Below are 69830 nucleotides of genomic sequence, written 5' to 3' on the forward strand. Positions count from 1 at the left end.
GATTGACATGAATTTTTTTCCTTCAGAAAGTAGACTTAAATACCTTTCATCCAAGTATAACATAACTTCATAAAATATAATTTTCAGTTATTAAATTATCTGATATATTTCAGTCTCTGTCATCTGGCCGAACTAAATACTGCTTCTCTTGTTTTTCCAGAATGACCATTGACTCTTCAAAGATCAATATCTCATTATAAAAATATCATACCGAGGATTGGTTGAATATTTAAGAAAATAGAATTACATATATTTCTTTTGGTATATAATTCTCCATATAAAGTCTCTTTATTGATAGCATAAAATACCACGGAATTTGAGGCTTTCAGCTGCCGCTTGAACCTCTTTTTAAATATGACCTTTGTTGCTTCAAATATTTATTTCTCTTTGTAGATAACTCAGATAAAAAAAATGAATAGGTAAAAGAATAGACTTACATATATTTATTTTTATATATATTTCTCTATATAAAGTCTAGTACTTGATAGCAAAAAAAATCTCAGAATCAAAAGATTGCTGCTACTGTTCAAACCTTTTTGCAATCTGACCTTCGCTCATTTAAATATTGACATCTCTCTGTAGATAACTCCGATTGGAACAAATCATTTTTATTTTGAAATTAGACTCAAATATGTTTCCGTCAATATATATTTCTCAATATAAAAAACTATGTATAGAGGTTAAAACTCAAAGAAAACTATGGGTGTAGGGACCGAAAAAAATAACTGTGAACCTAGACTTAGGGTTTAGGGTTTAGAGAAAAGGATCACATTACCTCCACGAATTGACCAAGTCAACTCACAAAATCTGCTCTAATACCATGTTGAATTTATGGAAAATTGAAATACTTCATTGACATCAATAACTTGTTGTAATCATAGTACATAAACCTCTATTTATAATAGAGGAAGGTAGTAGAGTCCAATTACAATAAAACTACCCTTGTCCCAATTACACCCAAACTCTATCACTTAAAGAAAAGTCATAGCATAATTAAATAACTCAATATAGATAAAAGACAAACATAACTCAAACTAAAATTCTTCTTGGTCGTGACCCTAAGAGAAAGATACTTTTGTGTGTTCTTCTTGATCTTCCAACTGATGTGATAAGGCTGCCAACCCATGGTAATCATTGTGGGTCCTACTTCTTATGGGTTTGGGCCCATTTTATGGGTCTTCCTTGTTCGTGTGGCCCATTTTATAATAATCTTAGATATGTGGGCCTTCCTTAGTCATGTGGGCTTGAGCTTATCTTCCAACAATTTTGTTTCTAAATTTCCCTTCCATCTTTTATCCATCAATTAACAAACAAAGAAATTTAACTGTTTTATTATTTTCCCCCCTCTTCTTGTGTTCTTCAAGATCTGAAGACAAAACAGGTTATTGGTGGAGGCCATGAACGAGGGGGGCTCCATTTTCTTGATTCCCAAGAACTCACAGCCACATCTAGTGCTCAACATACGGCTCTTCAGTGGCATAATAGGTTAGGCCACCCCTCCCGATAGTCTCTCAAATAGATTATTCCTTCATTGCATTCCATTTCTAGTCTGAATTGTGAAGATTGTCAAGTAAGTAAATACCAATGCAATACTTATTCTCGTTGAGGTGCAAACAAAGGTGTTGCTCCATTTTCTTTATTTCATATGGATGAGTGGGGACCCATGAAAATCTTTAATGTTTCCCATTCAAAGTACTTTATTATATTTAATGATGATTTCTCTTGGGTTACATGGTTGTTCTTATTAAAAAAAAGATAGGAGGACGTACTTCTCTTTAAGTTTTTTTGCGTCATGTTGTCTACTCAGTTTAACACTACTTTGAAGATCCTTCAATTGGATAATGCCAAGGAATATCTTTCAGAGGACTTCCAATCCTTTTGCAGAGATAAAGGCATCATTCATCAAACTTCTTGCGTCTATAAACTACAACAAAATGGTGTGGCTAAAGGAAAAAATAGACACTTCTTGAGGCTGTCCGTGCTCTACTACATCGCACGTGTTGAGGAAAGTAGTAGAGTCCAAGTACAATTAAACTACCATTCTCCTAATTACACCAAACTATAACTCTTCAAGATAAGTCTATCATAATTAAATAACTCAATATAATTAGAAGACTAACATAACTCAAACTCAAACTCTTCTATGATGCATGTGATCCTATGATAAGGATGCCAACTCGTGGTTATCATGGTGGGTCCCACTTGATCTTCCAACTCATGTGATAAGGATACCAACTCATGGTTATCATTGTGGGTTCCACTTGATCTTCAAATCTTCTAACTCATGCCAGCTAGTGGGTCCCAGTTGATCTTCCAACTCATGTGATAAGGATATCAGCTCGTGGTTATCAATGTGGGTCCCACTTGATCTTTAAATCTTTCAACTCATGCCAACTCGTGTGATGACCCATCATGCCATCTCACGTTCTCATGGTGGGTCCCACTAGCTCGTGCAACCATGGTGATTCCCACATTGTAACACTCCTCCTCAAGCTGGGGGTGATAAAGCATCGTAAATGCCCAGTTTGTTGCAGATGGTGGACAAGATCTTATGAGTGACTAGTTTGGTGAGAATGTCTGCAACTTGGCTTTGTGAAGATATATGATAATATGTCGGTTTGGAATTTTTCTTGTATGAAATGGCAGTCTACTTCAATGTGCTTTGTTGTCTCATGGAAGACCAGATTTGATGTGATATGTATTGCTGCTTGATTAACGCAATATAGATCCATAGGAGCTTCTTTATAGAATCCCAATTTAGTGAGAAGGGATCTGATCCATAGAAGCTCACTAACTATGTGTGCCATGGCCTTGTATTTGCTTCTGCACTAGACCTTGCAACTACATTCTGCTTCTTCCTTATCCATGTAACCAAGTTTCTTCCAACCATTGTACAATATCCTGAAGTAAATTTTCTATCATCTAGGGATCCCACCCAGTCTGCATATGAGAATCCTTCTATATTGAAGTGACCATGGTTCTTATAGAGAAGCCATTTTCCTGGAGCTCCTTTCAAATATCTTAATATTCTTTCTAGTGCTTGCAAGTGACTGAGTTGTGGCTTGTGCATGTATTGACTCACCACACTTAATTACATATGATATATCCGGCCTTGTTATACAAAGATAAATGAGTTTTCCCACAAGTATTTGATATTTTCCAATATCCACATCTTCTCCAGTACATGTAGATAATTTTGTATTTGTGTCCTTATGGGTTTCTACTGGTCTACACCCCATCATTCTTGTCTCTTCTAGTAGATCAAAGACATACTTCCTTTGAGATAGTACAATCCCATGTCTGGATTGTAGTACTTCAATACCCATAAAATATTTAAGTAGTCCAAGATCTTTTGTCTTGAATTTTGTACATATTTTTTCCTTAGTTTCTTGAATGCCCTTAGGGCTACCGGTTAAGACAATATCATCAACATGTACTGCCAAAATTACTTTGCCTTTAGGTGTGTCTTTAATAAATATGGAATGATCTACAAAACATTTGTGAAATCTGGTCCGTACAAGTACTTGGCTAAATTTATCAAACCATGTACGATGAGATTGTTTCAGACCATAAAGGGATTTCTTCAATTGACATACCGACTCCCCTTCAACCAAAAATCTAGGTGGTTGTTGCATATAAATTTCTTCCGTGATATCCCCATTAAGAAAAGTATTTTTCACATCAAGCTGATAGACCTGTCAGGAAGAATTAGCAGCCAGAGATAATATATAACATATGAGTTCATTTTGGCCACCGAAGAGAATGTTTCCTCATAATCAATTCTATAACACTGTGTATAACCTTTAGCAATGAGGCGAGCCCTAAAGTAAGCAACGGACCCATCTGGATTGTGTTTCATAGTAAAAACACACTTACAACTGACAAGTTTCTTATTAGTGGAAGAGGAACTAGAGCCCATGTTTGATTTTCATAGAGTGCCTGCATTCTTTGTCCATTGCCACCTTCCACCGTGGATGTTTAAGAGCCTCCTAATAGGATTGTTGGACTGATATGGAGGACATAGATGAAATAAATTGACAACATAAAGGGGATAAACGATGGTGAGACACAAAATTGGATATGGTGTGAGAAGTAGAGGGCCTAGTGCAAGTTTTGGGTTCTTTTCTCAAGGCAATCAGACAAGTATCATATATTGGGCCAAAAACAATAGGAGAAGATGGACTTACCTCGGTGGGATCCATAAACTCAGCAGGTGTGGTGTCAGCCAGTGTGTCTGGGGTTTGAACAGTTTCTTTGGCATGAGGCACAACCGGTCGAGGAGAAACCAGTACTGAAGATAGACCAGAAGGAGCATTGTCAGAGTAGTATGAAGAATCTCCAAAAAAAGTTACATCTCTAGACACAAATAACCTTTGGAAAGTGGGATTATAGAAAATATAACCCTTATGTGTATAAGAGTATCTTAAGAAGATACACTTGATAGATATGGGATTAATTTTACTGTGTTGTGGGGAGGTGATATGACCAAAACATTGACACCCGAAGATTTTCAAGGGAAGTAAAAAAGGATCATCAAATGACAATAAGGAGTATGGGGATTTATGAACGAGAATGAAAGAGGGTAGCCCATTTATAAGAAAGTATGCAGTAAAAATGGCATGTGGCCAATAAGTATGGGACTTTCATGGTATACAGTAAACTGCGAGCTACCTCAAGAAGATGATGGTTCTTCAATTCTACTACACCATTTTTTTGAAGGGTGTAGGCACACGATAATTTATGGATAATGCCATTCTCTGGACAAAAGGAGTCAAGGTCTCTTGAAGTATATTCTTTAGCATTATCGAACCGAAGTACTTTGATTTTCTGACAAAATTAAGCACCATAGCATGAAAGGATTTAAATATGGATGGTATTTCATAATTTTCTTTAAAGAGAAATAACCATGTGGTACAAGTAAAATCATCAATAAATGTAATAAAGTACATGACTCAAGAAATATTTGAGACGCTCAAGGGTCCCCATACATCTGTGTGAATCAATGAAAAAGGAGCAAAAATTTTAAGTTCTGGATGAGGTGAGTATGTAGTCCTTTGGTGTTTGTTCAGTTGACAAACTTCACAATTTAACTCTGACCTTTCTTTAAGAGTAGGAAAAAGACAATAAAGAGATTGTGCGGATGGATGTCCCAACCAATTGTACCATAGACTTGTGTCAGTTTTACTAGTTGAAATGGTATTTATTTTAGGCACGTCTAGGTAGTTGAGCCCCTCTTTTTCACGGCCTCCACCAATCACCTGCTTCCTTATAAGATCCTAAAATACACAAGAAGTGGGTGAGAAGGTGATGGAGCAATTAAAATATTTTTATAGCTGACTAATAGATAAAAGATTCACGGGAAAAGTAGGAACAAAATGAATATCTGTGAGTGGAAGTGATGGGGTAACAGAGGTGGATCTTTTCCCGAGAACTTTAATTTGAGAGTCGTAAGCTATGGTAACAAATTTACGTGAGAAACAAGAAGGAACTGAGTGTAGTAGATTTTTTTTTATCTGTGAGATGCACAAAGGCCCCTGAGTCAATTATCTAGGATGAAGAGGAGGTAGATAGCATACCTGAAGCGGTGGTGGCAGCCGCAGTTGAGAAGGAACTTGGAGAAGAAACCATAAGTGTTTTCATTTTCTAGAATAAGTCATACTCATAATTGGTAAGGGTTTTCTTTTCTATTGATGTGGTAGACTGGTCCTCCTTTGTATCACTTACTAAGGCTTGATTAGCTTTCATCCAATCCGGTTTGCCATGGATTCTATAACATGTCATTATAGTGTGGCCATATTTTCCACAATGAGTGCATTCCCTATAATAGCACGTGTATATGGTGTGGCCATATCTCCCATGCTGAGTGCATTCCTTGCCATCTGTTCTAAAAAAACCGTTCCTTCCACCTCTTCCTTGACCTCCTCTATAATTTCTTCCAAGGCCTCGGCCGCGGTCGGCAGATGTTCCCCTATGCTCGGAGTACAAAGCGGATGATACTTCAGTAATAGAAGAAGAAGCGTCTGGAATATGGAGTAATGTGGCACATACATCATCAAAAGTGGGAATAGTAGAGGCACTAAGAAGTTGACTTTTAGCAACTTCGCTATATGGCTTAATGTTTGCAAGGCAAATGGCAGTGACTAAGGCTTGTTTTTGCTTATCTTGGACAAAGACATCCGTGGAGGTAGGCTGAGCTATTTTCCATTCTTGAAGAAGGCCTAAAAAACGAGCCAAATATTCATGAATATTTTTTAATTGTTTAGTGTTGAATATTCTTTGGAGAATATCATATGGCCTGTGTAAGTTGTTGGAGCTAGAGTACAACTTAGCACATGTCTCCCAAATTTGTTTAGCGATATCAAGATGAATAACATTGTTGGAAACATGTTCTTCCATGTTGTTGATGAGCCTACTAATAACCAAAGTATCATTTTTTAACCATTTAGTATTAAAAATATCTTCTTCATCAAAAGGTGGCCCAAGTTTGGTCAAGTGACCTAGTAGGCCCTTTGTTATAAGAAATTGGCAAACCGATGTGGACCAGCTCATGAAATTTGATACCATTTTCAAGAGTATAGTAGTAATCTTGAGTATATCAGTCTTGTTATCCATGTTTTCTTCAGCCATAATAGGCAATTCAATGTAAAAAAAATTCTCCAAAAAATAATAATAATAAACCAAGTAGAGTTCTTCAACCAACTCGATTAATGGAGAGGCTTAGCATAGAAGCTAAATAATCATATTTCTGAAATCCAACGAATAAATAACCACTCATAATAGGCTCAATATCAATCTTCTTTATCAGGGAATCTTGATCCCACAAAACTATAACCTTTGATGCATAAAATCTCACCATAAATTGGTTTTTTAGTAAAACATTTCCAAACTAACAAAACTACCTTGGTAACTTCTTTTAATCCGAGATGCACCAATCTCAATAATCTCATAAGATGAAGACAACCATAAAATCAACTCTAAACCATCTTCTAAATCCGAAAACCAAGAGCATGAATTAATAATATCAAGAATAAAAAAAACTTATCTCATGAGCTTCAATCTTGCTTCACAAAGAGCCTTTTATGAGTAGCTTCGATCATAACTTATTAGAGCATTCCTTTTGACGTGGGGATCCTAAATTTGATGTTCTGATACCATGTTGAATTTAGGACCACTTTACTGAAATCTTGAGCAAGGTGAGAGAAGGTGAACGAAAAAGAAGATGGAGAGAGCTCTATGGTAGAGAGAAGAGAAGAGAAAAAAAAGGGAGAAGAGTTTAGGCTAGAGAGGAAGGCTTCACGAGATGAGGAGTGGAGAACTACTTCTTTCTTATTATAATTCAAGTACGAGCACCTCTATTTATAGTAGAGGAAAGTAGTAGAGTCCAAGTACAATTAAACTACCATTCTCCTAATTACACCCAAACTATAACTCTTAAAGATAAGTCTAACAATTAAATAACTCAACATAATTAAAAGAATAACATAACTCAAACTCAAACTCTTCTATGATGCACGTGATCCTATGATAAGGATGCCAGCTTGTGGTTATTATGGTGGGTCCCACTTGATCTTCCAACACATGTCAGAAGAATACCAACTCGTAGTTATCATTATGGGTCCAACTTGATATTCAAATCTTCCAACTCATGCCGGCTCGTGTGATGACCCATCAAGCCATCATGGTGGGTCCCACCAGCTCGTGCAACCATGGTGGGTCCCACATTGTAACAACATGAATATGCCTCATTTCTATTGGCTACATGCCATCCTTATGGCATGTTATCTTATTAACAGGTCACTTTCTTTGGTGCTTAGTAATAAGTCACCATACTCTCATCTGTTCCTGGTGTTGACCCATTCCCTCTTCCTTTGAGAAGTTTTGGGTCTACCTATTTTGTTCATGTTACATCCCCCATACTACTAAATTGGATCTCAAGGTAAATAAACATATTTTTTTGGGCTACTCTTGTGCTCATAAAGGATATTTGTGTTACAATCCTTTTCTCGAGTTGATGTTTGTTTCTAGTGTTACAATGTGGGACCCACCATGAGGACGTGGGATGCAAAGAAGAGTCCTCACCCAAGCTAGCACGAGTTAAGAGATAAGAAGCACAAGATGGAATAAGTTAGAAAACTTGAAGATCAAGTAGGACCCACAAAGATACCACGAGCTGGGAATCTTATCAATATGAGCTAGAAGATCATGTGGCACCCATAAAGATAAGACCACGAGCCAGCCACCTCTCTTTTGTCCACGTGATCGAAGAAGAGTTAGAGTTCAAGTTATATTAGACCTCTAGTAGATTGTGTTATCTTTTCATGAAAGACTCATCTTAGAGAGTTAGAGTTGGAATGTAATTAGGAGACTTAAAGGTTAATTGTATAAAGACTCTATCACTTCCTCCACTATAAATAGAGGTGTTGTAATTCAGAATTAATTAAGTTCTACAATTCTTTCTTAAGTAAATCTCTTTCTCTTTGCTTGGCGCATGCATTTCTTCTCTTCTTCTCTTCTCTCTACACGAGAGCTTTCTTCCCCCTTTCTTCTTCTTCTTTCTCTCTTCTCTTGCTCGAAATATTGGAAAAGGGATCCTAAATTCAACATGGTATTAGAGCATTAAATTTAGGATCCCCACGTCAAAAGGAATGGAGACAGTATGTCGACTAAAAAAATCTTTGTATGGTCTAAAACAACCCCCTCGTGCATGGTTTGAGAAATTTAGTCAAGCCCTCATACAGGTAGGATTTTACAAATGCTTTGGAGATCACTCAATATTTATTAAAAATAGACCTAGAGGCAAGGTAATTCTGGCAGTATATGTTAATGATATTATTTTAAATGGTAATGATTCTGAGGGTATATAGGAAACAAAAGAAAAAATATGTGCTGAATTCAAGACAAAGGATCTTGAACTACTCAAATATTTTCTGGGTATTGAAGTATTACAATCTAGACATGGGATTGTGTCATCCCAAAGGAAGTATGCCATTGATCTACTAGAGGAGACATGAATGCTAGGATGCAAACCAGCAGACACTCCTATGGACTCAAATAGAAAATTATGTGCAGGTACTAGAGAAGATGTAGATAGATGGAAATATCAGAGACTTGAGGGAAGACTTATTTACCTGTGTGTAACAAGGCTTGATATATCATATGCAATAAGTGTTGTGAGTCAATACATGCTCGAACCACAACTTAGTCATTGGCAAGCACTTGAAAGAATATTAAGATATCTTAAAGGAGCTCCATGAAGAGGGCTTCTCTATAAAAATCATGGTCACTTCAACATCGAAGGATTCTCAGATGCAAACTGGGCCGGATCCCCAGATGATAGGAAATCTACTTTGAGATTTTGTACGATGGTTGGAGGGAATTTGGTCACATGGAGAAGGAAGAAGCAAAATGTAGAAGGATGGTCTAGTGCAGAAGCATATTACATAGCCATGGCAACCACTGTTAGTGAGCTCCTATGGATAAAATCTCTTCTCGTTGAATTGGGATTCTACTAAGAAGCTTTGATGGATCTATATTATGATAATCAAGCAGTAATATACATTACATCGAATCCAGTGTTTCATGAAAGAACAAAGCATATTGAAGTGGACTGCCATTTTATACGAGAAAATTTCCAAGCGAGCCTTTTATCTCTAAAGCATATATCATCACAAAGTCAAGTTGAAGATATTCTCACCAAGCCAGTACTCACAAGATTATGTCTACCATTTGTAGCAAGCTAGGCATCTACGATGTTTTCTCACCCCCAGCTTGAGGGGCAGTGTTACAATGTGGGAACCACCATGGTGCATGAGCTGGTGGAACCCACCATGAGGACGTGGGATACCAAGAAGAGTCCTCACCCAAGCTAGCATGAGTTAAGAGATAAGAAGCACAAGCTGGAATAAGTTAGAAGACTTGAAGATCAAGTGGGACCCACAAAAATACCACGAGCTAGTAATCTTATCAATATAAGCTGGAAGATCATGTGGGACCCAAAGATAAGACCACGAGCCAACCTCCTCTCTTCTATCCACCTGATCGAAGAAGAGTTAGAGTTCAAGTTATATTAGACCTCTAGTAGATTGTTTTATCTTTTCATGATAGACTTATCTTAGAGAGTTAGAGTTGGAATGTAATTACGAGACTTAAAGGTTAATTGTATAAGGACTCTATCACTTCCTCTACTATAAATAAAGGTGTCGTAATTTGGAATTAATTAAGTTCTACAATTCTTACTTGAGTAAATCTCTCTCTCTTTGCTTGGTGCACACCTTTCTTCTCTTCTCTTCTCTCTACCCGAGAGCTTTCTTCCCCCTTTCTTCTTCTTCTTTCTCTATTCTCTTGCTCAGAATATTGGAAAAGGGATCATAAATTCAACATCTAGTAATGTTACATTCTTTTAAGGGCAACCCTTTTATTCATCCATTGGCTCCCCACCTAGTTTTTGGCTACTCTCGTACTCATAAATGAGTTTCCTAGGCCTATTGTGTCGATTGATGACTCAGCAGTTCTTGGTCATGATGACATACCTGCTCCACCCCCTAGGTATTGGCCAATAGTACACCTATGGAGATTTCAGACCCCTTAGACATAAGTTCTCTTTCTTGCCCATTGCTAATTTTTTATCCACCCATCAGTTATCCCCATCTTGCTGTCAGTTTCTTTCCTCTATATCTTATGTTGCTATTCCTCAGTCTTATCAAGAGGTCCTACAACATCCATGATAGAAAACAGCCATGGATGAAGAGATGGCAACCCTTTATGAGAATCAGACATGGTGACTTGTTCCCCTACCATCTAGCAAAAAGCTGATGGGCCATAAAGGGCTACTCACTATCAAATAGAATCCGGATGGCTCTATGACCCGCTTTAAAGCCCGACTCATAGCTAAAGGCTATACTCAGTGTTATGGGATTGATTAGAAAAAAAACTCTTTTCTCTAGTTGCCAAGCTCAACTCGTACGTCTTTTATTACCTATTGTTGTTTTTCAGCTAGATGTGAATAATGCCTTCCACAATGGTGATATTAAGAAGAAAATTTATATGTAGCAACCACCTGGATATGCGATTGAGGGGGATTTGATATGCCACCTAAAAAAATCAATATGTGGTATAAAGAAATCTCTGTTGGCCTGGTTTGATAAGTTTAGTCATGCAATGCTTCAATTTGGCTTCAAAAGGTTCTCTATGCACCATTCCGTATTTATCAAGCATACTGAGAAAGGTGTGGTACTACTAGTTGTGTGTATGGATGATATTCTTTTGATAGGTGTTGAAAGTCATAAACAAGCTTAGGTGGTATTGTTGTAAATATCTTATGTTCTTTGTCTTTTTCTTCCCTCTATATAGGGTGAATGGTATATTTGTAATTTATATACTTTTGAAATCTATAAATAAAGGTTAAGTGGGAGGGTATGTTGCATTGAACACAACCCTCATTCTTCACCCTCTTCCTCCAAATTCGTCATTCTTCTTCATCTCCACATCATGGAATCCCAAGTTAGAACTTGGTATCAGAGCATATAGCTTAGGATTCCATTTTTTTTTACTCGGTTGGTTATTATGCTTTGATCAAGGCTTACATAAGTCTACTTGGCTGATGGTCATCCAGAGAATACATCGATTATTTGTTGCTTCTATGTGAGAATCAGCTTGGAGTCTCGCAAACTTACGATCGTTCATGCAAAGCATTTCGGACTTCGAAGGTCGGTTTCATACATTCGTTTCTTTAGAATTGCATCTAAAACTACATCCACATCTCTATTTTCTTACATCCATTTGAGTAAATCTCAGGTTTTTGTTGTTTTTCAGCTAAAAATTCACTCATTTAAACTACTACTTCATGATCCTCACCTCGTTAAATTGCTTCCTATTGTTTTGTCATGGGATGCCTTACTTCTGTTTCATTATCATTGTTGTTGTTCCTTCTGCTTTGCCATTGCTGGAACTACAAACTTGTTACATCTGTATTTGATTGCTTCCACAACCTAATACTCGGGGTACCAACTGGTAAATTGATTTCATTGGCACTCTGGTATAAATTGGTTCTCTTCTATCTTCATTGTTGGAATTTTCTCACCGCTAGAACTTGCCATTTCCATCATCGATGTCTTCACTGGAATTAGCTGTCATCACTACTAAGCCTTTGGACATTAACAACGACAGTTTTGGTTAATGTTGTGTTGAGTTCCCTTGTCATGGATCGTGTCACCTGACGATCTCCCCGTGATTCTAGATTGAACGGCTTCGTGGAGAAGGATTTAGTGTTCTTTGAGCGACCAATTTCTGATACGAATGAGCTTTCGAAGGAAGCTCCACCTTGGGCCTCGTCATAGAGAGAACCCAATCTCGTTTACTCTAATTGCGCAATACTTGCTTTCATTCTAGAACTCGTCTTCCTTATAAAAGAGGATTAGGGATGATGCATACAAGCAAATGCCACAAAATGGCCCACCAAATTAAAGGAAATTACATCTAACCCTGCAATTTCCATAAACCTAGAAATTACATACTTTAGTGCCTACGTCTACTAGTAACTCTAGATGTTATGAGGTCCATAATATCACCCCCCCCCTCCTAGAGAAAGAGCTTGCCTTCAAGCTCAAAATTAGAGTGTGGACGTCTCCACCTGTTCCCAAGTAGCATCCTCGGTAGCCAGGCCCGCCGACTGGACACCCAAAACTGGCGCATCCCCCCCTGTAGAACTATCCATGCTACATGTGTCTTGTAATTCAGACGAGTAGTCAGGTAACGGAAACAACACTAGGAAGTCCTGGCATACGTGGTCCTCAACACCATCATCAGCAAAGAACCCAGCTTTCCATGAATCGAACCAGCTAACCCTTGTCAATATTCCAGACAGCACCAGTTGCTGCTCATTGGGTAGTAGGCTGATTGCAACAGGAACTATGAGCACAGTTTTCAGCAGTGCCACTGTTGGCAGCATGGTTTTGTGCCGTGGCAAAACAGCGCCGGACAACCCTGCTATGCCTTGGATGGAGCTGGAACAAAAAGTAGCACTTTCCTTCTTCCAATAAATGCGGCTATGCTGCTAGTCGAAAGAGGGACATATCAGTTTTCTGTTGAGCAACTTGTGTGCACAGATCTGAATAGGATGACCTGGATGCGCATGGGTATAGATGCAACCTGTGATATATGTGCATTTCCTACATATGCTGGGTACTGCTCATCGTCATCACTTCGAACCGGGTTGAGTTTTTTTGGTGGAGTCCATTGCTGCATTGCCATCACCGCAGCAATTTGAAAAATGGGAAGTGGCACTCCTGCCCAACCCAAGAATACGACAATAGCAAACATGGGAAAGTTTTGAACCCATTGCTGCATTGTCACAACAACATTAACAAAAATCCAGACTGTGAAACCGACCAAGCTACCTATGTGAGCCCTTGTTGTCAGTCCCTTCTCTATTAACCGGTGAATGACACATTGAGGATCTATGGATTTCTTTTCAACCAACCCAATTAAAGTAGCAACCATTGGTGAATGCCCAGCCTCCAACATATGAATGCCAAACTCAATCCCATCTTTCAGCTACCGCCCTTGACACAATCCATGAACAAAAACTATATAGCTGCAAGCATTGGAAGAGATACCAATTGTCTGCATTTTCCAGAAAACCCCTTGGCCATCTTCAAACTTTAGTGCCTTGCAACAACCGTCATCCACAACCATATAGATTACAATTGCAGGGATTGTACACTTGTTATGTATTAACCCAAATGGCATCATAGCGCCTTGAATCAACCCATCCATGTAGAAGCCATGTAACACTGCAATGACATTGGGGAGGAGATGTGGGCTTGAGCCCTATCTTCCAACACTCCCCCTCAAGCTGGGGGTGAGAGAACATCAAAAACTCCCAGATTGTTGCAAATGATGTATAGGATCATTTTCTATAAAATGGCAGTCCTCCAATTTTCCAACACTCCCCCTCACGTTGGTGCTCTCTTCCTTGAGACCCAACTGGCCAATTTGGGGGGTATAACATAGATGCAATAATAAGTTCCTCCTTCATGGACTTCCAACGACAAATAATTATGATATTTTTTACTGGGATGAAGTTCCTCCGTCATGGACTTCCAACCAAAAATAATTTTGATATTTTTTACAAGGATGAAGTTCCTTCGTCATGAACTTCCTACCACAAATAATTTTGATCTTTTTGATGGGGTAAAATAAATGATGATATGAGGCCTCCTCTTCTTCAATAATAATGTCCCCAAAGAGGCCTAATAGTTGCAGCTGAATATAATACAACCATCTTCCAACACATATAACATGAAACAAAATAATAAACCTTGTAGAAGGACCCATGAAATAATCATAATCCGATATATATATTTTTTCCTAGATGCAGAAGCTTCATCTTTTGTGCTCCCCTTTTCTTGAATATTTTGGTCACATAAACTCATCCACAACGTATAAAATAAAATACCTCTTTCTTGTACTTCTTCTACTTCTCCCCCTCAAGCTAGGAGGTAATGGCAATTATCCCAACTTGAACCAAACATCATAGATCTAGCAATAAGCCCATATAATAGTGAGATATTTTTTTGATATATCAACTCAAAAAGTGACACAAAACAATGGGCATAAATTCGGATTGTTCAATACAACAGAATACTAGCATGACTTTTGATTCTTCCAATGTGAATATTTCCTTAAATATAGATTAGATTAACATGACATTTTCTCCTTCTGAAAGTAGACTTAAATAAATTTCATCCAAGTATAACTTAACTTCATAAAATATAATTATCAGAAGATAAATAATTTGATATATTTCGATCTCTGTCATCTGGCCTAACTAAGTATTGTTTCTCCTATTTTTCCATAATGACCATTGAATCTTCCAAGATAGATATCTCCTTATAAAAAATCATAACAAGAATTGGTTAAATAGGTAAGAAAATAGACTTACGTATCTTTCTTTTGAAATATAATTCTCCATATAAAGTCTCTTTCTTGATAGCATAAAATACCTCGAAATTTGAGGCTTTCTACTATCGCTCGAACCTCTTTTTCTATCTAACCTTCGCTGCTTCAAATATCGATTTCTCTTTGTAGATAAATCGGATAAAAAATTGGTTGAATAGGTAAAAGAATATAATTACCTATATTTCTTTTGATATATATTTCTCCATATAAAGTGTACTTCTTGATAGCAAAAAATACCTTGAAATCTGAAGATTACTGCTACTGGTCAAACCTTTTTTTCAAATCTGATATTTGCTCATTCAAATATATATATCTCTCTATAGATAACTCCGATATGAACCAATCATTTTTCTTTGGAAATTAGAATCAAATATCTTTCCGTAAATATATAATTTGTAATATTAAAAACTCAGTATAGAGGTAAAAAAAATGTAAAGCAAACTACGGGTGTAGGGACTGAAAAAAAATAACTACGAACCTAGATTTAGGGTTTAGGGTTTAGTGAAAAGGGGCACATTGCCTCTGTGGGTTGACCACGTCAACTCACAGAATTTTCTCTGATACCATGTTGAATTTATGGAAAACGAAAATACTTCATTGACCTATTATAATCAGAGTACATGAACCTCTATTTATAATAAAGGAAGGTAGTAGAGTCCAATTACAATAAAACTACTTTTGTCCCACTTACACCCAAATTTTAACACTTAAAGATAAGTCCAAGCATAATTAAATAACTTAATATAGATAAAAGACAAATATAACTCAAACTAAAACTCTTCTAGGACATGACCATTAGATAAATATACTTTTGTGAGTCTTTGATCTTCCAACTGATTTGATAAGGATGTCAAGTCATGGTAATCATTGTGGGTCCTACTTCTTATGGGCTTGGGCCCATCTTGTGGGCCTTCTCTGGTCATTTGGCCCAGCTTATAATACTCTTAGATATGTGAGCCTTCCATGGTCGTGTGGGCTTGAGCCCTATCTTCCAACACCCTTCTCTCTCTCACCTTGCTCGAGATATTATTTATGGGGTCCTAAATTCAACATGGTATCAGAACTACCAATTTAAGATCCCACATCAAAGAAATGCTCTTTGAAGATATGATGAAAGATGCTCATAGAAAGCTCTTCATGAATCAAGATTGATGCTCATGAAATAAGTTGTCTTCTTCAATTTATTGATTTATGCTACTGGTTTTCGAATATTAGAAGTTTTTTAAGGTGTTTTTTTAAGGTGTGTTTTTAAGATTGTGAAAATAGATGCATCTTGGATTAGAAGAAGTTACCAAGGCATTTTTTTTCAGTTTGGGAATTTTTAACCGAGACCAGTGCATGTTGATTTATTTTTAAATTTTGTGGGAACAAGATTCCTAGATTAAGAAGAATGATATTGAATGTTTTATGAGTGATTATTTACTCCACATGATTGCTTAGCTTTTATGCTAAGCCTCTCCACTAACCAAGTTGGTTAAAGACCTCTACTTGGTTTTTTTTTTATTGGAGAATTTTTTTTTTTTTTTTTTGTGACTTGCCTATTATGGCTGAAGAAAACATAAGTCACAAGCATGACATACTCAGAATTACCATTGTACCCTTGCAGAGGGTTTCATATTTTATGAGCTTATCCACATCAGTTCAATGGTTCCTTATCACAAAAGACCTTGTTGGTCATCTCACCAACCATGGACCACATATTGATGAAAGTGATATTTTTTATACTAAGTGGTTGAAGAATGATACGTTGGTTATTAGTTGGCTTATTAACAGTATGGAAGAATGTGTCTCCAATAATTTTATTCATCTTGAGGTGGCTAAACAAATTTGGGAGACATGTGGGAAGTTGTATTCTAGCTCCAACAATTTACACAAGCCATATGAGATCCTCAAACTGATGTTTACCACCAAACAAGGCGACTATCCATGAATATTTGGCTCGCTTTAGAGGACTTCTTCAAGAATGGAAGCTAGACCAGCCTACCTCCACAGACATCTCTGTCCAAGATAAATAGAAAGAGGCCTTAGTCACTGCCATATGCCTTGCTAATATTAAAATGTATCTTGAAATTGCAAAGAGTCAACTTCTTAGCTCTTCACAGTTACCACCTTTGATGATGTATGTGCCACACTTCTCCGTATTCTAGACTTTTTTTTCCCCTAATACTGATGTATCATCCGCTATGTACTCTGGACATAGGGGAATACCATCTGACCAAGGCTGAGGCTGTGACAAAAACTTTAGAGGAGGTCGAAAAAGAGGTGGAAGGAATGGTTATGGCAGAACCAATTGGAAAGAATGCACCAAGTGTGGGAAAGTTGGCCACACAATAGATGCATGATTTTCAATCAAGCAATGCCCTTTTTGCAAAAAAAAAATATGGCCACCTTGAAGAGATGCGTTATAGGAAGGCTACTCAAGCCTTATTAAGTACTACAAATGAGGAACAACCTACCACATAAACAGACGAGAAAACCCTTCATGATGATGAGTATGAGTTATTCAAAAAAATGAAATCATTACTGGGTTCTGCTCCAAGTTCATCCTCCATTGCTGCTACTACCACCGCTTCAGGTATGCTATATGCCTCCTCTTCATCCTGGACAATTGATTCAGGGGCCTCCGAGCATCTCAGAGGTAACAAAATTAACAACACTCAATATCTCCTTGTCTTTCACAAACATTTGCTACCATAGCTGACAGGTCTCAAACAAAAGTTCTAGGGAAAGGTTCCACTTCTGTTACACCATCACTTCTGTTAACTGAAATATTTTTTATTCCCACCTTTCCCTTAAATCTTTTATTAGTTAGTCAACTCAATAAATATTTTAATTGCTCTATCACCTTCTCACCCACTTCATGGATTTTTCAGGATCTTATAACGAAGCAGGTGATTGGTGGAGGCCTTGAACAAGATGGTCTCTACTACCAAGATGTGCCAAAAATAAATATTGTTTCCACTAGCGATACTATGACCAGATTATGGCACAACCAATTGGGACATCCGTCTGCACAATCTCTTCGTCATATGTTTCCTACTCTCAAAGCAAGGTTAGAGTTCCATTGTGAAGTCTGTCAAATGAGCAAACATCAAAGGTCCACATACTCACCTCGTCCAGAAGTTAAAAGTGTCACTCCATTTTCCTTAATTCATACGAATATATGGGGACCCTTGAGCATCTCAAACATTTCACAAGTTAAATATTTATCACATTTATTGATGACTTCACTCGTACCACTTGGCTACTTCCATTTAAAGAGCATTCTGAAATACCATTGATATTTAAATCTTTTCATGCTATGGTACTGACTTAGTTTGGTCAGAAAATTAAAATCCTCTAGTTTGATAATGTGAAATAATACTCCTCCAAAGACCTTGATGCCTTTTGTTAAGAAAAGGGCATTATTCATCAAACATAATGTGCCTACACCCCTCAAAAAAATGGTGTAGCTGAGCGGAAGAACTGTCATATTCTTGAGGTAGCTCGAGGTTTACTATATGCCATGAAAGTTCCTTATTTTATTGGCCACATGCAATCCTTACCGCATGTTTTCTTATAAACGGTTACCATCTTCCATTCTTGGTAATAAATCCCCTTACTCTCTATTATTACCCGATGATGATCCCTTTTCACTGCTCTTTAGAGTCTTCAGGTGTCAATGATTTGTCCATATCTCTTTCCCCAAACACAGTAAACTTGATCTGAAATATATCAATTGTATCTTTTTAGGATACTCTCATACAAAAAAGGGTTATGTGCTATAACCCCACTCTTCAGCATATACTCGTGTCAAGGGACGTCACATTCTTTGAAGACTCTCTATTTTATTCTGACAATGCTCCTCCAGGTTTATCATTCGTACCAGGGTCTCCTCGATCGGTTTTGCCTCGTGCTACAGACACTACTCAGCCCCCTAACACTCTGGCTGACATCACACCTGCTGAGTTTACGGATCCCACCAAGGTAAGTCCATCTTCTCCAATTGTTTTTTGACCCACAATATGATACTCGTCCTATTACCCTCAGAAAAGCACCCCGATCATGCACCATGCCCCTCTACTTCTCATCCCATAAATAATTTTGTGTCTCATCATCGTCTATCCCCTGTATGTTGTCAATTTCTCTATGCTTTTTCTTCCACCTTTGTACCACAATCCTATCAGAAGGCTCTCACATATCCAAGGTGGAAGGTGGTCATGGATGAAGAAATCCAAGCTCTTTATGAAAATCAGACTTGGGCACTAATCCCACTAACATCAGACAAGAAACTTGTCAATTGCAAATGGGTGTTTACTGTGAATCACAATCTGGATGGGTCCGTGGCTCGGCTGAAGGCTCGCCTTGTTGCTAAAGGCTATACACAATGATATGGCATTGATTATGAGTAAACCTTCTCTCTAGTGGCAAAAATGAATTCGGTACGTGTATTATTATCTTTGGCCGCTAACTCTTCTTGGCAGGTCCATCAGCTCGATGTCAAAAAAAATTTTTGAATGGGGATATATAAGAGGAAATTTATATGCAGCAATTGAGGGGGAGTCCGTATGCCGACTACAAAAATCCTTTTATGGTTTGAAACAGTCTCTTCGTGCATGATTTGAAATTTTTTGCCAAACACTTATACAAGCCAGATTTCATAGATGCTCTAGAGATCACTCTATATTTATTAAAGACACATCGAAGGGCAAAGTTATTCATATGTTGATGATATTATTATAACAGGTAGTGATCCTAAGGGCATCCAGAAAACAAAAGAAAGGATATATGCTGAATTCAAGACAAAGGATCTTGGGCTGCTCAAATATTTTTTGGGTATTGAAGTACTACAATCCAGACATGGAATTATATCGTGTCAAAGGAAGTATGTCCTTGACCTATTGGAGGAGATCAGAATGATAGGATGCAGACCAATAGAAACTCTTATGGACCCACATACAAAACTATGTGCAGGTACTAGAGAAGAGGTAGATACTAGAAAATATCAAAGATTGGTGGGAAAAATTATTTACCGGTGTAACAAGGCCGGATATTTCATATGTAGTCAGTGTGGTAAGTTAGTATATGCACAACCCACAACTAAGTCATTGGCAAGCATCCAAAAGGATCTTGCGATATCTGAAAGGAGCACCAGGAAAAGGGTTTCTCTATAAAAATCATGGTCACTTCAACATCAAAGGATTCTCATATGCGGATTGGGCCAGATCCCGGGATGACAAAAAATCTACTTCAGGATATTTTACAATGCTTGGAGGGAACTTGGTTACATGGAGAAGCAAGAAACGAAATGTAGTCACATGGTCCAGTGCAAAAGTAGAGTACAGAGCCATGGTACACATGATCAGTGAACTCCTATGGATCAGGCCTCTTCTTACTGAACTGGGATTCTACAAAGAAGCTCATATGGTCCTATATTGCGATAATCAGGCCGCAATACACATCACATCCAATTCAGTCTTTCATGAGAAAACAAAGTATAATGAAATAGATTGCCACTTCATCTGAGAAAAATTCACTGCAGGCATCTTATCTCTCAAACATATATTTTCTCAGAACCAGGTTGCAGATATTCTCACCAAACCAGTCACTCAAGAAATTTTGTCCACCATCTACAGCAAGTCGGGCATCTACGATATTTTCTCACCCCCATCTTGAGGGGGAGTGTTACAATGTGGAACCCACCATGGTTGCATGAGTTGGTGGGACCCACCATTGGGACATGAGAAGCCAAGAGAAGTCAGCACACAAGTTGGCACTAGTTGGCATAATTAAAGATCTCGTGGGACTCACAAAAGATACCACGAGCTGGTATCTTTGACACATGAACTGGAAGATTACGTGGGATCCACAAAATATATTACACAAGCTGGCAAATCCAGCTAAGAGATCACGTCCTCATGGAGGACTTAGAACTTAAGTAAGTCAAAGTTAAGGAAATTAGAATTTGGGAAAGTTCTAAATTGAGTTGAATTATATTAGGAAAATGTACATAAATTTTATCACTCCTCCACTATAAATAGAGGAGCTTGTATTCATAATAAATCATCAAGGCAAGGAGTTCTCTCCTCTCCCTCTCTCGTGTAGAGCTTCTTCTTCTCCCTTTTCTTCTTATTTTTCTTCTTGTTTCACCTCTACCCAAGAGCCCTCTTTCTCGTTCTTGGTTTTTCCCTTCTCTCTCTCACCTTGCTCGAGATATTGTTTATAGGGTCCTAAATTCAACATTCAGATTTTCTTTCAATCTTTTTGCTCACGTCCTCGTCACTGGACCAACTGGAACTTAATTGGTTCGTGAGTATTTTGTGCAGCATCGATGTCCTCATCATATAGGAACCCTTGAGCGTCTCAAATATTTCATGAGTCAAGTACTTTATTACATTTATTGATGATTTTACTCATACCACATGGTTATTTCACTTTGAAAAATGTTCTAAAATACCGTCCATATTTAAATCCTTTCATGCTATGTTGCTCACTTAGTTTTGTTAGAAAATCAAAGTACTTCGGTCCGATAATGCCAAAGAATATACTTCCAGAGACCTTGACTTCTTTTGTCAAAAGAATGGCATTATCCATCAAACATCAGGTTCCTATACCCCTCAACAAAATGGTGTAGTAGAATGGAAGAACCTTCATCTTCTTGAGGTAGCTCTCAATTTACCGTATACCTTGAAAGTCCCATACTTTTATTGGCCGCATGCCATCCTTATTGCATACTTTCTTATAAATAGGCTACCCTCTTCTGTTCTCAGTCATAAATCCCCTTACTCCTTATTGTTTCCAGATGATGATCATGTTTCACTTCCCTTGAAAGTCTTCAGGTGTCAATGTTTTGTTCATATTACCTCCCCACAACACAGTAAACATGATCCCAAATTTATCAAGTGTATCTTCTTAGGATACTCTCACACACAAAAGGGTTACATTTTTTATAATCCCACTCTCCAAAGGTTTCTTGTGTCTAGGGATGTAACTTTTTGTTAAGATTCTTCATACTACTTTGACAATGCTCCTTCAAGTCTATCTTCAGTACCATCTTCTCCTCGACTAGTTGTGTCTCGTGCTACGGAAATTGTTCAAACTCCAAACACACTGGTTGACACCACACCTGCTGAGTTTACGGATCTCACAGAGGTAAGTCCATATTCTCCTATTGTTTTTGGCCCACAATATGATACTCGTCTGATTGCCTTGAGAAAAGAATCCAGAACTTGCACTAGGCTCTCTACTTCTCACCCCATATCCAATTTTATGTCTCACTATCGTTTATCCCCTTTATGTTGTAAATTTCTTTCATCTATCTCCTTCATATCAGTACCATAATCCAATCAGGAGGCTCCTTAACATCCAAGGAGGAAGGTGGCAATGGACGAAGAAATGCAGGCAGTCTATGAAAATCAAACATGGGCTCTAGTTCTTCTTCCATCAGATTAAAACTTGTCTGTTGTAAGTGGATTTTTACTGTGAAACACAATCTGGATGTGTTCATTACTCAACTTCAGGTTCGCCTCATTTCTAAAGGTTATACACAGTGTTATGGAATTGATTATGAGGAAACATTCTCTCCGGTGGCCAAAATGAACTCGATATGTGAAACACAATCTGGATGGGTCCATTGCTCGCCTTAGGGCTCGCCTCATTTCTAAAGGTTATACATAGTGTTATGGAATTGATTATGAGGAAACATTCTCTCCGGTGGCCAAAATGAACTCGGTACATATTTTATTATCTTTAGCTGCTAATTCTTCCTGGTAGATCTATCAACTTGATGTGAAAAACGTTTTTCTTAATGGGGATATCAAGGAAGAAATTTATATGCAACAACCACCTGGATTTGGTATGTCAATTGAATAAATCCCTTTATGGTCTGAAAGTGTCTCCTTGTGCATGGCTTGATAAATTTAGCCAAGCACTCATACGGTCCGAATTTCACAGATGTTCTATAGATCACTCCGTATTTATTAAAGACACACCTAAAGGCAAAGTGATTTTGGTAGTATATGTTGATGATATTGTCTTAACTGGTAGTGATCCCCAAGGGCATTCAGGAAACCAAGGAAAAAATATGTGCAGAATTCAAGACAAAAGATCTTGGACTACTTAAATATTTTCTGAGTATTGAAGTACTACAGCCCAGACATGGGATTGTACTATCACAAAGGAAGTATGTCCTTGATCTTCTAGAGGAGACAGGAATGATGGGGTGTAGACCAACAGAACCCCCTATGGCCTCAAATACAAAATTATCTGCAAGTACTGAAGAAGATGTGGATATTGGAAAATATCAAAGACTTGTGGGGGAAACTCATTTATCTTTGGAGTAAGTGTGGTGAGTCAATACATGCACAAGCCACAACTCAGTCACTGGCAAGCACTAGAAGAATATTGCGATATTTGGAAGGAGCTCTAGGAAGAGGGTTTCTCTAAAAGAACTATGGTCACTTCAACATAGAAGAACTCTTAGATGCTGACTGGGCTGGATCCCCGGATGACAGAAAATCTACTTCGGGATATTCTACAATGGTTGGAGGGAACTTGGTTACATGGAGAAGCAAGAAGTAGAATGTAGTTGCTAGGTCTAGTGCAGAAGCAGAATGCAGGACCATGGCACACACAGTTAGTAAACTTTTATGGATCATATTCCTTCTCACTGAACTGGGATTCTATAAAGAAGCTCATATGGATCTATATTACGATAATCAGGCAGCAATACATATCACTTCAAATCTGGTCTTCCATGAGAGAACAAAGCACATTGAAGTAGACTACCATTGCGTATGAGAAAAATTCCAAACCGGCATATTATCTCTCAAACATATATCTTCACAAAGCCAAATTGCAGACATTCTCACCAAACTAGTCACTCATAAGATCTTTTCCACTATATACAGCAAGTTGAGCATTTATAATGTTTTATCACCCCCAGCTTGAGGGGGAGTGTTACAATGTGGTACCCACCATGGTTGCACTAGCTAGGGGGACCCACCATGAGAACATCAGATGGCATGTTGGGTCATCACACGAGCTGGCATGAGTTGGAAGATTTGAAGATCAAGTGGGATCCAAAATAATAACCACGAGCTGGTATCCTTATCACATGAGTTGGAAGATCAAGTGGGACCCACCATGATAACCACGAGTTGGCATCCTTATCATAGGAGCATGTGCATAATAAAAGAGTTTGAGTTTGAGTAATGTTAGTCTTCTAATTATGTTGAGATATTTAATTATGATAGACTTATCTGTAAGAGTTATAGTTTGGGTGTAATTAGGAGAATGGTAGATTAATTATACTTGGACTCTACTACTTTCCTCTACTATAAATAGAGGTGCTTGTACTCAAATTATAATAAGAAATAAGTAGTTCTCCACTCCTCATCTCGTGAAGCCCTCCTCTCTAGCCTAAACTCTTCTCCCTTTTTTTTCTCTTCTTTCTCTCTACCTGAGAGCTCTCTCTCTCTTCTTTTTTCTTTCTCCCTCTCTCACCTTGCTCAAGATTTCAGTAAAGGGGTCCTAAATTCAACAAGGTCACCATGCAATGGTTTTATTGATCCAAGCTTAGTGCTTCTACACTAGTCTACCGAGTTAACTAGGACCAACTTGGTCCAAGTCAACTCGGGTCCGGGTCAACCTGACTTAGCCCACTTATTTTTTGCATCGATTATACGTGTTCAGCTTCCGATTTCTATACATATTTCTTATGCACTCTGTTATATTAGTCTACTATTTGACTCGGTTCAACTCGGTTCTCTATGTCTGGCTAGATTATTATCTTGGATTATTAATCGGTTCCAACATACTATTTGGTGCAACTTCCTTATTTACTGATGGGCTCACTGTGGACAATTTCATCTATCCTTATTACCCTTAAGGACTTCTATATTTACTGATTATCCGCTATTATACAAATGCACATGTGGTGGATGTTATTTGGGCATTGGCCCATTTCCGTTACTGCTATTGTGTCACTTTGATTGAGACATTATTTTTGAAGAAGTTATTTGCTGAATGTGGCATCAACATATTATCTTCCTCTTTACCCACTACCCATTGGTTATTTGGCAGTTTTTCTCCTACCGCCCTTTATTTGACTCTCACATACCACTTTGGGCCAACCTCTTGTGTGTTGCTTCGGTTGATTTACCTTTATATACATGCATACATACATACATACATATGTGTGTGTGTGTGTGTGTGTGGGGGGGGGGGGGGGGGGGGGGGGGGTTGGTACTACATCTATGTTATTTTTTTCAAGCTAGGATCACTGTCATTACCTCCCAGCTTGAGGGGGAGAAGTAAAAGAAGAAGTACAAGAAAGAGGTATTTTATTCCGTATGTTGTGGTAATTTTTATGTGACCAAAATATTCGAGAAAGGGGTAACACAAAAGACAAAGTTTTTGCATCTATGAAGAATTGTATTTGTGAAGAAATTTTTTTCAGCAAAATAAAATTGAAGACCAACAATCCTTTTCATTGCAAGCTGAAGTTATAAACTCCATCTTGAGGGGGAGTGTTGAAGAGCAAATATGGAAGAGTCTTACATGACTCTCACAATAAGAACTCGTACAAAGTCAAAATTATTATGGAAGGAGGTTTCATAAAATAATTTCAATTTAAAGGTGTTTTAGTTATGTTTGTGTTAAGCACCTAGCCAATACTACACAAAAGACCAGCCTGTTAGGAGCGGAAGGCATAGGTACTTAACCCCCGGACCATAACAGTACACCCACCCTTACGAGACGATGACTACGGCGGCTGGGATTAACACACACAGCTATCGAGACAACCACGGTGGCCGGGATTAACACACACAGCTATTGGGACGTCCGGGATTAACACACATAGACACCCCGCACGGACGCCCCGTGTTGGAGTCAAACTCTGGACGTGGCGCGTGCTCTAATACCAAATGTTAAGCACCTAGCCAATACTACCCACAAGACCGGCCTATTAGGAGTGGAAGACATAGGTACTTATCTTTAAGTGTTAGAGTTTGGGTGTAATTGGGACAAGGGTAGTTTAATTGTAATTAGACTCTACTGTTTTCCTCTATTATAAATAGGGGTTCATGTTCTCTAATTACATCAAGTCAATGATTTTTTCTCTTTTACATAAATTCAACATTTATGAAGAGAAGTTATACTTGGTTGAAAGTTATTTTTATTTTCATAAGGAAAAAATGTCATGTCAATCTAATCTATATTTAAGGAGATATTCACAAAGGCCATGTTGGTATACTGTTGCACGTGAAGATCTGGATTTAAGCCAAAAAATTTGCTTGAATTTTTTAGTTGTTGTTATTAATCAACAATATCAAGAAAGTATCTCATGATCTACCCTTGGAAATTTTTTGTTTTTAACTAACTATAGAATTTAGGACTCCTTCATATTGATCTTGAGCCAAAGTGGTAGAGGAGAAGGAGAAAAAGGAGAGGAAAAAGAGAAGAAGAGAGAAAGGAGAGAGAGTTTAGAGATTGGATTCCAAGAGAAGGGAGAGGAGAGTTTGGACGAGATTGAGAGGTGAGGAGAGAACTTAATGCTCTACATTTTAGCCAAGGGCCTTTATTTATAGTTTTTTAAATAACCTTAGGGCTACAACATTACAAGAGAAGAGACATAAATAGACAAGTAATTACATCTTCATGCCATCTTTATGGAAAGTCTTCTAATTTATCAATATGCTACCTCTTGGTCATGTGGGCTTTCTTCCTTGGACGTGTAGCCTTGAGCCCATCTTCTAACACTAACAATATCTGGAAAGAATCTTTAGAAGATCATCTTAGTTTTCAGATATTTTCCTTGATTTATTTGTCAAAGATTGCCTTGCATAAAGATTTCAAGAAAAAAATGGAAGGAAAGGTGTCTTCTTTGATTGCTGTTGAATTTAGGATCCCATGTAGAAGACTTTAGATCAACAAAGAAGAAGAAGAAGAAGAAGAGATGAAGGAGAGGAGAAGGAGAAGGAGAAGGAGAAGAACGAAGATGGAGAGAGATTGGATTAAGCGAGAAGAAGGAGTGCCGACCAAGTACGGGAATTATTCGGACCCGTTCAACCACCACTATTTTCAGCCCCTCTCATATTTCTACCCCATCCTCGGTATGATGAAGATGTACCCCGATTGTCAGAGAACATCGTCGATGGGGCATCAATAGGAGAAGAAGGGGATGGATCAGGTATCTGAAGTAATGTAGCACTAATGTCATCGAAGGATGGAAGAGAGGAAGAACTTAGAAGCTAAGTTTTTGCAACCACAAGGTAAGGTTTAATATTCGATAAGCAAATGGTTGATGCCAAGGCTTCTCGTTGTCGTTCTTGAATGGCAATATCAGTGGAGTATGGCTGAGCTATTTTCCATTCTTGGAGAAGCCCCAAAACCGGGCCAAAAATTCGTGAATATTATCTCCATGTTTAGTATGCAGAATATTTTGTAAGACATCATATACTTTTTGTAATAAGGCAGTACTTGAGTAAAGCTTAGCACTAGTGTCCCATATGTCCTTGGCGATTTCCAAGTGGACCACATTGTTGGCCACATGCTCTTCCATGATATTGATAAGCCAACTTATCACCATGTAATCATTTTTAACCCACTTGTGGTAGGTTTCATCTTCTTCATCAATCGGAGGAGGAAATTTATTAACGTGGCTTAAGAGGTCAAGAGTAATAAGAACCCTCCGGACCGATTGTGACCAGCTCATGTAATTGGAGAGACCTCTTACTGGAATCATAGTAATACGGAGCATATCACTCATATTAATGTTGTGTCCACTCTCCATGATGAGGCAAGTCAAATGTGGAGGTCAAGGGAAAGAGCCTTCTTCAAATAACAATTACTCAATGTAATTTGAAAAACCTGTGGACCAAATCAGTCACCAAAAAGGGTAAATGATTGCTAGAATTTCACCAAACATATAATGGGCATCCAACAACATAACACAAACCCATGAGCAACATTAAGTAGGAGAAGTTACAACAACATGTGCTGGAATTCTACTTCAAATGAGATGGATCCAAGTTACATAAAGGTAATTGAATCTCAATCATCAATCTTAATAAGTCACAAACAGCAAATGATTTTGATCACGCTTGTAATTGATTTACAAGAAGATCAAGATTATAACATCAATTTAGTCATAAAAATAAATGTTCACAACATATAAAGATTTATCTTGACTTGATGTGATTCAAAGTTCAAGTAGTAAAAAAACAGTAAAGAGGAGTAAGTAAATAAGGAAAGGAAACAAAATGTAAATAAGAAGAGAATGAACGTATCTCTTCATGACTAAACTCCTTTTACAACTTCTTGAACAGATTACATATAACTTCATCAAGAGGGATCCTAAACTCCTTGCTCTAATACCATGTAAAATTTAAGATCTCATGAAAGGAACTTTAGATCAACGAGGAAGAAAAAGAGTAAGAGAGAAGGAGAGGAGAAGAAGAAGGACGTGGAAGGAGAGAGTTTGGATTAAGGGAGAAGAGGTTTGCATCAAAGAGAAATGAGGGCTGGACGAATTTGTGGAAAGAGAGGAGAGTGCTTCAATGCTCTACCTCTTAGCCAATACCTTTATTTATAGTCTTTACAATTCCCTTAGGGCTACAACTTGATGAAATAAAAGACATAAAAAGAACACATATTTACACCTCTATGCCATCTTTAAGTGAAGTATCATATTTCACACATATGAAACTCCTTTGATGTGTGAGTTTCTTACCTTGAGCTTGTTGGCTTGAGCCCATCTTCCAACACTAGTCCACTCGAACCATCCTGCCCGCTCTTGCTAATTTTTCCTGGAACTGTTTTTGCTATATCTCCATGGAGCCAGTTTGGTGTAACAGCACCAAATCCCCCAAAGGGTTGCTGTGAGCCGGAGGACCAAAACACAGAATGCATAATTCCTTAAATTCTTCCTAGTCTACCAATAGTTTATCTGACTCAACTTGTTGATACCAAAGGTGTGCTTCCCCCAGTAAGTGGAAAGCAGCCAACTCTACCCTATCATTAGTTGATGTTCTTTGATGGCTAAAAAAATTGTCATACCTATACAACCAAATCAAAGGATCATCTGACCCAATAAAAGTAGGAAAATCAAGTTTAGTATACCTGGGTACGGTGCCTCCTCCCTGGTTGAAGTGTCCCGGCTGGCTAGGGAAGCTAGTGCACCCAGTAAACTCATCTCCACCTCTGTTATGCAAGTGGTCCTCTCCTCTTTGTTCCGAAATTGTATTCCTTCCAGTCGTTAGACCAGTTGTTATGTTGTCCATCCTTCCATTCAATCTCTCCATATCGAGATTAATTTTAGAGAACATCTCCATGAATTGAGCAAATTTTCTATCATTCTATGCCTAAGCTCTGAGCATCAACTCCCTTAAATCACTGTTGCTGATCTCTGCCGTGTAACCCTGCTCTGATACCAAGTTGTTATGGTCCCTAGCCGTGGATCTAGTAATTCGGCAAGGTAATTGTGAATCCACCACTGTATTAGGGTTTTTGATCACGACATGAAGAAAGGAACTCCCCTTTTTCTTCATGTCCTTGTTGTGCTTGAAAAGGAGTTTCCTTTCTTGATCCTCTACGTAAATAAAAGAGTTAACTTGTTGTTCTTGATCAGGAAGGGTGAAACCCTTTTTGAGGTTCACGGCAATGAGGATAGGAACCCTCTAGGATGCTTGTTGCTACCCACGTAAGGAAGATTAGGACTTTCCCAATACTCCTTCACTCGGTTTAAACTAAAGAGCCTCCTTGAAGGTGCTGCTCGAGTATGGGATCAAACCCTATCTTCTCTTGCTCGGAATTAGGGAATTTTCTTCCCTCTTACTGCTGTATACGTGAAGAGGCTAAGGCCCTCCTTTGAAATCGAAAAAGAGTAATTAAACCCTCTTCCTCCCCTTTGATCTTGAATACTCTTACCACAAACAGAATTTAAGATGAAAGAATGCAAGATCAAATCAAGAACATACCTTGGACCTCGATATGGAGGCCTCCCAACCCTAGAGCTCGTCAAGGAGAACTCCCAATCCTATTTAACCTAATTCCATACTTGCCTTTTTTCTATTTCCTTACCCTTTAAATAGGGTATTTCATGTCATAAGTGGTTTAGGCTAATAATGCCAATTTTACCCCTACATCCTTGCTCATTACATAATTAATGAAAAATTAAACTGAAAGCAATATAAATAATGAAAGTTCAACTAGTGAACTCTGTGAGTCATTGGCTTCTCCTCTGGGTGACTCGGTGTGCTATTGAGTCCATAAAAACTTATTTATTCCATCTAGGTCCCATAGTCCTATCAAGAGGCTTTGAGACATCTAAAAATGAAGGATGTCATGGAAGAAGAAATGCGTGCCTTATATGAAAATCAGACTTGGGCCTTATTCCTCTTCCTCCCAGAAAGAAACTCGTGGATTGTAAATGAATTTTTACTATCAAACACAATCCAGATGGTTTTGTTGCTCACCTCAAAGCCTGACTTGTTACCAACGGTTACACTCAGTGTTATGGAGTGGATTATAAGGAAACTTTTTCTCCAATGGCTAAATTAAACTTGGTACGCATCTTATTTTCTCTATCGGCTAATTCCTCTTGGCCGGTATTTCAATTGGATGTCAAAAATGTTTTTTGAATGGGAACATAAAGGAGGTGATATATATGCATCAACCATCTGGTTTTGTTGTTGAAAGTCTGTATGCAAATTGAGAAAGTCTCTATATAGGCTTAAATAGTCTCCTTAGGTTTGGTTTGGATTCAGCCGGTGCTCAGTAGATCATTCTCTCTTTATCAAGAATACCTTAAAGGGAAAAGTATTACTGGCAGTCCATGTGGATGATATCATCTTAACTGGTAGTGATGCAAACAACATAAAAGAAGTTAAAGAAAATATATGCCAAGAATTTAAAACAAAAGATCTTGGACTTCTAAAATATTTTATTGGAATTGAGGTATTCCAGTCAAAGCATGAGATTATATTATCTCAGAGAAAGTATGTCTTGGATCTACTAGAGGACACAAAGATTATGGGGAGTCGACCTGCAGATACTCCTACATATTGTAATGTAAAGCTATGTACAAGCTCTGAAGAAGATGTTGATATAGGTAAATTTTAGAAGCTTGTGGGAAAGCTTATCTACCTCACGATCACCAGACCAAATATATCATATGCAGTGAGTGTGGTGAGTCAGTATATGCACAAACCACAATTTACCAATTGGCAAGCCTTGGAGAGGATACTAAGATACTTAAAAGGTGCTTCGTGAAAAGGGCTTCTCTATAACAATCATAGCCACTACAACATAGACGGTTTCTCAAATGCAGATTGGGTTGGATCACCTAATGACTGGTAGTACACTTTAGGGTATTGTACCTTAGTTGGAGGTAACCTGATTATATGGAGAAGCAAAAAGCAGAATGTGGTTGCAAGGTCTACTATTGAGGCAGAATATAGAGTTATGGCCCACACAATCATTGAGCTCCTATGAATCAAACCCATTTCTTACTGAATTAGGATTTTATAAAGGAGCTCCTATGGGAATATATTGTAATAACCAGGCGGCCATTCATATCGCTTCAAATTTTATCTTCCATGAAAGGACAAAACACATTGAGGTAGATTGTCATTTTCTACGACAGAAACTCCACACTGGCATCTTATTTCATACTCATGTTTCATCACAATGATAGGTGGCAGACATTCTTACAAAACCAATCACATTCAAGACTTTAACAACTATATACAGCAAGTTGGGTATCTACGATGTTTTCTCCCCGTTAGCTTGAGGGGGAGTGTTGGAAGACACCTCAAGTGGCATCAAGGTAATATGCTTGCCCACGTCAAGGAGATGACACAAAGGGTAATTAAGTGCTCTTCCCATAAGGATGGCACAAGGGTGTAATTATGTAAGATGACGTATGCCTAATTATGTTTTTTTCTTTTTGAAAGCTTGTAGCCCTAAGGGCATTGTAATAATTGTAACACTTTCTTATAAACTATAAATAGAGGGTCAAGGTAAGGATAGATCATTCAAGTCTTGCCTCTTCTCTCAAATTCGTCCCTAACCTTTCTACCTTCTCCCAAACTCTCTCAAGGTCCATCTCTAATCGTCCCTCTCTTTCACTCTTCTTCTTTCTTCCTCTTCTTTCTTCCCCTATTCTTCTTCCTCTCCTCTCTTTCACCCTCTCTCGGAGACCTTATCATGAGATTCTAAATCCAACAGACAAGAAGAATTAGGTATGATCTTAGGAGGAAGAAAATAGGAGAAGAGTGGACAAAGAACTCGAGTTGGAATAAAAGACTAAAGTGGGGAGGGAAGAACTTGCTTCTCCTTGAGCTTCCCCTTCTCTTAATATACTTCCTTTATTTAGGTAATTACATTATTGTCCTTTGTGTATTCGAAAATAAAATCTATTAGAGGAAACTATTTACTTAGGAAAGCCTAGACATCAGAAATAAACCACTTAACATATATAATAAAAAAATTAAAAAAGAATGGCAGGATGTATTAATGAAAATTTCTTTTCCAAAGGCAAAACTTACAGAAATTTCATAGTTTCTCTTCTTTCTCGTTCTCTTTGTTCTTTCTTTTATTTAAGTTCCTTGTTAGCTCCTCTTCCAAAGTTCGTTTGCTAGTTTTTTTTTGTGTTTGAGCATGTAAATCTCCTCCATCTTCCCTTTTCTTTCTTCTTCTTCTTTCTCCTCCCTTTTTATAATTTTTTTCTTGTCTTTCTTGCTTCAAGCTTTCTTCTTTCATTTTTTTCATCTCTTCTTTCTTCTTCCTATGTTATCTTCCTACCCTTCTTTTTTCTGGCCTCCTCAGACAATCACATTTTATGCCATCATGCCCTCTACACTGTTGACAACTTCAGCGCAGTCGAGCTCAAGCCAATGTAATAATATTAAACTCAAGCTGAAGCTTAATCAATGTTCAAAATGACAACTATGGCATTGCGATGCAACGTCCAAAAATATCAACATATGATACTGTCGTGATTTTCAATGTGACACGGAGTTCGGAATTTGTATTCTTTTTGAAGCTTTAGACAGATTCCTCTTTCTAACTTCCAAATTACATTAATAGAAGGGGATTGTTCTGTTTTTGTCTATTATACGAGTTGAAATGTCAATTTCAGTCTCTTCTGAATCATTCTTTGACAACGTATTTTTGTATTATCAACCACCAAATTATAGGAATTCACAACCAACATGGTTAAACAAAACATCCATTTCTACATTTCTTGTACTCTATCGAAACCAAGCTCCGCCTGAATAGATTTTTCTTCTTTTCTTGCCCGAACGGAGTACCTCTCTCGCTCCTATAAAGCAAGGGCAAAAAACCCACTAGAAACCACGCCATGACTTCCCCGGCAAACACCACCATGAGAAGCTCACAGGTAATACTATCGGCCTCAGCTCTGCTGTTGCTACTGCTACTGCTTCCTACCTGCAAAGCTGCCATCCAGTGCAGCGATGTGGTCAAAGACCTCACCCCCTGTATTAAGTATCTGAGCAATGGGACCGGAAATCCTCCCTCTGCATGCTGCACTGGAGCCAATAAATTATCAAAAGCAGCTTCAACATCTGCAGATAGAAAGGCTGCTTGCAGTTGTATCCAAACAGCTGCAAAGAAGATAAATCCCAATGATGCAGCAGCTAAAGGCCTTGCAGGCAACTGCGGGATCACCTTGCCTTTCACCATTTCTAGTAACATGGACTGTTCCAAGTACGTTTCATCCGCTCTGTAAAATTCCTTTACTGTGTTATCCAGATATGAATTTGCTCATGGCCCCTATTTGTTGCAGAGTCAGCTGAAAGTAGCCAACAGAACGAGTAGAGTGGATGGCAAGTCATCCTCTGGAGAACGCCAACCAGGTCAAGCTTACATTGGATCCGACAATGTGGCTCTCATACGATATTATATCTAATATAAAGTATGAACTATGTATGTCACTCTGTGCAATCAGAGGTCTAATAACGATGATGCATTAGCTAATATTACCATTACATGCCCGCATTATAACACAGACAACATCATGTTATTCTACTCTGTGTGAGCCCTTTACAATCAATCGTTCGTAGTACAACAGTCCATATTTGTCGCTTTACTGGAAACCTTGAATAGCAATCATGGAAATAAGGGCAGCAGCGTGCTAATCAAGAGGATAAAAAGTAGAAAGTAAAATTACTCTTGGTGGTAAAGCAAAGTTCTTGGCCTCACCCTTTCAAGCATACACTTATGTCTCCAATGAGTGAAACAGTCATGCGAAACCATATTTCATCCACCGTGTCCTATAAGCAAAATCAGCAAATTCCTATTTCACCTTGTCGATAATAAAAATAATACAAAAGCCTCCGCTCGAAATTTCTTTCTCGTTATCTGAGCCAAAAGTCCAACCTGCCAACAAATTCATGAGCGTGCTGCAACATGTAGCTATGAGTGCAAACACAAACATGTCTTCTCTTATTGGAAAAAATACAAACGCTCAATGGACCACGGTCCTACTCCTTGGCCCTGGAAAGATGAGTCATGAAATTCTGTTTAGGTTACAGAAAGAATAGGAAAACCCCACAAACAGATGTGCAATCACAGTTGGTAAGAAATTTCTCAACAAAAATTCCTAAACCTACATCTGACATAATCTAATATAAACCCACTATGAACTATAGAGACTAAATGTGGTAGGACCAACCTGGTCATATATGAGTCATCGACTGTGTTGATAACTATCCGGTCTCCAATTTTAATAAATGGTGGTGCCTAGAAAATCATCAAGCAATCTAATGATGTTAATAGACAACCAAAGGCAATAGGCAATAATGGCATCATCAGGAACAGAAAAGAATACAAAGAAGCTAAAGAAGCCATTCCCTGTGTAATTACAAACTGAAATACCTAAAGTTAGAAATTTGTCATTTTTAATGCAAAAAACAACCATATTAACAGAAGAATACAAAAAATATATATTCTAACAACACTGATCCAATAATACTACAGTGAGATTAGAGAGAAAAAATAATATTACCAGCACTGTCAATCCATTGTCAAGTAAAACCCTTTTATACCTGCATTTATAAGCAATTAGGAAATAAGCGCGTTAAGTTATAGAAAATGCTAAAGGATTATTCAAATGTTACAAAAGAAAAGAATTATAAAGGAAATATAAGCCATGCTGAAGATAAGGACTTCCAAGTATATCATTCACAGTTGCCTTTCACCTCCCCACTTTACTCTTTAGAAGCATTTCATGGGTCAAAGCTTTGGATATTTGAAGAGTATTTTATTCTTATTAAGAATATACCATATATGAATAAATTGAAAAACATAATCTATGCATAGTCAACTGAAAATGCAAGCAAACTCCTTTGTATATTCTATTAAATTTCACATTTCATCCATAATCTTATGAAAATTTAAAGTTTCAGCCGGCACCAACCCATACAAGAACAAAAATCAATTGCGCCAAAAAAATAAAACTTGTGTGAGTAGACTGTGAAAGTGACAAGAACAACACAAAAACTGAAAGAGAAAAATAATACATAAAAGAAAATAAATATGACAACAAGCAAAACTGCAAAAAGAGAACAATAAAAAAAAAAAAAAAAAACAGCGAAAAAGACACTAAGGATAGAGGCAAGCTTGGAATAGAGTTAACTAAAGGAGACAGATAATCCCATGGTATGTAGCATCTTATTTCTCCTCATGCCAACATGTTAGGATTTGATACATGAGCCCTTCTTTTACACCAGCCCTCTAATTTTTTAACTCCACTGCGATGGCATTCTTTAAGCCTTTCTAACCACTTCAAAAAATTTCCTTAGTATTTATTAAGTGAGATAAGCAATAAAAAGTCTAAACTGCCCTTAGGTAATAATAACTAAAGAGCAAAATAACCAGAAAATTGATATATATAACTTGCCCAAGCCTATACTTTTCTGCCACTCCCCCTCTAACTGGATGGTATGTATCATATACTCTGAACTTGTCACATATTTATAGAATCACAAACCTAACAAGACCTTGGTAAAGAAGTCTGCAAGCTGATCTTCAATATTGTTCGAGAATTAATTTCAAAGTTCTCTATGTAATTTTTTTTATTGTCTTTTCTTTTCTTTCAACTCATGTTGGGAGCACTATTGCCATATGTACTTTAAAGGTTTTAGTATAAATATTACATTTGAGGAAGGGTGATTTACTTTTGCCCTAATCTCCTCACTTTGCTTTCACCTTCATCTCTCTCTTCATCTCACGCTCATCTTCTCTGCCGCTTTTCTTCTTTCTCTCACTCTCTCTCACACCTCATCTTTCTCTTCACATACAAGAAAACCAAGCACTCGAAGGAGTATACGAAGGAGTATACACCCATGACACAAGACTATACTTCCTGTCACCGTTCGGTCCTCCCCACAGAAATCTCATTTTGAGTAGTTCAATTTTTTTCCGGACAGAAGCAGGGCATCGATATAATGAGAGGAAATAAATTGGGATACCGTGCAGGCAAGACTTAATAAGAACAAGCTTACCTGCTTTGGAGAGAAATCTTCCTCTCCAAGAAGCCAGACGGCCCTCCAGACACTCAAACACAGGATGCCAAGAGCTTTTGGAAGGCAAAGCAGATGACAGAGGGAGGCCCAGATAGGTACAAGGAGGTGTAGCAATTTTGCATCCCAGATAACACGCCGTAGAGTTCAACACATTAGGATCAATATTGAAGCCAGTGATGGAGGATTTTCTCCAGCTTACCTTTTGTCCAGATGAGAGTTCAAATAAGTTAAGCAAGGCTTTAATATGAAATATTTCGTTTATTGTTCCTTCACCAGAGAGAATGGTATCATTAGCATATTGAAGGAGGGCAATATCTTGATTGGGGTCATCAAAGATGGGGCTAAGCCAACCAGCATTTTTTGCAAGATGGACCATAGACGCCAGGTATTATGTAATGAGAGTGAAGAGGAAAGGAGATAAAGGGTTCCCTTGCCGAATGCCTCTAATTGTGTTAAAAAAACCACAAGGTTTTCCGTTAACAAAGACAGAGTATGACACATTAGAGATACAACTTCTCATCCAGAATTTTTAGTGGGTCCCAAAACCCATTTTGTCAAAAAGCTGGTCAATTAGTTTCCAATTGACACGATGGAAGGCTTTTTCAAAGTCAAGTTTCAGGACGAATCTGGGCAACTTTGATTTTTTGAAGGAGTCTAGGAGTTCATGGGCTGCCAATGCTGAGTCGAATATTTCAACCACAAATAAAAGCACTTTGACAAGGATTAATGATCTGAGGCGGTTGGCAAGAATTCGACCTATGATTTTTGTAAAAACTAGTGGCAAGGCTAATAGGTCTAAAATCTTGGGGAAGGGCTGAGTTGGATTTTTTTTGGAATTAAAGAAATGAAAGAGGCACCAACTGCTTTGTGAGTGATACCAACTTGGTGGAAATTTTGACCAAAGGCATACACATCATTTTTTTACAACTCCCCAGAATATGTGATAGAACTCACCATTGAAACAATCTGGACCAAGGTCTTCGTCCTAAGGAAGGCCAAGAGAGGCCAGATCAATTTCTTCAGGACTAAAAGGGCGTTCTAGTTCATTTGCATCAGAAGAGGAGATACGCTTATATTTAAGCTGGTATAGCGTAGGACGGTTGAAGTATTCCTCGAAATAAATATCTAAAAAGAACTTGACAAGAATGTTAGATATGGAGGGGCTATACATGATCACCTGGTCTCCATGACAAAGAGATGTGATACAATTAGCCCTCCTCCTGGCCGAGGCAATAGCATGGAAAAATTTTGTATTTCCATCCCCCTCGGCCAACCAACGGATTCTAGCTCGTTGTTTCAAGTGCATAGTATCATTTCGAAGAAGATTTGAAAACTCAAGATTCAATTTATTTCTGAAATGTAAATCAAGAAAAGAAAGGGACCTTTGCTCTTCGAGGAGATCAAACTCAGATAAGCAGTGGCGGATTGAATCTTTCCGAGAGGCAGCAGCAGCATGGTGGTTAAGAGAGCATGTGCAGATCTTCGTCTTCAAGGCTTTGAGTTTAAAGGGGAGCGACCAACCCGAGTTAGGGTGATGAGAGAGTTCTTGCCATCATACAACAAGATCAAAATTGAAGGATTCATCAAGGATCCAGGAGTTCTCAAATCAAAACAGAGATCGACCCCAAGTTGGGGGGGTGTATTGATTTGAATCGGCCAATGATTGGAGCCAATTTTATTGAGGACTTGGCCTGACATGTTGGGGAAAAGATGGAACCACTCATTATTTGCAAAGAATCTATCAAGTTGGGAGAGGACAGGGGGGTTCTGGCCATTTGACCGAATGCATTTTTTTTCAGAGAGTGGGATTTCAAAGAGTTCAAGGCTTCAAATGAGATCCGAGTGGGCTCTCATTGTGGAAGAGGTTCCAATGGCAGGAGGGCATTTTTCAGAACATCGAAGAAAGGCATTGAAATCCCCAACAAGAAGCCAAGGCAGGTCCCAAAGTTGGATGAGGAGGATTTCTTCCCAAAAAGAGCCACAGTCATTGTGGCGAGTTGGTCCATAGATGCCAGCTAGGGCCCAAAATGTCCCCAAGGATCGGTCCCAAAAAAAGATACCGATAGAGAATTGGCATGGCTGAGTGAGAGTGGCTTAAACTGAATTTGGGCCATTCACATCAACCTTCGCCCATTCAGGGCCCGAATCATACCAAAGATCACGAGCGACAGAATTATCAAAAGATGGTAACTTACTTTCAACCAATATTACAATATTTGGTTTATATTCAAAAAGGGCCACCTTGATAATCGCTCGTTTAGAGCGCAAGTCGATTCCTCTGACATTCCATGAGAGAACAATCATTGAGGGGGGTGGGGTGAGATCCTCCTCAGGGCATTGGAGATAGTCGTGGTAAGATTTTCAGAATTCCCACGCTAACTTTGTCATTTCCTCGAATTCCTACAGAGGGTACTTGTGCTCTTGATCTTTGAGAAACTGGATGAAGTTGTCTTAAACCTCAATCTAGGAGATTTGAGAGAAATTTGCCAGATAATCAGGTCTTGGAAGGAGGGGATTGGGTGGAGGACTTTTAGGAGTGCTTGGTTTTGGTGGGCTATTTTCATTTTTCTTCCTTCTGGAATAAGTGAAATCAAAGGGGGTGATGGGAGGCTTTCTTTTCAGAGTTCTTCTGAAGTATGTGAGATTAAAAGGGGAGTTGGGAGATTTTTTGGCGGAACTTGAGGCCCCCATTGGATTATTAGACTTGGGCTTAACAGTCGTCAGAGGGGTTGGACAAAGAATGTGGGGGGAGAGGGTATTTAAACAAACTGGCAGTGCCATTCAATAAGATTAGGACAATCCTTGGGGTTTGAGACCCACCAATCTTCTACATCATAGAAGGATCCCGAGTCTGACGGAAGGGTGGGGGATTGCCTTATGGAAGTACTAAGTGGACTATTTTGGAAGTTGGGGACTTGGTGGCTCGATGTGGGTGGGGTGGCAAGAAATTTTGAGTGTGTGTGTGATGACATATAGATAGAGTCAAGTTCGAGACAATTGAAACAATCTCCCATCCATCGAAAGGACAAGAGTCAGAAGGATCAGGAAGGTTCAGATCGCAGAAAATTTTCAAAATTTTTTTCTGACTGGATGGCGGCGGGATAGGGGAGGTTTGTGTTTTCGGGGAATGCGTAAGAGGCACAGTACTTGAGTGGGGTAAGGTCGCATTGGGAAGGGGGGGAGGGGCCTTTTTTCAAAGCTCAGGGGAGGACCATTGATCAAGGGGAAGATATTCCTCGAATCAGGGCAGGTGGCGGAAGAGTCGAGGAGGTGGAGAGGGCGGCGCTTGAGGTGGATATCTGAGTAGGTAAAGGGGCTGCTAGAGTAGGGGGTTGAGAGGGTATGGATCAGACAAGTGTTAGGGGCGAGGCTCAAAGAGGAGGGATTGGTGATCTGATGGCACAGGATTCGGGGGGGTAGGGGTGTGGGGAGGAGTTCAAGGATGGTGCGGGGAGAAGATTTCTTAGAAGTTGGGCGATATCCACGCCATTGACATGTGGTGGGAAGAGGTAGAAGATTTGACTAAGGGCGATGGTAGAGGTTTCGATGTGATAGGTAGTGTTGATCTAGCTGGTGACGTGTTTGGGATGGTTTGAGTGTTCAAGTGAGGTGTCAGGGCTAGGGCAAGTAGGGATATCGAAGTTGAAAGGACATGGGATTCAAGGGGGTTGGTGTTCGGAGAATGTGCGAAAGGGAGATTTTTTGGGACATCTTTCGGGAGATTCTAGAAATTACCTCAATTTTATCTTGTATTTGGTCTCACATTTCGAAATCCATAAATTATGCAGTAGAAGTGCTTGCCAAGCAGGGAGCTACCCTACAATCGCTTGTTGTAAGGGATCTGATCCCTCCTCTTTTTGTAATTTTTCTCTTGTTAATATCAATACATCTTTATCAAAAAAATAAAAAATCAAGTCAATGAATTATTTCTCTTTTCCAGTAATTCAACAATCAACATTTTAAATAGACCAATAGACATAAAATAAAAATTGAATACCCTCCAATGAAGTGGTGAAAGTAAAGGGGATGAGTCATACTGGGGAGCAGCAGTTAAGCCCTTGGTATTAGGTTGAGCTTCAGCAACAGTACACGTCACACGTGTTGGAACAGATGCAGACATAGGTTTTCCATCATAGATTTGCAATGTAACTGTCATATCCTCTGTTTGCCATGTGTCACAAATTTAGTTCCACAACCAACATTTTGCAATATCCATCAATATGCATTCAACAACATTTGGTTGAATTAAATAAAGAACTGCACAAGTAAATAATTGTCAACCTTTTTTTTTTTAAAATGATGCTGAATTTTATTAAGACAAAAGCTCAAAAGAGCAAATAACAAAGGGGGGAAGCCTTCCCAAACAATGAGAGATTGCTGGGAAGTTCCGAATTTTGCCAATTTATCAGATAAAGAGTTGGCTGATCTAAGAATGAGATTCCAATTACAATGAATAGATGACAGAATGTCAGCAATACAATCAATGATTGGCCAGTGGCGCCACAGGGGGGAGCTATCTTTTGAACACCAATTGATGATAGTCTTTGAGTCTCCTTCAATAATTAAAGGTGAGAAGCATGAAAACCTAACTTTTTTTTTATGAATAGAATATGCATAGAAATATCACTAGAAGGCAAGTAGATTCACCTGATGTTTTTTTTTTAGAAAAATGTGTAAATGTATTACAAATGAAGAGAGGATACAAAACTTTGATAGCTAAAAAAGACTTTCCTCCACGACAAGATGTTGGAGGGAAACACCCTTTTTCGCTTGAACGTCGGCTAAGTAATTAGCAGATCTAGGAACATGATTCCACTTACACTGTAATGCAGAAATTAACTTACAAACTTCGTCAAATAACTCCCAATGATGCCAAGGAGGTTGGAAGGCTTCGTGCACTAGTTGATAATGACTTTAGAATCACCCTCAACTAAGAGGACACCTTCCTTTTTTTGCTTGAATAGTTTCAGCCCGTTGTACAACCCATGTAGCTCAGCACTTGTAGAGTCAGAAATATCAATTGGGCCCGCATATGTAAAAAGAAGGTTTGCATTTTTATCATGAATTACTCCACCATATCCAGCCGGTCCCGGACATCCAAGGACACTTCCATCAAAATTTAGTTTAAAATGGCCAGAAGGGGGTTTAGACCATTCAACCATTTCTAGATTTTTTGCCGGAAATGACATTTCTGCAATAGTTCGCCAATTTCCACGCAAGTTTGCCCCTTGTAAATCACAGAATTCCTTTCATAAAAGAACCCAAGAAGATACTTGCCCGACAATTCTATCACATAGAATTTTCCAAGGGAGAGACTTCTGATTAAATTTTCTATTGTTTCTTTCTTTCCATAAAATCCACGCTACGTGCCCAACACAACAAGATATTAATATTTTTCCCAATTTAGGGAGATGTGCGCTGACCAGAGTGAGGATTGTGTTATGTTAATCTTGCGATGGCCAGTATAGAATTCCTATTTTGTTCATCAAATTGGTCCAGATCATATGAGCATATTCACAATGCAATAGGGTGTGATCTACGGTTTCAGGAGACATATTGCAGAACGGGCATAGAGGATTTGGAACATTAGTCCCTCGTCTTTGTAAAGCGTCTGAAGTTAGAATTTTCTTATGGCAAATAGTCCAGATAAAGAACTTTACGCGAGCAGGAATATGAAAGGACCATGCGAAGGCAGCTGGATGTGTTGCTTGGAGTGTCTAGCCCGAAATCATGTGGTGATACGCAGAAGCGGTAGAAAACATACCTTGCTTGTTTGGCATCCAGATAAGTGTATCGGATGAGCTTTTTATTTTCACTTCGAAGAGCTTTTTTACCAAGTCAGTTGCTTCCAGAGCTTCGATGTCATTCAACGCTCGCCAAAGATGTAAGTTCCCATCGCTCGAGGCCTGCCTATGGTCTAAAACCATCGAATTATGAGTTCTTGATAGTTGATGAATACATTCATGGCTGTCCTTGATGCAGCTTGAGCCAAGCCACCAATCCGTCCAGAACAAAGTTTTCCTGCCGCAACCTATATAGCATTTGACCGCAGACTTGAAGATAGGAAGGAGTTAGGCTATTTTCTTCCATACGGGCGATAACTTGTAAAGTCTCCCCCCATCCATCCACCACCCATTGTCTTTCCCAGATTTGATTTTTACCATTTGGCGCCATAACAGATTGGGTTGCATGTTGTATTTCCATATCCACTTCAAGAGCAAGGCCTTGTTCGTTGTAGCAATGTCCCGAATCCCGAGCTCTCTCCCCCCCCCCCCCCCCCCCCCCCCATAATAATAGGTTTACAAACATCTCCCCATTTTACAAGATTATATTTTTGTTCCCCATTTGGCCCATCCCATAAGAATCTTCTTTTTAAAAGCTCTATTCTATCCCTAATAGAGGCAGGACAATGATACAAAGATAAAAAATAAGACAGAATACTATGTAGGCAGGACTTAATAAGAACCAACTTACCAGCTTTGGATAAATATTTCCCTTTCCAAGAAGCGAGACATTTTTTGAGACGCTTTTCGAGACGTTCAACAACTGGGAACCAAGCGTTCTTTGTAGGCAATAGCGGAGTCAGAGGCAGGCCTAGATAAGTGCTTGGAAGAGACGCAACCTTACAGCCCAAATAACTCGCCATCGAATTGAGAACAGAGGATTCAATATTAAATCCAAAGATTGAAGTTTTAGCCCAGCTTACCTTTTGACCAGTGGTTAATTCAAAAATGTTCAACACTGCTTTCATGTGGGAAACTTGTCTCATGGAACCTTCTCCAAAAAGAATTGTATCATCAGCATATTGTAAAATATGAATGTCTTGGTTCGGATCTCCTGAGATAGGATTTAACCAACCCGAACGTTTTGCAAAACGGAGCATTGAAACAAGGTACTCACCAATGAGAGTAAAAATGAATGGGGATAGTGGGTCTCCTTGTCTAATCCCCCTAGAAGCTTTGAAATAGCCATGTGTTTTCCATTTCCTAGGACAGAATAAGAAGGAGAAGAAATACAACTCCTCATCCAAAATTTCCACCTTGTGCCAAAACCCATTCGGTCAAAAAGAAAATCAACTAGTTTCCAGTCAACCCGGTCAAAAGCTTTCTCAAAGTCAATTTTCAGAACAAACCTTGGCAAGGATGATTTTTTTAAAGAATCAAGGAGTCCATGAGCAGTCAGAGAAGAGTCCAGGATATTCCTATCTCGGATAAAAGCACTTTGACAAGGATTGATTACTTGGAAAGGATGGCTTTTAGCCGATTTGCCAAGAGACGCCCAATGATTTTATATGAACTGGAGGTGAGGCTAATGGGACGAAAGTCTTTGGGTGGCTCCGTATTTGACTTTTTTGGAACAAGTGCAATAAAAAACGCACCGATTCCACAATGAGCTACCCAATGATTTTATATGAACTGGAGGTGAGGCTAATGGGACGAAAGTCTTTGGGTAGCTCCGTATTTGACTTTTTTGGAACAAGTGCGATAAAAAATGCACCGATTCCACAATGAGCTATTCCCACTTAGTGAAAATTGTGAATGAAAGCACCGATATCATTTTTAAGAGGTCCCAAAAACAATGGTAAAACTCACCATTAAAGCCATCTGGTCCAAGGACTTTATCTTTAGGCAAGCCGAGGACAGCCCGTTCAATTTCTTCTGATGAGAAAGGTTTTTCCAATTCTGCAGCATCTTTAGAAAAGATACGCTGGAATTCGAGCTGTTGGACTCTCTGTCTTCTGAAACAATCTTCTGAGTACAGTTCTGTGAAGTACTTCACCAAAAGGATAGAAATGTAGGTTCTATCTGTTATCACTTGGTCTTCATAACAGAGAGCAGTGATACGGTTAGTCCTCCTCCTGGCCGAAGCGATGGAATGGAAAAACTTTGTGTTTCCATCTCCTTCGGTCATCCATCGAAATCTAGAACGTTGTTTCCAATGAACAGACTCTGATCGAAGAAAACTCAAATATTCTAAGTTTAAATGATTTCTAACAAGTAAATCAGAAGGAGAGATTGTTCTTCAAGTAGATCTAGCTCAGAGATGCGGCGGCGAATCGATTCTTTCCGGGAAGCAGAAGATATTCAGTGATTTTTTTCCCATAGTCTGATCTTTGCCTTGAGGGCTTTGAGTTTCAGAGGGAGAGCCCATCCCGGGTTCGAATGATTTTCCTGCTCGAGCCACCAGGTTTTGCAGGAATGAATGAAAGAATCAGTCAATAGCCAGGCATTCTCAAAGCGAAAAGGAGATCGTTCCCAATTTGTATTGATTTGAATAGGCCAATGGTCACATCCGATTTTATTGAGGACTTGATCAGAGATGTTAGGGAAAAGTAGGTTCCATTCATTGTTGACAAAAAATCGGTCCAGCTTAGACAAAACCGGGGTGGTCTGACAATTTGTCCAAGTGAATTTTTTCCCTGAGAGAGGAATCTCAGAGAGACCTAGACTGCTAATGAAGTCAGAAAAGGCTCTCATTGATGATGAGGTTCTGGTTGCAGGAGGGTTTTTGTCTGAGCAGAGAAGCGTCGCATTGAAATCTCCTCCTAGAAGCCAAGGGAGGTCCCATGATGGGACGAGTTGGAAGACTTCCTCCCAGAAGGGTGCCTGGTCTCGGTGTCGAGTAGGCCCATAGATGCCGGCTAGCGCCCATGAAGTTCCAAGGTTGTGATCAAGGAAACGGAGACCGATTGAGAAATGACCCGGTATAACGGAAATTGCATCAAATGATTTTGGATCTCAGATGACAACTATGTCACCGAAATGTCCAATTGCATCAACATTGGCCCACGCATGATTAGAGTCATACCATAAGTCACTGACAAGAGAGTAGTCAAAAGACTGCAGCTTTGTTTCAAGAAGTATAGTTATTTTTGGTTTAACATCAAAAAGGCTGCTTTGATGAGGGCTCACTTAGACAGAGAGTCGAGCCCTCTAACATTCCAAGACAGTACAATCATGTAGAATGGGGGGTGGTGATATTCTGCGCCACCTTACCCGCTTCAAGGTAGCCTGAACAGAAGATTGTTGCCAGCTCCGTCATTTTCGAGAAATCCTCCCGTGGGAAGTTTTGTTCTTGCTCCAGCAGAAACAGGAGAAGATCATCCCGCGGATTGGGAGCAATGGCCATGGTTGGGGTGGGGTTTGGAATTAGAGTTGGTGGGAGGTCGGACCAAGTGGGGGGGATTTCAGAGGGGAAGGTTGGAGGAAGTTCGAACCAATTAGGGGGGGTTTCCATGGGGAGGACTGGAGGGGAATTTAAAGTGGGAAAAGGTGGGGGGGTGGTAGCTTTAACTTTGCCTTTTACTTTATTTTTCCTCCTGGAGTAAGTATAAGTGTAAGGGGTTGTGGCATATTTTCTTTCGGCTTTGGTCTACGGGGTGGTGGCGGGGGGTTTTGTTTCGGGGGTTGAGGTCTCCATGGTGTCAGGGTATGGTTTGAGAATTCGAAGGGGGGGTGGGGCAGAGAATGGTGGGGGAGTGGATATATAAAGTGGTTGGCGAGTTGTATGTGGGATCGAAGTCCCAGGTGGAGTTTGCGTTGTTGGGATTCGAAATAGAGAGGGATGGAGGGGAGGGGCTTGACGGGGCTCGAGGAGAATCTGCATTTTGGGAAACTTGTATCAAAGGGGAAGGGTCTGATGGGATGGTGAAAAGAGGTACGGGAAGAGGGATGATTTGATGCGGGTGGGTCAAGGGGGAGATGTGAAAGTGGCAGGTCTCAAAGAGGTCGATGTGATCAGGTGGGGGATAGCCGAAGTTGATAATCCTCGGGGAGTGCAGATTGCAGAGGTGGCATATGAAAGAGTTGAGAAAGTCCGGCGGGGGGTAATCAAGAATGGTGGTCCCCGGGATGCAAGGGGTTTTGGGTAGGGTGGCGGATGGAGGGGCGACAGAGCTCGGGTGGTGAAATTGGGGGAAGTTTAAATACGATGGGACGAGAGGTCGGCGTGATCAGGTGGGTGTCTGTGGGGGTTGGGGGGACTTCGGAATTGGTGATATCGGGGTTGGCATATAGAAAGGGTATGACTGCGGTGGATGTGGAGTTTGAAAAGGTAATTTTTGCTGGTTGAAAGAGACTGGCCGGGAATCGAGGCTGCCAGGAGTGATTCGAAGGTGAGATAGGTATGGGCTTAGCATGGGGGGTTGTGGTTTGACGTGGTGATGATGGCTCTCGGGAAATGGAGGGGGTGGTTTGACGTGGTGATGATGGCTCTCGTGAAATGGAGGGGGTGGTAGCTGGGGAGGCGGGGTTTCCTTGGGTTGTGTGTCTCGACGTGACAGAGTTTGATGGAAATGGTGATGAGGGGGTAGTGTGGTTTATGAGAATAGGATAAAGGGTGCTGACAGTGGTTCTGTCAGGTGATGATGGCACTGGGGACATGGCGAGAGTTGTGGAAAAAATATAGTTGTCAGCTAATGGTTCCGGCGGAGGGCCATCTTAAAATATCTTTTCAAAGAGATTTGTTTTTGGGGCTGGTGACAGGTAGACGGCGGCTTTTTGGGAGGCCCGACTAACAGGTGGTGGCACTGTGGTCGAGGGTATTGGTATTGGTGGGATTTTTTCGGCTCGGGCATTTAATGGGTCATTCAAAAGCGGTAGTGAGGGGATTTTTTTGAGATTTGTTTTGTGGTTTGGATTTGAAGTTTGGGACTGAATTCGTTTCGGAACCCATGTCTGATTGGACTCCGAGTTATGTTTCCGAGTTGGCTGTGTTGGGTGATTCGACTCAGCCTGAGTCAGACATCGGGAGGTTTCTTCCGAGTTGAAAAATTCTGCCAAGAGGATTTCCGGGTCTCCAAATTCCATGGAGACCCATGCTGCGATTTTTCCGCAAGAGATGTGAAAAAATTGTAAACCACTTACCAGTGATTTTGGCCGGATGAAGATTTTCTCCTTGTGGAGATTCGCTGGTTGGCTTTCAGCCCAGATGAGTTCTCCGAAAATGTTTGTGAGGCATTCCAGAGTATGCCTGCAACGAATTTCCACCGGAAGTCCTTTGATGATCACCCATTGCCCCAAAAGGGGGGCTATGAGTTCTGGTCTCCAATTCATCATGTGTAGGATCGGGGATTCAGTCTCTGTCTTCAGTGAGTGTATTTTCCGACGATCCTCCTCCGAATTAAAATTTATTATCCACCTTCCCTCGTGAGCTTTGGTGATTGCTTGGGGTATGATATTTCGCTTTTGTATCCATTCATGGATTTGCTCGCTGGTAAAAAAAAAATTTGGGACCTCTATGACCGCTGCCAGGGCCATTTTACGAGTGCCCTCAATTTTGATGTGGGTTGGCAGTGAGATGGAAAACTGGTTTTTGTGCAGTGAGGTTTAAGGGAAGGGTGTTGGTGATAGACAGTTGTTTGGGGTGATCTGAGCTGTTTTTAGTGGAATATCAAGCAGAGGTGAAAAGTTTGGATTTTGTTGGTGTGAAGTGCTTGGTTTTGAGTGGATTTTTTCAGGTGTGGTTAATTGCCGAAGTGTTTGGTCAAACCGTTTCCATCCCATGCCAAAATTTGAAAGTTGTGGTAGGTATATCATACCCATAATCAACGGGCCACGTCTCTGGGTGATGACGCATTCAAGTAATCCACCGTGATACATACCCGGTGAAGAGTGATCTGCCGTATCTTCTTCCCGTGGTGCTCAATTGGATTGTCCCGAAGATGTCTAGGAAAGAGTCAACTGCGGAGATCGAGAGGGAGATGTAGGATTTTTTCTTCCCTTCCTGTGTATGTATCTAGATTGCTTCCCCACTCTTCTCATTCCTTTTCCGAAAGGTTAGCTTGGCTTTTCCTTTCCGGAATTCGTATCTTGCCAGGTCCTCCACTAGAATCCTTCGCCGTGAGGTTCTCGAAATGACAATTTGCCATTTCGCTCCTGAGCTATCTTTTGCTTCGCTTTTTCCTTCTTCCTCCTTGTCTTCTTCTTCCAGTTAATTTTTTTGTCGTTGTTGTTGCTGCTGCTTCCCCAGACTAGTTCGATCATCGCCCCGTCCTATGCACTGTTTTACTAGAAGAGATGGGTCAAAGGGAATGGTCGTTTGATTTCTCCGTTTCCCAGTTGGTAGGTGGGAGGGAGTTACTCCTTGGGCGACCCCCATCTCACTCGCTCTCTACTTTTTTTTATCAACAATGCTCAGATTCACCTGATGTTGCAACTCAAGATAGGAAAATATTGTTAAGTTGTGGAACCTAATTAACGTTTTTTTTTTAAATGGCCTAATTAACGCCTTACGCAGAGTTGGCACGTGGATCGACCTTGTATATTGACTACTGTTTCATTAAGGGTAGTTTGGGGATTTCACACTTGTATTACGGTTGCCCTAATTTCTCTTTATATTTAGGGGCACCGTTGTTAGGGTTATCATCGAGAAGGATCATCAGTTGCGGCAGAGAGATGTTAGAGAAAAACACTTGTGTGCGTAATTTTTCTTGTAAACTACTTCATCATCATAGTGAATTATTGCAGCAGCGAAAGACAGGACGTAGTCTCACCTTTAAATGAACCTGTATAAATCTTGTGTTTTTTGTGTTTGATTTTTTTTTTCTGAGATTATTATTGCTCTCGTTAGTATTGAATTAGGGCATCTAATTCCTAACAAGTGGTATTAGAGTTTGGTTTGTGATTGAGAGCAATGGCTAGCGGAGAAGGATCAGCACTTGGAATCAACAAATTTGATGGTATGGATTTTGCATTCTGGAAGATGCAGATTGAAGATTATTTGTACAGTAAAAAGAGGCACACACCACTTCACATCAATGGCAACACATCTGAATGAGTTTAGCACGATTGTCAATCAATTGACCTCCGTTCATATTAAATTTGACGATGAGGTTTGTGCCTTAATTCTTTTGGCATCTCTGCCAAATTGTTGGGAGCCTATGAGGGTTGCAGTCAGCAATTTTGTAAACAACAGGAAGTTGATCTTTAATGATGTTCGGGATACTATTATTGCTGAGGAAGTTCATAGAAAGGACTTTGAAGAATCGTCGACATTTAATTTTGCCCTAAATGTCGATACTAGGGCAGGAACTTCGAGAGGAATTCCAACAAGGGCAACCGTAGATTGAAGTCAAGGAATGGAATAAGCAAATTCAAATTCGGAAGGAATGGGGAATGTTGGAATTGTCGCAAGTCTGGTCATACAAAGAAGAACTACAGAGCACCAAAGAATGATGAAAAGAAAAACAATGCTGCGGATGCGGTGACTGAAGAAGTACAAGATGTTTTACTCTTGTCAATTGAAAGCCTTATTGACTCTTGGGTATTAGATTCAACAGTTTTTCACACCACTGCACACCGCAAGATCATGGAGAATCATGTTGCTGGAAATCATGGGAAAGTATATCTTGCTGATGAAAAACCTTTGGATATAGTCGGTATTGGTGATATCAGTTTGAGGATGTTAAATGAGTCAGTGTGGAAAATTGACAAGGTGAGACATGTGCCAAAATATGTGCATAATTTTATCTCAGTAGAGCAACTTGATGATGAAAGACATAGTGTGACTTTTAAAGGTGTTGCCTGGAAAGTCACTAAAGGAACCATGGTTGTTGCACAAGGAGTTAAAACTAGAACTATATACATCACTTCTATTTGTAGGGACACGGTCGTTGTTGTTGTTGATGTTGTTACTAATTCTGATTTGTGGCATTATAGGCTTGGTCACACAAGTGAGAAGGGGATGAAAATGCTTCAGTCCAAAGGGAAGCTACCAGGGTTGAAATCTGTAAACAACAATTTGTGTGAAGGTTGTATATTTGGCAAGCAGAAAAGGGTTAGCTTTTCTAAGGCTGGAAATGAGAGAAAGACAGCAAAATTGGAGTTAATTCATGCAAATGTGTGGGGACCTTCAAGTGTTACCTCCCTTGGTGGTTTTAATTACTATGTTACATTTATTGATGATGCAAGCAGAAAAGTATGGGTTTATTTCCTAAAAAAAATCTGATATCTTTGATGCTTTCAAGATATGGAGAGTAATGGTTGAGAATGAGACAAATTTGAAGGTGAAGTGCATGCAGTCAGATAATGGGGGAGAATACATATGTGATGATTTCAAACGGTATTGTACTGATAATGGAATCAAGATGAAGAAGGCCATCCTTGGAAAATCTCAATAGAATGGTGTGGTTGAAAGGATGAATAGGACTTTGAACGAGCGTGCTAGGAGCATAGATTACATGCAGGATTACCAAAAATGTTCTGGTCTGAGGCTATTAGCATTGCTGCCTATTTGATCAACAGATGTCCTTCAACACCATTGGATTGCAAAATACCAGAACAGGTTGGAGCGGCAAAGAGACCTTTCTTTCTTGAAAGTGTTTGGTTGTGTTTCTTATATCCACATTAATTCTACTGTTAGAAGTGAACTTGATGCTAAATCCAAGAAATGTTTCTTTATTGGCTATGGTGGTACCGAGTTTGGTTATCGCTTCTAAGATTACCAAAGTCGTAAGGTTTTCGGGAGCAAGGATGTGATCTTCAATGAAGGTGCCCTTTATAAAGACAGGTTGAGAACAGATTCTGAGGGCACAAATAATGAAGCTAAGAAGTCTGAAGTGATTCAGTTGAGAGATCTTCCAGTTATTGAGATGGAGAATATTGTTCAGGAAGACCAGGAAGACCAGGAAAACATAACCCCAGAAGTAAATCAAAACATTCCTGTGACTAAAATCAGGAGATCAACCAGAACTAGCAGACCACCACAGAGATACTCCCCTACGTTGAATTATATTTTGTTGACTGATAAAGGTGAACCAGAGAGTAATGAGGAAGTCTTGCAAGTTGATGAATCAATCAAGTGGGAGTTGGCCATGAGGGATGAGATGGATTCACTGTTATCCAATCAAACATGGCAGCTGACCGAGTTAAAAAAAAGGGAAGAAGGCTTTGCAGAATAAATGGGTTTACCGAATAAAAGACAAACATGATGGCAGCAAGCGGTACAAGGTAAGACTAGTAGCAAAGGGTTTTCAACAAAAAGAAGGCATTAACTACACTGAGAATTTCTCTCCAGTAGTGAAATTGACTACTATTAGAACAAAGCTTGGACTAGTGGCAAATAAAGACTTGAATTTAGAGCAATTGGATGTAGAGAGTTTTTCTTCATGGTGATTTGGAGGAAGAAATTTACATGATGCAACCACAAGGTTTCAAAGCACAGGGAAAGGAGAAAATGGTGTGCAAACTTCAAAAGAGCTCGTATGATCTTAAATAGGCTCCAAGACAGTGGTATAATAAGTTTGACACCTTTATGAATAGTAATGGTTTTTTGAGGTGTCAGGCAGATCATTGCTATTATGTGAAGAACCTTGATGATTCCTACATCATTTTACTGCTATATGTTGATGACATGTTGATTTCATGTGCTTACAAACAGGAAATACATAAGTTGAAAAGGGAGTTGTCCAAGAAGTTTGCAATGAAGGATTTGGGTGCTGCAAAACAAATCCTTGGGATGAGGATTACTAGGGATACTGATGTCTTGCACTGTCACAAGAACAATATGTGAAGAAGGTGCTAAGCAGATTCAACATGAATGATGCAAAACTAGTGAGTACTCATTTGGCTAGTCACTTTAGGCTATCTAAGGAGCAGTCACCTTCTACAGAGCAGGAGCGAGCCTACATGGCCAATGTGCCTTATGCTTCTGCTATTGGCAGTCTCATTGGTGTGCACTAGACCAGACATAGCTCATGCAGTGGGAGTTTTTTTTTTTTTTTTTATGAAATATAAACTTCATGCAGCGGGAGTTGTGAGTAGATATATTGTTTTTTTGAAATGTGTGAGTAGATATATGAATAATCCAGGTAAACAACATTGGGAAGCAGTGAAGAGGATTCTCAAGTATTTGAGAGGCACTGCGGATTTAGCCTTATGTTTCAGAAAGTCAGACTTGGGATTACAGGGTTATGTAGATGCTGACATGGCTGGAGACATTGATGGCAGGAAGAGTACTACTAGATATGTATACACATTGAGTGGTACAACAATTAGATGGATCTCTAAGTTGCAGAAGATAGTTGTTCTTTCTACCATTGAAGCAGAATATGTCATCGTGATCGAAGCTAACAAAGAGATGGTATGGTTGCAGTCCTTCTTAGAAGAATTAGGTCTCAAGCATGGGAAGAATGTGTTGTATTGACAGTCAAAGTGTTATTCATTTAGCAAAGAACCTTGTTTATTATGCTAGAACAAAGCACATACGGGTACGTTATCACTTCATTAGATCGGCTCTGGAAGATGGAGTCTTAGTACATGAGAAGATTCAAGGGAGTCAAAATCCGGCTAATATGTTGACGAAGACTGTTATAATTGAGAAACTGAAGTTGTGTGCAACTTCAATTGGAGTTCTATCTAAGGATTGAGAAGTTGTTGCCGCTGCAAAGAAGCTATTGATGAAAGATTAGTCTCCAAGTGAGAGATTATTAAGTTGTGGAGCCTAATTAACACCTTACGTAGAGTAGATACGCGGATCGACTTTGAATATTGATTGGTGTTTCATTAAGGGTAGTTTGGGGATTTCACACTTGTATTGTGGTTGCCCTAGTTTTTTCTTTATATTTGGGGGCGTTGTTGATATGGTTATCATCGAGAAGGATCATCAGTTGCGACTGAGAGACGTTAGAGAAAAACACTTGAGTGTGTGCGATTTCTCTTGTAGACTACTTCATCATCATGGTAAATTATTACAGCGGCGGAAGGCAGGACGTAGTCTCACCTTGAAACGAACCTGTATAAATCTTGTGTTTTTCATGTTTGATTATTTATTCTTCTACAATAATTATTTCTCTCATTAGTATTGAATTAGGGCATCTAATTCCTAACAAATATCAAAAGCAAAAACCAGTATCACATACTAGGAGCATCAATACATTATAGAGTGTCTGGAAGTGAATCCAATTCCGTGTCAACTAGTGGCAGAGCAAGAAACCTACTAAAGACTTTTTTATTAAGAAAGAGCCTACGGCATTGAAGAAAATAATAAAATTACCTAAACTGATCAACGTAATAATATTCTATGGAGAACAACAATAGGCAAGAGTTGCTGCTATTCTAAACTCATTAAACATCAAAGCAAGCATATGCAGAGGAGAAACCCACAAACTCACATGTAAAAATAGTTTTGCAACATGCAATCCATCAGAGAGGTTATGCAAAGTAACTGAAAAAATCATGATAGTTGAAAGGTTCTTCATAACCAATATGGAGGTTGAGGAAGACAAAGAAGTGCTATGGTCGAACTTAGTCCAACAGTTGGTAAATATTATTCCAACCAGATGTTGTTACAACCAGATGTTACAATCAGATACACTCCACCTTGCTCACAGCAGCCTGCCTAATACCAGAGTTACAGCAAGCTGGACTCAACAGCAAGAGGTGTTCCAGTTGAACCTTCTTTAAGTTAGCAGTATGTATCATATTGCAATGAAGTTGGAAAATAGACTCAAATACCTTTTAAGTATGCAACAGACTTGCCAAACAGGTCTTTGTTCACTTCCAATTGCTCAAACGTGTTTGGCCTAATCAAGTACCAGAAGAAACCTCTTCACTGTCTTTATTGTGTCCATAAATATCTAGTCAGCTTACAATAAAGAATATAAAATAAAAAAGAACCAAGAACCCACTCCATTATCATGACAGAGTCTCCTTCCTGATACAAGTATGTGTAGAACTTCTCCTCAACAAAAACTCCTGCATGCATGTACCAGGAAAGGCAGATTATTCTTTATAGCCCAATATTCTAAACAGCATCTAATTAATATAAAAATAAATAAACCAAAAGAGCCAGAGAGAGGGAAGAGAGAGAGATGACAAAGAAAAATAAGTATCAGAAGACGTTCTTCTTTCAAAATGGAGAGATCAGTGTCCAAAAGATTGAAGTCAACTTGACCACAGACATGTAAAATCAGCAGGAAAGCAGATGATGCTGGTCTGCAAAAAAAGGTTCAAAATAACCAAGCACAAATTCCTTGCAACTATATTTTTAAAAGATCTGGTCCCAGCTATCTAGGTGCACAGAGACATACTTTCAATTGCCTCATCCGTACGAAATCTCTCAGTGATCTTGTTCCCCGTATCAACATCACGAAGCTCCACCTGTTAGACAAAAATACATCTACAGTAACGTCACCATTAAATTTAGCAGATTGCTGGAAAAAATATTGCTGAAGTATTAAGTAAGAGGCTCTAAAGTAAGATCAGATTGGGAACAACAATGAAGGTTATAATTAGGTCTAACTTTTGCTCTCTTCTAAAGACCTAGAAAGAGTAAATTGATAACAAGGTTTCTATAAAGACCAACAACCCTAAAACTCAAGAGAAATGTATTGCTAAAAAAACATACGAATTTTTTAAGTATACAACATGACTTTTTTTTTAAATGTCAAAATGACATTTTTTGAAAAATGATGAGAATATATCACAACAATTAGTTTTCTTAAAATTTGTGAGAATATTTTATTTTATTGAAATGTCAGGGTCTATTACATCATCTAGAGCAAAGTCAGAACCATTTTGAAACATAAGAACTTGCCTGATGAAAAATAAGGGCAAAGCAAGAACTTCATAATCTTTGCAAACTACCTGAATGGTGGCACCCCCTCTTCCGTGCTGCGTATGTTGTGCTTTTAGAACCTGTACAGCAAGCAAAAATGAGGCACCTTATCATTTGCCCATACGTGCTAAGGGTATTTTTATCCGCTTCATTACCTGATAAATGCGCCCTGAAAAAAATGGTGCCATCCAAATTGTCAAGTAGAGGATCAAATTGGGGCTGGTAAGGTTCATTCTGTTACCCATTCCAATTAACAAAAATCAATTCCACTCATTGCTTTGTTCAAAACAGGTAAATGCTGCTAAATTACCAATTTATTTACCCAATAACCCTGTGGTAACCAGGTAACTGGTTGAATAAATGGGTAAATAAAATGTTTAAAATATCAGACAAAAATTCACAATGTAATTTTAAAAAACCTATAAATCAAGTAGAAACACTATAAAACATGTGAAATAATATTAATTGAGCATATAACTATGTTACTTTTACCTAAACATTCTTTAAGTTACGCCATCATTTTGCATAAGGAAAACTTTTGGAAATTTACATTTGGAGGGATCCAAAATTACAAAAAAAACTTTTATTATTCAGGTAATTGGTTAAAAAACAACCTTTAACCATATTTTTTCATAACAAACAGTGTGCAGGGATTGGGCCTTTGTCTCACTGGCCACATGGGCATTCCTAATATGAAGTCTTGGGGAGTAGTGTGAATGGAAGGGTAGAAGGTAGAACAGTAACCAGGTAGAATAAAAAGTTTTAGAAAATATTGTTTACAGGGTAACTAGAGACAAACAGTGAAAAATCATACCTTTTCTTTGGATGACATTACCAAGCCTGACCTGCATTAAGGTGAATTAAAGGTATGAACTTTGACCAATTAAACAAAAAATGAAGTAAATGAAATTTATTTAACTCTAGCTAAGAATGGAGATTCCATGCAATCTCTTATAGTAACTGGAATGCTCCACTAATTGTGTTATTTTGTATTGCTTTCTTTATCAATAAAGCTCACCAGTTTAAAAAATTTAAAAAAAATGTCAATAATACTGTTTCAGAGATCAAAAGATGAAAATTAAAAAACAAAGAAAAAGTCTCAACACAGAGAAAAAGGATTGATGTGTACATCTGTTCCGAGCGCTTTAACTCCTCTTAGCTGTATGGCTGTCCAAGGAGTGAAGAGAGGTGAACATGACTCAGGGAGATTGGCGAAGCCTGAGGGCAAGGCAGCTGCTTTCTGGATGGGATCTCTACAATAATGTAAAGCGGCAGTACAAAGGGCTCTGGGGAAACGTCTTATCAGTGCATTCATCGGTTCTCTACCTTCTGAGAGAGCTTTCTGGTTCTTACCGTGTCTCTGACAGCCTCAGAGATGAAACAGTACGGAGAAAGTACGAGAAGTGGGGAGAGAGATGACAGAGAGTGAGACCTGAGACCCAGGATGTGCAAGGATCTCTAAATTCTATGCTCGGCTGTACCTACCTGCATTTGGCGGCACACAATAAGGAGACAACAAAAACAAAGTAAGAGAATGAGAAGAGAAAGGAAAATAAATGAATTTTTCCCTTGTTTGGGAGGGAAGAAATTATGGGAGAGAAAATAGAAGAGAAACATAGTTTTATCTTGTTTAAATGCACATAAAAGAGGAAAAGAAAATGGTGAAAAACTAAAATGAACTAAAAAAATAAAAAATCAAAAATCAAAAGCTCTCATTCACTATTATAAAAAAAACTACAAAAATGCTAATATTTTTCCTTTAGGAGGGGTTAGTCCACAATGAAGTGGAATGAATTCTCCCCGCATTACCTAGTTCATTAAATAATGGTGTTAGTGTAGAATAAATTACATTGAAGTGAGATTACACTATTTCATTCTCTCAGGCAAAAATTGCAGAAAGCTGATTCAACCCGATTTTCCAAATCAACCACCTGAATCAAGCGACGCGCGTTGCTTCTTCCCCCCCCCCCCCCCCTGAAAGGAAAAAATTATCGTCATTTCCCTTTTTCCTCTCCCTCTCCCTCGGCCTTCGTCTCCCGACAAATTTTTTCGCCCCATCTTCTTCCTGTCGTCTTCGCTCTTTCTGCTTTCTCTCGTTTTCACTCTCAATTTTCTCTCGGCATCGCTCGATTTTTTTCGCCCCCTCTTCTTCTTCTCTTCTACGCATCTCCTCTCTTTTCCCTCTCAGCCTCCCTCTCCCTTCTCATTCTCTCTTTTCTCTCTCGGCCTCCCTCTCCCTTCTCGTTCTCGCTCTTCTCTTTCCTCCCCCCCCCCCCCCCCCCCCTTCGATTTCCTTCGATTTAACCTATTCCGGTTTCGATATCCTTCAAATCCCTTCGATTTTCGACATTTAGACGTCGATTTCTTCGATTGGGCTTAGATTTCCCCATTTGGCGGTGGTTTTCCCAAAATTTCAGAAGGTAAGCCGAAAACCTATTTTTTTTCAACTAATTTAGTGTCATATTTGATTTAATTTTAATTTATGTGCGTAATTTATCTTGATTGTTGCCTAATTGTGGGATTTAGGGTTAGGATTTATGGGATTTAGGGTTCAATTTCGTCTTGATGGGGTTTAATTTCGGGATTAGAGTTGGGGTTTGAGACTTTCAGGGTTTTAAGGTCTAGGGTTTACTCTTTAGGTCTGGAATTAGGGTTTATGGTTTTTTTTTTAAAAAATAGGGTTCTCGATTTTTGGGGTGATAGTGTTTTAAGGGCTTAGGGTTTAGTGTTTGGGGCTTTTAGGGGTTTTAAGGTCTAGGGTTTATGGTTTGGGGTTTTAGGGGATTAAGGTCTAGGGTTTAAGGGTTTAAAGGTCTAGCATTTAGGGTTTGGGGCTTTTAGGGGTTTTAAGGACTAGGGTTTTAGGGTTTAGGGTTCTCGGTTAGGGTTTAGGATTTAGGGGGTTTAGTCCAATTCAAACAAGGTTGAGTCGCCTACACGGGCGTCTATTAGCCAAAAAAATCCGACCCCCATCACTGACGATGTACGGTTCGTACTGACTGCGAAGTCATATAGAGCTCTACAAGGGGTGTTCGGTGAATTTGGACTTGATGAGTTTGCTTTAGCTTTTGCATTGTTCTAGTCATATGCAATGAAATTAGTTCAATTAATTTTGAAATTTTTTAGAATGTTGTTGAATATGTTTGAAGTGTTATAGAATGCTCTTGCTACGTGGTGAGGAGATTTTGGTGTTATAAATATCCACCACATGGTATTTTGTTTTTTGTTGGTTGTGTTTTCGTGTGTCCCTAGTTACTACGACGGGTAATGGTTGTCTGATAAAAAAAAATTCCACGAGGACCTTTTAGGATTTAGATTATAAATGGTTGGAAGAAGACAACAAACTCCTAGATCATATGACATTTGGAACTTCGATGATAACAACAAAATGCTCGATCTCTTGGTTGAGCAAGTCAATATGGGGAACAGGATGCCCAATGGGGTTTGGAAGCATGAGGTGTATTTGGACTGTGTCAATAGGTTTAATGAAGGCGCAGCTAATAAAAAAATTATTGAGCAGCTCAAGAATCGAACAAGATCATGGAAGAAAACTTACCAAACAATAATGAGATGTCTCAACACTAGTGGGTTCGGTTGGGATGCAACCACACATCGAGTTACTGCATGTCATTCTGTATGGCAAGACTATATCAAGGTCAATAAATTATGATGTATTGAAAATCATTTTGTATGTTTTTCGCATTACTAGAACTCTATTCCAAGCCATCTAAATGATGTTTTATTCTTATAGGAGCATAAAGAAGCTAAAAAGTATAGACAACAAGGTTGTCCCCTTTTTGACAAATTGGCTTTGGTAGTGGGAAACTCAATAGCCATGGGGATAGTAAGTCAAAATGGCGAAGACATGTGCAATGATGTCCAGGATGATGAAGAAAATTCACGTTTGGACATGCTCGAGGATATCGATTTAGGTAGAGATACTCCTTCGCCATTCTTTACAGAGATTGAGTCGACACCTGATGAGTCTTGAAGTGCTAACCCGTCAACTTCAAGTCGTAGAAAGAGAACAAAAAAGTCCACCAATGACAGTTTCATGTTCCTTGATACAATGAACTCAATTGCCGCGGTATTGCATTAAGTTATAAAACCTATTACCGCCAGAGACAATTGGTATGAAGCCCTCACGGAAATCCCGGACCTGCCAGATGAGCTGATGTTCCGTGCTCCTCTATTGTTAGATACGCAAATGAAGAAGGACATGTTTATGAAGCTACCAGTGGAATGACGACTCAATTGGCTTAAATATCGTGCTAGTCAAATGTAGTCAATAGTTTCAAGTACACTATCTATTTTGGGACGATTGTTTTGAAGTTTAATTATGTTTTTTTTTAATTATGACATTATAAGACATATCATTGATAGATTATGAATGTTATTATGGTTAAGATTTGGGTTTTCATGATTGTTGTGTTTTTATTGTGTGGATGAATATTGTGGATGTGTGATTGGATATGATTTGGATATAGGTGTGATTGAAAATAGGTTATGATTGAAGATAAGGGTATGTTTTTGTGTTAGGAAGAAACAAGAATTATTTTTGGAGTCGTCATTGTGGTTGTGGTGATTGTATTTGCAGGTTTCCAAGGAAGACAAAAATAGGATTGTGAGTATGATAGCATTCACATGTCTTATGTACATGATGGGAATATACTATTTCAGCCATAGGTATAGACGTGCACTATATCCTTGTAGGATTGGTGGTCTGATTTATTTGGAAAAGATATTAGAGAAATCACCTGTTAAATTTTGAAAAGTTTACAGGATGAATCAAATTGTGTTTAAAAAAATGGCAGAGATACTTTATAGTAAAGGATTTTTATCACCCACAAAGACCATCTTAGTGAAAGAACAACTTGCATATTTTCTCCTAACTATTGGTCAACAACAATCGTATAGTGTCACAGCAGAGATGTTTGATAGATCAAACTGGACTATTAGTAGGTATTTCAATAAGGTGTTGAATGCTATTATCAAACTTCGGCCTTATTACATCAAACGGCCTTCAGAACGGACTCACTCGAAGATTTTAAACAATCCAATGTTTTATCCATATTTTAAGGTAACATCATTTGGCATCTAATGAACAATTCTAGATTAATATTTAGAGTTACTTTGTATTAATTGAAATGATATAATTAGGATTGTATTGGGGCTATTGATGGAACTCATATCAAAGCAAACATCCCACTTGAAAAATAACAAAGGTTCTGGAATAGAAAGGGTTATCTCTTACAAAATGTGATGGCAACATGTACATTTGACATGCAATTCACTTATGTACTTGTTGGATGGGAGGGATCAGCAGCTGATTCCCATGTACTGAAGGATGCGTTGACTCGCCGAAACCCTATATTTATACCTGAAGGTAAATAATATATCTTTATGTAGTAATTTTGTTCTATTTTATCTTTAATTATCTTAGGTGGAAAATATTTTGTACTGTAGGTAAATACTATCTAGTCGATGCTGGTTATGCAAATATGCCAGGATTTTTGGCTCCATATCGAAGAACTTGTTATCATCTACAAGAATTTGGAGACAACCTTCCTAGAAATGATAAAGAGTTATTCAACTGAAAGCACTCTTATTTGAGGAATACTATTGAACGAACTTTTGGAGCTTTAAAAGCTCAATTCCAAATATTGAAAGACGCTCCTCCATTTTCTTATAAGATCCAGATGAAAATTGTAATAGCTTGTTGCATATTACATAATTATATACGTAAAGAGGATTACAATGATATGTTTGAATTGGAAGATGATGATTCGAACGATGAGCTTGGTGGAGGAGGTGATGAGGTCCGATTAACAAGTGTAAATGAGGATGAAGATAGTGATGATAGCGATTATCTTGGGGATAAAGGCAACCTATCAACAACCATACAGAGGTGTCGTTTATTACAATCCACTAGAGCCGCACAATTTCGAGATGCCATAGCGACTAGCATGTGGAGTGATTATTAATGGTTGTACTGTATTGCTTTTGAACATGTATGTTGTCGTTCGGATGTACTAAACTAGTAAGTTGATGATTTTAAACACACAAACTTGTTGTTATATTCCAAGGCATAAACATTTGCTTTTATGCTGTAAATTGAGGACTATGAGGATTAACTCAGCTCATTTTGAAGCATGTTTTTTTTTAAGTTTTAATTTATATATATATATTCTAATAAAATGTATTTAAACTATTCATTTTTATTTCATAAAAATATATTATTAATTACGTAAAAAATTCATAGAATGTTATTAATAAAATAATTTTATTTATTTATTCAGTTGAATTAAATAATTTATTCTTTAATTATATTCACTTTTGTTATTTTATAAAAAATTTCACGAGATTAAAATTTATTCTAGTCACATGTAATTAGTATATTAATTTATAATCAACTGTAATCATTAATTAGTTTAATTATCCAATTGTTATAATTAATTAAACAAATGGTTTTACATTTTGTGTTAATATCTTATTAATTAATAATATGTAAAAACATATATTATGTTATTGATAAATTAATATATTTATTTATTTATTATGTATTTTTTTATTTTGTATTAAAATAGTGAGTTTTAATGTTAAACTATATCTTATGTAATTACAAAATAATTTATTTATTTATTATATTCACTTATGTTATTTTTAAATTTTTTTATTTATTTTAAATAATTTATTCTAGTCACGCGTAATTAGTATATTAATTTATAATAAATTGTAATAATTAATTAGTTTAATTATATAATTGCTATAATTAATTAAACCATTAGGTTTATTTATTATATTCTCTTATGTTATTTTTTAAATTTTTTATTAATTTTTAATAATTTATTCTAGTCACAAGTAATAATTTTTTTAATTTATAATAAACTATAATCATTAAGTAATATAATATAGTTTTTCATTAATTAAGATATTAATATATTCTAATACTACACGTTAAATCACTGATAAGTGTAATAATCATGTTTTTTTTGGTAAATCATATTTAAGTATATGTTAGGTATATGTTCTACTTAAGTATATTATAAAAGGTTACTCATTCTTTTCTTTATATCATACTTTTCATTTGGGGACACTAACACTGGAATTTGTTTTCCCCCACTTGAACCCGTCTACACTAACACCCAAACATGAGTTGAAGTTGAATCAATTCATTTCAGTTCAATTCAATTTTACACTTCAATTCAAGTTCATTGTTGACTAACCCCCCCTAAGTCAGCAATAAAATACTTTAAATACAATATGTTTGTTGAGTACTTACTGTTTGAAGGCTCACAATTGGGTTGAGATATGGATCAAAGAGGTCATAATCTCACAATGCAAGCATTGCACCTATTGGCTCATAGTACTTTTGAACGTAATTTACAAATGGAGTGATATTTCCAACTCATAATATTAAATTATTTATTCATCCTTAACAGCCAGATAAATGGTATAAAGGAACTTGTTGCACACAGCAATATAATATCCACTGCTTGATCTGAAAATCCTTCTATTTTTCTCATCACTTTCTTTGGAAAGTTCAACAGTTCAAAAACGAAAGAGGTGCCTCTATGTATTAGGCAAATGTATTGAAAAATAAGCAAATCACATAAAAACTTGTACTCTTATCCAAATCTTCAACAAACCATAATCTGAAATTTTGATCATTTTGTATTCTATTATAGCACATTGGTTTGACGGTTTTGCTGATCATCAGCAATGATCATTCATCAGACATTCCATCATCCAACACAACCTGTTTCATTTCCAGCCTTAAAATGTGATATCTTTTCAGCACAAAAGATGACTCAAATCTCAAGTTATGCAAGTAAATGTTGCACTGAACCTATGGGTTTTTCATTGTCTTCAGTTCAAGGCCATAGCATTCCCTAAAATATGATGCTATTTCAGTCTTCTTCTTCCATCTTTAATACCTGAATGTATCAATTTATAAGCTCTCTAATGACAATGAACTCATCAAAGAGAGGTAGCAAATCAACAACCCATCTCCATCAAGGCCACAATCGTATCCATGTAGAGAAACAATGCAACTGTGGCTTACTGAGCTGGAACAAAATAAAAGTCAAATCTCCAAGCAAGACAAAAAAACTCAGGAACAAGTTGTCATCATGTTGCACCCCAATGATTAAAATAAACACTGAAAATCTTATGGACTAAATTCATCTCCCTCATCAACCACATTGCCCAATATTCAAAAGGAAGCCCGTGAAGATAATTGCTCTATTTGTACTCTCACAAAAAATCAGTGTTCTCATTCAATCCCCCTGACCAAATTGTCCATTTTTTTTATCTTTTCACACTCAAAAGAGAAGACATTTAAATTAGAGGAAGAGCTCTTGTGGCGCATTATACAGTTTTCAATCAATGAAGTTTCTTTCATGTAACTGACTGATTGAGATTCAGCTGCTGAAACTACAAAAAAAAGAAGATTAAAATGAGAGAAAGTTGATAAAACAAACACAAGACATTATTTAATTACAGTTCATTTATTGCTGAGGTCTGGCATGGGTCCAAAAAGTAGTTGGTTCCGATTTGGGTTATCAACCTGCAATAATTTTATCACCCCCGTTTAGCGTAGATGAGATCAAGGTATAATCACTTCTTTTTTTTTAAATGTTGATAATTTTATTTCAAAAGAGAAGGAGGATACATCAAGGGAGACCTCCGCTAACATCAAGGTATAATCTCATAGTAACAGCTTTTGCATATGGAGAAGTTAAGGAAAGTAACTAACAGTTCTCTGTTCATGTGATATAACTGAATGGCTGTTTTGCATGGCCTCTGAGAGAAGTTAGTTTGGAAGGACCAGAAACAATGTACTGATAGAATATCTTCTTCATTTGTATTTACAGGTTTTTAAATTTCCATCTTATCCCGACCAAATAAAATCAGTTAACCAATTTGAATCGTTTTTCTAATTTTCGTCACAATTCATCTACTGAAAGTTAGGTTGCAGACTCCAATTAAATGACACTAGCAGACCAAAGAAGCATACGAAATACAGAAAATCTAAAGAAGATAACAGAATCATAGACAAGGATACTAGAATGCAGACAACACAAGAGTACAAGCTAGAAATCATCCATATATTGCCACTAGTTGGCCAGAAGCGCAATCCTAGAGCTTGGATTCATATATGTGCAAAAGCAACCAAACACATCCATGAAAATTCAAGAAGTCGAATTAATTTAATCAAAAGGAAAAATCAAATGATCCCCGCAGCAACAAAAGACATAGATTTGTGCATTTAAATAAGAGGGCGACAGGTTTATCTGAACCTGAAGAACTCCGCACAGTAATTGAACAACAAAAAATACAAAATTTCTCTGCTTTACAATCTTGAGGAGGAGCCGATTACCAATACGAAGGAAGAGATAGACAGAAAAAGAGAGAGAGAGAGAGAGAGAGAGAGAGAGGTACCAGTAAGCCGTGAACAGCGAAAATAATGGGAATCGTGGAAACTGGAAGGGTGAGTTGAGAGGAAGAAGAAGGAAGGGGCGGAAGCGAAGCTTGACAGGACGAAAAGGGAGAGAGGAAATCTGAGTTCAAGAGGAGGAAGGACTGCGTTTGCACGTCGGAGTAAGGGGTGACATATAACCGAGTCGGGCGGCTCGAGCTCGGCACGCTTCGATTCGAGATCCTCGTTTGAGTTAACAAGCCGAACTCGATCAAACCATAGTTCGGTTCAAAAGCTCACGAGTTGGCTCATTAATATGTTCGAGAGTTGAGAGCAGGATGGAGGGGGGGGGGCACCACCGAGCCCCTCTCGTCCTTTGTTGTGGCCGCCTCCGTCGCCGTCGACAGCTGCCTCACTAGTCGCCTTCACCGTTGCTCGGTTCGATTTCTACCCCCTCATCTTTCTTCGCCTTTGTTTTTGTCACCATTGTTTCCACCTCCGTTGCAGCAGCTGCCTCACTAGTCGCCTTCACCGTTGCTCGGTTCGATTTCTACCCCCTCATCTTTCTTCGCCTTTGTTTTTGTCACCATTGTTTCCACCTCCGTTGCAGCAGTCATCCTCGACAAAAGTTCCTCGCTGACACCACTAGAGTTTTTCCCTCCACGTCGTCCTCGGCAGAAACTAGAGAACCTAAGTTAAAAGGGAGAAATAATCCCCCCCCCCCAAATTTCACAAGTGTGAGATCATAAACAAGTAAAAAAAATATTTTAAGGACTATTAGTGCCTCATGTTTTTTTTAAATATTTTTTAATTAGAAATTTTTATTAAAAAAATCATATAATTTTCTAAGTAAGATTTTCCTGCCAAGATAGGCTAGAAAACCATATAGAAATTTTTCGAATAAGTATTTGATAGTTGATGTTGTAATACATTTAGCATAAGGCAATTTTCATAGCAATTTTGTGTTTGACATTTTATTTGATTAAAAATTTATCGATGAGTATAATATATGTTAGATTGATTATTAATTTTTATTTATTTCCCTAGAAGAGGCAATAAGAGGTCCATTTAACTTTTCTAAGAAAATTTTAAAATATTTCTTGTAATCAAGCTCGAAATATTTAAATCAAACTCTTTTCGAACATAGGAAGGTTCGGGCTCAGCTCAATTTGATGTCACCCTTATGCCCAATTTTAAGTAGAAGACATGCCCAATTTTATGTAGAGGTCATGCTCAATTTTATGTAAAATTTATGTATAATTTTATATACAATTTATTTGACATGTATTTTTTGAAAAGTTTTAAATGTATGTTGTAGCTCAAACTTGATACATGTATTTTTTGAAAAGTTTTAAATAAATGTTGAAGCTCGAGCTAAGCTCGAACTCGGTTAAACTTATTGGGCTCGAGCTTGATAACAATTTTAGGATCGAGGTTGGGCTCGGCTCAATGCCACCCCTAGTCGAACATAGGGCAAGGTTTCAAACAAATAACGAGGACGACACGGATGGGGAGTACGAAAAAGTTTTCTCCATGAGCGCAAGGGGTTGTTAGTATTTGGAATTCCAATACAGGAATTGTTTTCTTAGAATTTTATTACTTTACCAAATAATTAAGTACGTTTTCTTTTAGAATAAGAATTGTGGAGGAAGTGTATTCGTATCCAAATTTGTTGTATAACAATGGGCATCAATGTTCAATAAATAAATAAATAAAATAAGTAGTATCATAATCTTTGTCCTATAATTAAATATTTTTATTAATAAACAAATTATTATTCAAACATATTGAAAGAGTTATGATAATGGATAGTTATTTAATTTTAAGTTTGTAACATAATTTAAAATTTTCAAAAATATTTTTTAAAAAAAACTTTTTATTTTACAATACTAAAACAAAACTTGTTTACTATTCGAGATAATCAATGGTCCCCATATATCCAAATGAATCAATGAAAATGGAGCAACATAAGTCAACTCGAGAAAAATATGTAGTCCTTTGGTGTTTGCTCAATTGACATACTTCACAATTCAGACCAAACAAAGGTTTCAAAAAAGAAAACAAGTGTTGAAGTGATGATGTTGATCAATACGCAAATATGTTGTGCCATAATTGTGCTTCTATCTAAGAAGTGGAAATTACAGTCAGTGGAGGCCAGTTAAGTAATAAAGGCCCCTTATTCATGGTCTCCACCAATCACCTATTTCATTGTTATATCCAGGAAAACACAAGAAGAAGGTGAAAATGTGATTGAACAATGATACTTCTTTGTTAACTAACTAATACACAACAAATTTAATGGGAAGTGAATAACAAATAAGACATTAATATGCAGAAGTGTATAGCAGAGAAGAATCTCTTCCCAAGAACTTTGGTTTGAGATCGATCTGTTATGGTAACAAACTTGACTTGTAAGCATGGGGACATAGAATGTAAAAGATTTTTTACTCGTAATATGTTTAGAGACCCATGAGTTAGTGGTCCAAGGTGAAGAAGAGGAAGTGGTAGATATCATACCTAAGGTGGTGGTGGCAGTAGTAGAAGTAAATACCATCAAAGTCTTCATTCTTTATAATAATCAAAATCATCATCTAAGACAATCTTCTTGCCTTCTTGCGATTCAATTTTTTCTTCATTTTTTTCAATGTTATTAACTGAGGCCTGATTAGTAGTAACCCAGTTTGGCTTCTTATGAGTCTTCCAACAAGTGTCCACTAGATTATTCAATCCACCATAGTGAGTTCACTGTTAGGAATTAGATGTTCTAATTCAAAACTAACGAGAGCAATAATAATTACAGATGAAGAAAACGCAAACACAAACAACACAAGAACTCTACAGGTTATCCTCAAGGTGATACTATGTCCTGTCTTCCGTCATTGTAGTAATCCAATAAGAAGATGAAATAGTTTACAAGACAAATAACCTTTCTCTAACCTCTCTTAGTCGCAACTGATGATCCTTCTCCTGATGAATAAACCCTAACAACGGCGTCCCCAGATATAAAAATAAAACTAAGGCAACTGTAATACAAGACTGAAATCCCAAAACTACCCTTAATTAAACAACACTCAATATATCGTGGACCTTTTGGGGGCTCCCCGCCCCCTTCCAACCCCCACACCGACCTTATTGCGAAGGTCAATTAGCGAAACAATTATTCGCGTAGGGCATAAAGTATTAATTAGGCTCCACAACTTAACAATCTCCCACTTGGAGACTAATCTATCATCAATATCTCCTCTATAACAGTAACAACTTCTCAATCTTCAAAGAGAAGTCCAACTAAAGTTGCACACAACTTCAATTTCTCAATCGTAACAGTCTTTATCAACATATCAGCTATATCCCGATTCTCTTGAATCTTCTCAAGAGCCGATCTAATGAAGTGATAACACACCTATATGTGTTTTGTTCTAGCATGATAAACAGGGTTCTTTGTTAAATGAATAGTACTCTGATTGTCACAATACGACACATTCTTCCCATACTTGAGACCTAATTCTTCCAAGAAAGACTGCAGCCATAACATCTTTTTGCTGGCTTCAATCATGGCGACATATTTTGCCTCAGTAGTGGAAAGAACAACTATCTTCTGCAACTTAGAGACCCAACTAACTGATGTACCACCCAATGTGTATACACATCTAGTGGTACTCTTCTTGCCATCAATGTCTCTAACCATGTTACATCTACATAACCCTGTAATCCTAAGTCTGACTTTCTGAAACATAAGGTTGAGTCTGTTATGCCTCTCAAATACCTAAGAATCCACTTCATTGTTTCCCAATATTGTTTGCCTGGATTATTCATATATCTACAAAAAACTCCCACTGCATGAGTTATGTCTAGACTAGTACACATCATGGCATACATGAGATTGCCAATAATAGAAGCATAAGGCACATTGGTCATGTTGGCTCGCTCCTGCTTTGTAGAAGGTGATTGCTCCTCAGATAACCTAAAGTGACTAGCCAAATGAGTATTTACTAGTTTTGCATCATTCATGTTGAATCTGCTCAGTACCATCTTCACATATTCTTCTTATGATAGTTTCAAGACATCAGTATCCCTAGTAATCCTCATCCCAAGTATTTGTTTTGCATCACCCAAATCCTTCATTACAAACTTCTTGGACAACTCCATTTTTAACTTATCTATTTCCTATTTGCAAGCACCTACTATCAATATGTCATCTACATATAATAGTAGAATGATGTAGGAGTCATCAAGGTTCTGTAAGGAATTAGACGCCCTAATTCCAAACTAACAAGAGCAATAATAATAAATGTAGAAGAAAAAAAAAGTATGAGAACAAAGACAACAAGATTTGTACAGGTTTGCTTCAAGGTGAGACTATGTCATGTCTTCTGTCACTACAGTAATCCACTATGAAGATGAAATAGTTTAGAAAGATAAATCACACACACTGACAAGTATTTTTCTCTAACCTCTCTAGGGTTGCAACTCAAGTTCCTTCTCCGTGATAATGATAAAACCCTAATAGTGACGCCCCCAAATATAAAAAGAAAACTAGGGCAACTGCTTTACAAGAGTGAAATTCTCAAATTCCCCCTAATGAAACAACAACCAATATATTGTGGACTTTTTGGGGCCTCCCCGCCCCCCCTTCCAACCTCCACGATGACCTTATTGTGATGATCAATTAGCATACCGACTTAGCGTAAGGCATTGATTAAGCTCCACAACTTAACAGGTTCTTCACATAACAACAATGATCTGTCTGTCACCTCAAGAAACCAATACTATTCAAGAAGATGTCAAACTTCTTATACCACTGTCTTGGAGCCTATTTAAGACCATAGAAGTTCTTTTTAAGTTTGCACATTATTTTCTCCTTTCCTTGTGGCTACATCATGTAAATATCTTCCTCCAAATCACCATGAAGAAAAGTTATCTTTACATCCAACTGCTTTAAGTACAACTCTTCATTTGCAGTTAGTCCAAACATTGTTCTAATGGTAGTTCATTTCATTACAGGAGAGAAAATCTTAGTGTAGTCGATGCCTTCTTTTTGTTCAAAGCCTTTTACAACCAGTATTGTCTTGTACTGCTTGTTGCCATCATGTTCATCTTTTATTCGAAAAACCTATTTATTTTCCAAAGCCTTCTTCCCTTTTGGTAACTCGGTCAACTACCATATCTGATTGGATAACAATGAATCCATCTCATCCCTCATGGCCAACTCCCACTTGGTTGATTCATCAACTTGCAAGAATTCCTCATAACTCTCTGGTTCACCTGTATCAATAAACAAAATATAATTCAATGCAAGGGAGTATCTCTGTGGTGGTCTGCTAGTTCTGGAAGATCTTCTGAGTTCAGTCACAATAATGTTCTGT

The 69830-nt window shown here is 38.2% G+C and overlaps 1 protein-coding gene across 1 annotated transcript; it reads right to left on the reverse strand.

Annotated features, from left to right (window-relative positions):
- Nucleotides 1-33839: 33839 nt before the first annotated feature.
- Nucleotides 33840-56609, reverse strand: LOC137941291 (uncharacterized). Its single transcript, XM_068786635.1, has 11 exons — nt 56176-56609; nt 55861-55891; nt 55202-55215; nt 55076-55126; nt 54520-54589; nt 54118-54184; nt 53945-54012; nt 40529-40652; nt 34973-35012; nt 34640-34707; nt 33840-34461 (listed from the first exon to the last, which is right to left on the reverse strand). Exons 1-11 carry the CDS (start codon nt 56359-56361, stop codon nt 34449-34451), a joined length of 732 nt encoding a protein of 243 aa, XP_068642736.1. The 5' UTR covers nt 56362-56609; the 3' UTR covers nt 33840-34448.
- Between the last annotated feature and the right edge of the window lie 13221 nt (nt 56610-69830).

The sequence above is a fragment of the Aristolochia californica genome, unplaced genomic scaffold, assembly GCF_029961685.1.
Source record: "Aristolochia californica isolate CCGP_79_NKW_82.1479 unplaced genomic scaffold, dmAriCali1.0.hap1 SCAF_9, whole genome shotgun sequence".
Taxonomy (NCBI): Eukaryota; Viridiplantae; Streptophyta; class Magnoliopsida; order Piperales; family Aristolochiaceae; genus Aristolochia; species Aristolochia californica.

Coding starts and splice junctions, on each gene's coding strand:
- LOC137941291 (XM_068786635.1), bottom strand. CDS start 56,361: ATGAATGCACTGATAAGACGTTTCCCCAGAGCCCTTTGTACTGCCGCT. Junction 40,653..53,944: donor GTCTGTTGCATACTTAAAAG/GTATTTGAGTCT, acceptor CATGGCAAACAG/AGGATATGACAGTTACATTG. Junction 35,013..40,528: donor GGCTTAACTGCTGCTCCCCA/GTATGACTCATC, acceptor TTATAAATGCAG/GTATAAAAGGGTTTTACTTG.